Source organism: Salmo salar, chromosome ssa07 (assembly GCF_905237065.1).
Source record: "Salmo salar chromosome ssa07, Ssal_v3.1, whole genome shotgun sequence".
Classification (NCBI taxonomy): domain Eukaryota; kingdom Metazoa; phylum Chordata; class Actinopteri; order Salmoniformes; family Salmonidae; genus Salmo; species Salmo salar.
The window spans coordinates 12,303,603-12,375,691 of record NC_059448.1 but is presented as its reverse complement, the minus strand read 5'-3'; the positions used below and the strand labels follow the sequence as shown (position 1 = coordinate 12,375,691).

At 44.8% G+C, this 72,089-nt stretch overlaps 1 protein-coding gene across 1 annotated transcript; it reads right to left on the bottom strand.

Moving 5' to 3' along the window:
- Positions 1 to 32,314: 32,314 nt before the first annotated feature.
- Positions 32,315 to 58,917, bottom strand: LOC106608575 (arylsulfatase J-like). Its single transcript, XM_014206564.2, has 2 exons — positions 57,853 to 58,917; positions 32,315 to 34,351 (listed from the first exon to the last, which is right to left on the bottom strand). The coding sequence occupies exons 1-2, from the start codon at positions 58,155 to 58,157 to the stop codon at positions 32,983 to 32,985; spliced, it is 1,674 nt and encodes a 557-aa protein (XP_014062039.1). The 5' UTR covers positions 58,158 to 58,917; the 3' UTR covers positions 32,315 to 32,982.
- Positions 58,918 to 72,089: the final 13,172 nt, after the last annotated feature.

Sequence of the window (72,089 nt, the reverse complement as noted above, 5' to 3'; positions counted from 1 at the left end):
GCCAGACTCTGACCATATGAGGATAATGTCAGGCTATGGCCAGACTCTGACCATAATCGGAGAATGTCAGGCTATGGCCAGACTCTGACCATGTGAGGATAATGTCAGGCTATGGCCAGACTCTGACCATATGAGGAGAATGTCAGGCTATGGCCAGACTCTGACCATATGAGGAGAATGTCAGGCTATGGCCAGACTCTGACCATATTAGGAGAATGTCAGGCTATGGCCAGACTCTGACCATATTAGGAGAATGTCAGGCTATGGCCAGACTCTGACCATATTAGGAGAATGTCAGGCTATGGCCAGACTCTGACCATATGAGGATAATGCCAGGCTATGGCCAGACTCTGACCATATGAGGATAATGTCAGGCTATGGCCAGACTCTGACCATATTAGGAGAATGTCAGGCTATGGCCAGACTCTGACCATATTAGGAGAATGTCAGGCTATGGCCAGACTCTGACCATATGAGGATAATGTCAGGCTATGGCCAGACTCTGACCGTATTAGGAGAATGTCAGGCTATGGCCAGACTCTGACCATATTAGGAGAATGTCAGGCTATGGCCAGACTCTGACCATATGAGGATAATGTCAGGCTATGGCCAGACTCTGACCATATTAGGAGAATGTCAGGCTATGGCCAGACTCTGACCATATTAGGATAATGTCAGGCTATGGCCAGACTCTGACCATATTAGGAGAATGTCAGGCTATGGCCAGACTCTGACCATATGAGGATAATGCCAGGCTATGGCCAGACTCTGACCATATGAGGAGAATGTCAGGCTATGGCCAGACTCTGACCATATGAGGATAATGTCAGGCTATGGCCAGACTCTGACCATATTAGGAGAATGTCAGGCTATGGCCAGACTCTGACCATTTTAGGAAAATGTCAGGCTATGGCCAGACTCTGACCATATGAGGATAATGTCAGGCTATGGCCAGACTCTGACCATATTAGGAGAATGTCAGGCTATGGCCAGACTCTGACCATATTAGGAGAATGTCAGGCTATGGCCAGACTCTGACCATATGAGGATAATGTCAGGCTATGGCCAGACTCTGACCATATGAGGAGAATGTCAGGCTATGGCCAGACTCTGAACATATTAGGAGAATGTCAGGCTATGGCCAGACTCTGACCATATGAGGATAATGTCAGGCTATGGCCAGACTCTGACCATATTAGGATAATGTCAGGCTATGGCCAGACTCTGACCATATTAGGAGAATGTCAGGCTATGGCCAGACTCTGACCATATGAGGATAATGTCAGGCTATGGCCAGACTCTGACCATATGAGGATAATGTCAGGCTATGGCCAGACTCTGACCATATTAGGAGAATGTCAGGCTATGGCCAGACTCTGACCATATGAGGATAATGTCAGGCTATGGCCAGACTCTGACCATATGAGGAGAATGTCAGGCTATGGCCAGACTCTGACCATAATCGGAGAATGTCAGGCTATGGCCAGACTCTGACCATATTAGGAGAATGTCAGGCTATGGCCAGACTCTGACCATATGAGGATAATGTCGGGCTATGGCCAGACTCTGACCATATTAGGAGAATGTCAGGCTATGGCCAGACTCTGATCATATGAGGATAATGTCAGGCTATGGCCAGACTATGACCATATGAGGATAATGTCAGGCTATGGCCAGACTCTGACCATATTAGGAGAATGTCAGGCTATGGCCAGACTCTGACCATATTAGGAGAATGTCAGGCTATGGCCAGACTCTGACCATATTAGGAAAATGTCAGGCTATGGCCAGACTCTGACCATATGAGGATAATGTCAGGCTATGGCCAGACTCTGACCATATTAGGAGAATGTCAGGCTATGGCCAGACTCTGACCATATGAGGATAATGTCAGGCTATGGCCAGACTCTGACCATATTAGGAGAATGTCAGGCTATGGCCAGACTGAACATATTCGGAGAATGTCAGGCTATGGCCAGACTCTGACCATATGAGGATAATGTCAGGCTATGGCCAGACTCTGACCATATTAGGAGAATGTCAGGCTATGGCCAGACTCTGACCATGTGAGGATAATGTCAGGCTATGGCCAGACTCTGACCATATGAGGATAATGTCAGGCTATGGCCAGACTCTGACCATATGAGGAGAATGTCAGGCTATGGCCAGACTCTGACCATATTAGGAGAATGTCAGGCTATGGCCAGACTCTGACCATATTAGGAGAATGTCAGGCTATGGCCAGACTCTGACCATATTAGGAGAATGTCAGGCTATGGCCAGACTCTGACCATATGAGGATAATGCCAGGCTATGGCCAGACTCTGACCATATGAGGATAATGTCAGGCTATGGCCAGACTCTGACCATATTAGGAGAATGTCAGGCTATGGCCAGACTCTGACCATATTAGGAGAATGTCAGGCTATGGCCAGACTCTGACCATATTAGGAAAATGTCAGGCTATGGCCAGACTTTGACCATATGAGGAGAATGTCAGGCTATGGCCAGACTCTGACCATATTAGGAGAATGTCAGGCTATGGCCAGACTCTGACCATATTAGGAGAATGTCAGGCTATGGCCAGACTCTGACCATATGAGGATAATGTCAGGCTATGGCCAGACTCTGACCATATTAGGAGAATGTCAGGCTATGGCCAGACTCTGACCATATTAGGATAATGTCAGGCTATGGCCAGACTCTGACCATATTAGGAGAATGTCAGGCTATGGCCAGACTCTGACCATATTAGGAGAATGTCAGGCTATGGCCAGACTCTGACCATATTAGGAAAATGTCAGGCTATGGCCAGACTCTGACCATATGAGGATAATGTCAGGCTATGGCCAGACTCTGACCATATTAGGAGAATGTCAGGCTATGGCCAGACTCTGACCATATGAGGATAATGTCAGGCTATGGCCAGACTCTGACCATATTAGGAGAATGTCAGGCTATGGCCAGACTGAACATATTCGGAGAATGTCAGGCTATGGCCAGACTCTGACCATATGAGGATAATGTCAGGCTATGGCCAGACTCTGACCATATTAGGATAATGTCAGGCTATGGCCAGAATCTGACCATATTAGGAGAATGTCAGGCTATGCCCAGACTCTGACCATATGAGGATAATGTCAGGCTATGGCCAGACTCTGACCATATGAGGATAATGTCAGGCTATGGCCAGTCTCTGACCATATTAGGAGAATGTCAGGCTATGGCCAGACTCTGACCATATGAGGATAATGTCAGGCTATGGCCAGACTCTGACCATATTAGGAGAATGTCAGGCTATAGCCAGACTCTGACCATAATCGGAGAATGTCAGGCTATGGCCAGACTCTGACCATGTGAGGATAATGTCAGGCTATAGCCAGACTATGACCATATGAGGATAATGTCAGGCTATGGCCAGACTCTGACCATATGAGGAGAATGTCAGGCTATAGCCAGACTCTGACCATATTAGGAGAATGTCAGGCTATGGCCAGACTCTGACCATAATCGGAGAATGTCAGGCTATGGCCAGACTCTGACCATGTGAGGATAATGTCAGGCTATGGCCAGACTCTGACCATATGAGGATAATGTCAGGCTATGGCCAGACTCTGACCATATTAGGAGAATGTCAGGCTATGGCCAGACTCTGACCATATTAGGAAAATGTCAGGCTATGGCCATACTCTGCCCATATGAGGATAATGTCAGGCTATGGCCAGACTGATCATATGAGGATAATGTCAGGCTATGGCCAGACTGACCATATTAGGAGAATGTCAGGCTATGGCCAGACTCTGACCATATGAGGATAATGTCAGGCTATGGCCAGACTCTGACCATATTAGAAGAATGTCAGGCTATGGCCAGACTCTGATCATATGACGATAATGTCAGGCTATGGCCAGACTCTGACCATATGAGGATAATGTCAGGCTATGGCCAGACTCTGACCATATGAGGATAATGTCAGGCTATGGCCAGACTCTGACCATATTAGGAGAATGTCAGGCTATGGCCAGACTCTGACCATATTAGGAAAATGTCAGGCTATGGCCAGACTCTTACCATATGAGGATAATGTCAGGCTATGGCCAGACTCTGACCATATTAGGAGAATGTCAGGCTATGGCCAGACTCTGACCATATGAGGATAATGTCAGGCTATGGCCAGACTCTGACCATATTAGGAGAATGTCAGGCTATGGCCAGACTGAACATATTCGGAGAATGTCAGGCTATGGCCAGACTCTGACCATATGAGGATAATGTCAGGCTATGGCCAGACTCTGACCATAATCGGAGAATGTCAGGCTATGGCCAGACTCTGACCATGTGAGGATAATGTCAGGCTATGGCCAGACTCTGACCATATGAGGATAATGTCAGGCTATGGCCAGACTCTGACCATATGAGGAGAATGTCATGCTATAGCCAGACTCTGACCATATTAGGAGAATGTCAGGCTATGGCCAGACTCTGACCATATTAGGATAATGTCAGGCTATGGCCAGACTCTGACCATATTAGGAGAATGTCAGGCTATGGCCAGACTCTGACCATATTAGGAGAATGTCAGGCTATGGCCAGACTCTGACCATATGAGGATAATGTCAGGCTATGGCCAGACTCTGACCATATTAGGAGAATGTCAGGCTATGGCCAGACTCTGACCATATTAGGATAATGTCAGGCTATGGCCAGACTCTGACCATATGAGGATAATGTCAGGCTATGGCCAGACTCTGACCGTATTAGGAGAATGTCAGGCTATGGCCAGACTCTGACCATATTAGGAGAATGTCAGGCTATGGCCAGACTCTGACCATATGAGGATAATGTCAGGCTATGGACAGACTCTGACCATATTAGGAGAATGTCAGGCTATGGCCAGACTCTGACCATATTAGGATAATGTCAGGCTATGGCCAGACTCTGACCATATTAGGAGAATGTCAGGCTATGGCCAGACTCTGACCATATGAGGATAATGCCAGGCTATGGCCAGACTCTGACCATATGAGGAGAATGTCAGGCTATGGCCAGACTCTGACCATATGAGGATAATGTCAGGCTATGGCCAGACTCTGACCATATTAGGAGAATGTCAGGCTATGGCCAGACTGAACATATTCGGAGAATGTCAGGCTATGGCCAGACTCTGACCATATGAGGATAATGTCAGGCTATGGCCAGACTCTGACCATATTAGGAGAATGTCAGGCTATGGCCAGAATCTGACCATATTAGGAGAATGTCAGGCTATGCCCAGACTCTGACCATATGAGGATAATGTCAGGCTATGGCCAGACTCTGACCATATGAGGATAATGTCAGGCTATGGCCAGTCTCTGACCATATTAGGAGAATGTCAGGCTATGGCCAGACTCTGACCATATGAGGATAATGTCAGGCTATGGCCAGACTCTGACCATATTAGGAGAATGTCAGGCTATAGCCAGACTCTGACCATAATCGGAGAATGTCAGGCTATGGCCAGACTCTGACCATGTGAGGATAATGTCAGGCTATGGCCAGACTATGACCATATGAGGATAATGTCAGGCTATGGCCAGACTCTGACCATATGAGGAGAATGTCAGGCTATAGCCAGACTCTGACCATATTAGGAGAATGTCAGGCTATGGCCAGACTCTGACCATAATCGGAGAATGTCAGGCTATGGCCAGACTCTGACCATGTGAGGATAATGTCAGGCTATGGCCAGACTCTGACCATATGAGGATAATGTCAGGCTATGGCCAGACTCTGACCATATTAGGAGAATGTCAGGCTATGGCCAGACTCTGACCATATTAGGAAAATGTCAGGCTATGGCCATACTCTGCCCATATGAGGATAATGTCAGGCTATGGCCAGACTGATCATATGAGGATAATGTCAGGCTATGGCCAGACTGACCATATTAGGAGAATGTCAGGCTATGGCCAGACTCTGACCATATGAGGATAATGTCAGGCTATGGCCAGACTCTGACCATATTAGAAGAATGTCAGGCTATGGCCAGACTCTGATCATATGACGATAATGTCAGGCTATGGCCAGACTATGACCATATGAGGATAATGTCAGGCTATGGCCAGACTCTGACCATATGAGGATAATGTCAGGCTATGGCCAGACTCTGACCATATTAGGAGAATGTCAGGCTATGGCCAGACTCTGACCATATTAGGAAAATGTCAGGCTATGGCCAGACTCTTACCATATGAGGATAATGTCAGGCTATGGCCAGACTCTGACCATATTAGGAGAATGTCAGGCTATGGCCAGACTCTGACCATATGAGGATAATGTCAGGCTATGGCCAGACTCTGACCATATTAGGAGAATGTCAGGCTATGGCCAGACTGAACATATTCGGAGAATGTCAGGCTATGGCCAGACTCTGACCATATGAGGATAATGTCAGGCTATGGCCAGACTCTGACCATAATCGGAGAATGTCAGGCTATGGCCAGACTCTGACCATGTTAGGATAATGTCAGGCTATGGCCAGACTCTGACCATATGAGGATAATGTCAGGCTATGGCCAGACTCTGACCATATGAGGAGAATGTCATGCTATGGCCAGACTCTGACCATATTAGGAGAATGTCAGGCTATGGCCAGACTCTGACCATATTAGGATAATGTCAGGCTATGGCCAGACTCTGACCATATTAGGAGAATGTCAGGCTATGGCCAGACTCTGACCATATGAGGATAATGCCAGGCTATGGCCAGACTCTGACCATATGAGGATAATGTCAGGCTATGGCCAGACTCTGACCATATTAGGAGAATGTCAGGCTATGGCCAGACTCTGACCATATTAGGAGAATGTCAGGCTATGGCCAGACTCTGACCATATGAGGATAATGTCAGGCTATGGCCAGACTCTGACCGTATTAGGAGAATGTCAGGCTATGGCCAGACTCTGACCATATTAGGAGAATGTCAGGCTATGGCCAGACTCTGACCATATGAGGATAATGTCAGGCTATGGACAGACTCTGACCATATTAGGAGAATGTCAGGCTATGGCCAGACTCTGACCATATTAGGATAATGTCAGGCTATGGCCAGACTCTGACCATATTAGGAGAATGTCAGGCTATGGCCAGACTCTGACCATATGAGGATAATGCCAGGCTATGGCCAGACTCTGACCATATGAGGATAATGTCAGGCTATGGCCAGACTCTGACCATATGAGGATAATGTCAGGCTATGGCCAGACTCTGACCATATTAGGAGAATGTCAGGCTATGGCCAGACTCTGACCATATTAGGAGAATGTCAGGCTATGGCCAGACTCTGACCATATGAGGATAATGTCAGGCTATGGCCAGACTCTGACCATATTAGGAGAATGTCAGGCTATGGCCAGACTCTGACCATATTAGGAGAATGTCAGGCTATGGCCAGACTCTGACCATATGAGGATAATGTCAGGCTATGGCCAGACTCTGACCATATTAGGAGAATGTCAGGCTATGGCCAGACTGAACATATTCGGAGAATGTCAGGCTATGGCCAGACTCTGACCATATGAGGATAATGCCAGGCTATGGCCAGTCTCTGACCATATTAGGATAATGTCAGGCTATGGCCAGACTCTGACCATATTAGGAGAATGTCAGGCTATGGCCAGACTCTGACCATATGAGGATAATGTCAGGCTATGGCCAGACTCTGACCATATGAGGATAATGTCAGGCTATGGCCAGACTCTGACCATATTAGGAGAATGTCAGGCTATGGCCAGACTCTGACCATATGAGGATAATGTCAGGCTATGGCCAGACTCTGACCATATTAGGAGAATGTCAGGCTATGGCCAGACTCTGACCATAATCGGAGAATGTCAGGCTATGGCCAGACTCTGACCATGTGAGGATAATGTCAGGCTATGGCCAGACTCTGACCATATGAGGATAATGTCAGGCTATGGCCAGACTCTGACCATATGAGGAGAATGTCAGGCTATGGCCAGACTCTGACCATATTAGGAGAATGTCAGGCTATGGCCAGACTCTGACCATATGAGCGATAATGTCAGGCTATGGCCAGACTATGACCATATGAGGATAATGTCAGGCTATGGCCAGACTCTGACCATATGAGGAGAATGTCAGGCTATGGCCAGACTCTGACCATATTAGGAGAATGTCAGGCTATGGCCAGACTCTGACCATATTAGGAAAATGTCAGGCTATGGCCAGACTCTTACCATATGAGGATAATGTCAGGCTATGGCCAGACTCTGACCATATTAGGAGAATGTCAGGCTATGGCCAGACTCTGACCATATGAGGATAATGTCAGGCTATGGCCAGACTCTGACCATATTAGGAGAATGTCAGGCTATGGCCAGACTGAACATATTCGGAGAATGTCAGGCTATGGCCAGACTCTGACCATATGAGGATAATGTCAGGCTATGGCCAGACTCTGACCATAATCGGAGAATGTCAGGCTATGGCCAGACTCTGACCATGTGAGGATAATGTCAGGCTATGGCCAGACTCTGACCATATGAGGATAATGTCAGGCTATGGCCAGACTCTGACCATATGAGGAGAATGTCATGCTATAGCCAGACTCTGACCATATTAGGAGAATGTCAGGCTATGGCCAGACTCTGACCATATTAGGATAATGTCAGGCTATGGCCAGACTCTGACCATATTAGGAGAATGTCAGGCTATGGCCAGACTCTGACCATATGAGGATAATGCCAGGCTATGGCCAGACTCTGACCATATTAGGAGAATGTCAGGCTATGGCCAGACTCTGACCATATTAGGAGAATGTCAGGCTATGGCCAGATTCTGACCATATTAGGAAAATGTCAGGCTATGGCCAGACTTTGACCATATGAGGATAATGTCAGGCTATGGCCAGACTCTGACCATATTAGGAGAATGTCAGGCTATGGCCAGACTCTGACCATATTAGGAGAATGTCAGGCTATGGCCAGACTCTGACCATATGAGGATAATGTCAGGCTATGGCCAGACTCTGACCATATTAGGAGAATGTCAGGCTATGGCCAGACTCTGACCATATTAGGATAATATCGGCTATGGCCAGACTCTGACCATATTAGGATAATATCAGGCTATGGCCAGACTCTGACCATATTAGGAGAATGTCAGGCTATGGCCAGACTCTGACCATATTAGGAAAATGTCAGGCTATGGCCAGACTCTGACCATATGAGGATAATGTCAGGCTATGGCCAGACTCTGACCATATTAGGAGAATGTCAGGCTATGGCCAGACTCTGACCATATGAGGATAATGTCAGGCTATGGCCAGACTCTGACCATATTAGGAGAATGTCAGGCTATGGCCAGACTGAACATATTCGGAGAATGTCAGGCTATGGCCAGACTCTGACCATATGAGGATAATGTCAGGCTATGGCCAGACTCTGACCATATTAGGAGAATGTCAGGCTATGGCCAGACTCTGACCATATTAGGAGAATGTCAGGCTATGGCCAGACTCTGACCATATGAGGATAATGTCAGGCTATGGCCAGACTCTGACCATATGAGGATAATGTCAGGCTATGGCCAGTCTCTGACCATATTAGGAGAATGTCAGGCTATGGCCAGACTCTGACCATATGAGGATAATGTCAGGCTATGGCCAGACTCTGACCATATTAGGAGAATGTCAGGCTATGGCCAGACTCTGACCATAATCGGAGAATGTCAGGCTATGGCCAGACTCTGACCATGTGAGGATAATGTCAGGCTATAGCCAGACTATGACCATATGAGGATAATGTCAGGCTATGGCCAGACTCTGACCATATGAGGAGAATGTCAGGCTATAGCCAGACTCTGACCATATTAGGAGAATGTCAGGCTATGGCCAGACTCTGATCATATGACGATAATGTCAGGCTATGGCCAGACTATGACCATATGAGGATAATGTCAGGCTATGGCCAGACTCTGACCATATGAGGATAATGTCAGGCTATGGCCAGACTCTGACCATATGAGGAGAATGTCAGGCTATGGCCAGACTCTGACCATATTAGGAGAATGTCAGGCTATGGCCAGACTCTGACCATATGAGGAGAATGTCAGGCTATGGCCAGACTCTGACCATATTAGGAGAATGTCAGGCTATGGCCAGACTCTGACCATATGAGGAGAATGTCAGGCTATGGCCAGACTCTGACCATATTAGGAGAATGTCAGGCTATGGCCAGACTCTGACCATATTAGGAGAATGTCAGGCTATGGCCAGACTCTGACCATATGAGGATAATGTCAGGCTATGGCCAGACTCTGACCATATTAGGAGAATGTCAGGCTATGGCCAGACTCTGACCATATTAGGAGAATGTCAGGCTATGGCCAGACTCTGACCATATTAGGATAATGTCAGGCTATGGCCAGACTCTGACCATATTAGGAGAATGTCAGGCTATGGCCAGACTCTGACCATATTAGGAGAATGTCAGGCTATGGCCAGACTCTGACCATATGAGGATAATGTCAGGCTATGGCCAGACTCTGACCATATTAGGAGAATGTCAGGCTATGGCCAGACTCTGACCATATGAGGATAATGTCAGGCTATGGCCAGACTCTGACCATATTAGGAGAATGTCAGGCTATGGCCAGACTGAACATATTCGGAGAATGTCAGGCTATGGCCAGACTCTGACCATATGAGGATAATGTCAGGCTATGGCCAGACTCTGACCATATTAGGATAATGTCAGGCTATGGCCAGAATCTGACCATATTAGGAGAATGTCAGGCTATGGCCAGACTCTGACCATATGAGGATAATGTCAGGCTATGGCCAGACTCTGACCATATGAGGATAATGTCAGGCTATGGCCAGTCTCTGACCATATTAGGAGAATGTCAGGCTATGGCCAGACTCTGACCATATGAGGACAATGTCAGGCTATGGCCAGACTCTGACCATATTAGGAGAATGTCAGGCTATAGCCAGACTCTGACCATAATCGGAGAATGTCAGGCTATGGCCAGACTCTGACCATGTGAGGATAATGTCAGGCTATAGCCAGACTATGACCATATGAGGATAATGTCAGGCTATGGCCAGACTCTGACCATATGAGGAGAATGTCAGGCTATGGCCAGACTCTGACCATATTAGGAGAATGTCAGGCTATGGCCAGACTCTGATCATATGACGATAATGTCAGGCTATGGCCAGACTATGACCATATGAGGATAATGTCAGGCTATGGCCAGACTCTGACCATATGAGGAGAATGTCAGGCTATGGCCAGACTCTGACCATATTAGGAGAATGTCAGGCTATGGCCAGACTCTGACCATATTAGGAAAATGTCAGGCTATGGCCAGACTCTTACCATATGAGGATAATGTCAGGCTATGGCCAGACTCTGACCATATTAGGAGAATGTCAGGCTATGGCCAGACTCTGACCATATGAGGATAATGTCAGGCTATGGCCAGACTCTGACCATATTAGGAGAATGTCAGGCTATGGCCAGACTGAACATATTCGGAGAATGTCAGGCTATGGCCAGACTCTGACCATATGAGGATAATGTCAGGCTATGGCCAGACTCTGACCATAATCGGAGAATGTCAGGCTATGGCCAGACTCTGACCATGTGAGGAGAATGTCAGGCTATGGCCAGACTCTGACCATATGAGGATAATGTCAGGCTATGGCCAGACTCTGACCATATGAGGAGAATGTCATGCTATAGCCAGACTCTGACCATATTAGGAGAATGTCAGGCTATGGCCAGACTCTGACCATATTAGGATAATGTCAGGCTATGGCCAGACTCTGACCATATTAGGAGAATGTCAGGCTATGGCCAGACTCTGACCATATGAGGAGAATGTCAGGCTATGGCCAGACTCTGACCATATTAGGAGAATGTCAGGCTATGGCCAGACTCTGACCATATTAGGAGAATGTCAGGCTATGGCCAGACTCTGACCATATTAGGAAAATGTCAGGCTATGGCCAGACTCTGACCATATGAGGAGAATGTCAGGCTATGGCCAGACTCTGACCATATTAGGAGAATGTCAGGCTATGGCCAGACTCTGACCATATTAGGAGAATGTCAGGCTATGGCCAGACTCTGACCATTAGAGGATAATGTCAGGCTATGGCCAGACTCTGACCATATTAGGAGAATGTCAGGCTATGGCCAGACTCTGACCATATGAGGATAATGTCAGGCTATGGCCAGACTCTGACCATATTAGGATAATGTCAGGCTATGGCCAGACTCTGACCATATTAGGAGAATGTCAGGCTATGGCCAGACTCTGACCATATTAGGAAAATGTCAGGCTATGGCCAGACTCTGACCATATGAGGATAATGTCAGGCTATGGCCAGTCTCTGACCATATTAGGAGAATGTCAGGCTATGGCCAGACTCTGACCATATGAGGATAATGTCAGGCTATGGCCAGACTCTGACCATATTAGGAGAATGTCAGGCTATGGCCAGACTGAACATATTCTGAGAATGTCAGGCTATGGCCAGACTCTGACCATATGAGGATAATGTCAGGCTATGGCCAGACTCTGACCATATTAGGATAATGTCAGGCTATGGCCAGAATCTGACCATATTAGGAGAATGTCAGGCTATGCCCAGACTCTGACCATATGAGGATAATGTCAGGCTATGGCCAGACTCTGACCATATGAGGATAATGTCAGGCTATGGCCAGTCTCTGACCATATTAGGAGAATGTCAGGCTATGGCCAGACTCTGACCATATGAGGATAATGTCAGGCTATGGCCAGACTCTGACCATATTAGGAGAATGTCAGGCTATAGCCAGACTCTGACCATAATCGGAGAATGTCAGGCTATGGCCAGACTCTGACCATGTGAGGATAATGTCAGGCTATAGCCAGACTATGACCATATGAGGATAATGTCAGGCTATGGCCAGACTCTGACCATATGAGGAGAATGTCAGGCTATAGCCAGACTCTGACCATATTAGGAGAATGTCAGGCTATGGCCAGACTCTGACCATAATCGGAGAATGTCAGGCTATGGCCAGACTCTGACCATGTGAGGATAATGTCAGGCTATGGCCAGACTCTGACCATATGAGGATAATGTCAGGCTATGGCCAGACTCTGACCATATTAGGAGAATGTCAGGCTATGGCCAGACTCTGACCATATTAGGAAAATGTCAGGCTATGGCCATACTCTGCCCATATGAGGATAATGTCAGGCTATGGCCAGACTGATCATATGAGGATAATGTCAGGCTATGGCCAGACTGACCATATTAGGAGAATGTCATGCTATGGCCAGACTCTGACCATATGAGGATAATGTCAGGCTATGGCCAGACTCTGACCATATTAGAAGAATGTCAGGCTATGGCCAGACTCTGATCATATGACGATAATGTCAGGCTATGGCCAGACTATGACCATATGAGGATAATGTCAGGCTATGGCCAGACTCTGACCATATGAGGATAATGTCAGGCTATGGCCAGACTCTGACCATATTAGGAGAATGTCAGGCTATGGCCAGACTCTGACCATATTAGGAAAATGTCAGGCTATGGCCAGACTCTTACCATATGAGGATAATGTCAGGCTATGGCCAGACTCTGACCATATTAGGAGAATGTCAGGCTATGGCCAGACTCTGACCATATGAGGATAATGTCAGGCTATGGCCAGACTCTGACCATATTAGGAGAATGTCAGGCTATGGCCAGACTGAACATATTCTGAGAATGTCAGGCTATGGCCAGACTCTGACCATATGAGGATAATGTCAGGCTATGGCCAGACTCTGACCATAATCGGAGAATGTCAGGCTATGGCCAGACTCTGACCATGTGAGGATAATGTCAGGCTATGGCCAGACTCTGACCATATGAGGATAATGTCAGGCTATGGCCAGACTCTGACCATATGAGGAGAATGTCATGCTATAGCCAGACTCTGACCATATTAGGAGAATGTCAGGCTATGGCCAGACTCTGACCATATTAGGATAATATCAGGCTATGGCCAGACTCTGACCATATTAGGAGAATGTCAGGCTATGGCCAGACTCTGACAATATGAGGATAATGCCAGGCTATGGCCAGACTCTGACCATATGAGGATAATGTCAGGCTATGGCCAGACTCTGACCATATTAGGAGAATGTCCGGCTATGGCCAGACTCTGACCATATTAGGATAATGTCAGGCTATGGCCAGACTCTGACCATATTAGGAAAATGTCAGGCTATGGCCAGACTCTGACCATATGAGGATAATGTCAGGCTATGGCCAGACTCTGACCGTATTAGGAGAATGTCAGGCTATGGCCAGACTCTGACCATATTAGGAGAATGTCAGGCTATGGCCAGACTCTGACCATATGAGGATAATGTCAGGCTATGGACAGACTCTGACCATATTAGGAGAATGTCAGGCTATGGCCAGACTCTGACCATATTAGGATAATATCAGGCTATGGCCAGACTCTGACCATATTAGGAGAATGTCAGGCTATGGCCAGACTCTGACCATATGAGGATAATGCCAGGCTATGGCCAGACTCTGACCATATGAGGATAATGTCAGGCTATGGCCAGACTCTGACCATATGAGGATAATGTCAGGCTATGGCCAGACTCTGACCATATTAGGAGAATGTCAGGCTATGGCCAGACTCTGACCATATTAGGAAAATGTCAGGCTATGGCCAGACTCTGACCATATGAGGATAATGTCAGGCTATGGCCAGACTCTGACCATATTAGGAGAATGTCAGGCTATGGCCAGACTCTGACCATATTAGGAGAATGTCAGGCTATGGCCAGACTCTGACCATATGAGGATAATGTCAGGCTATGGCCAGACTCTGACCATATTAGGAGAATGTCAGGCTATGGCCAGACTGAACATATTCGGAGAATGTCAGGCTATGGCCAGACTCTGACCATATGAGGATAATGCCAGGCTATGGCCAGTCTCTGACCATATTAGGATAATGTCAGGCTATGGCCAGACTCTGACCATATTAGGAGAATGTCAGGCTATGCCCAGACTCTGACCATATGAGGATAATGTCAGGCTATGGCCAGACTCTGACCATATGAGGATAATGTCAGGCTATGGCCAGACTCTGACCATATTAGGAGAATGTCAGGCTATGGCCAGACTCTGACCATATGAGGATAATGTCAGGCTATGGCCAGACTCTGACCATATTAGGAGAATGTCAGGCTATGGCCAGACTCTGACCATAATCGGAGAATGTCAGGCTTTGGCCAGACTCTGACCATGTGAGGATAATGTCAGGCTATGGCCAGACTCTGACCATATGAGGATAATGTCAGGCTATGGCCAGACTCTGACCATATTAGGAGAATGTCAGGCTATGGCCAGACTCTGACCATATTAGGAAAATGTCTGGCTATGGCCAGACTCTGCCCATATGAGGATAATGTCAGGCTATGGCCAGACTGATCATATGAGGATAATGTCAGGCTATGGCCAGACTCTGACCATATTAGGAGAATGTCAGGCTATGGCCAGACTCTGACCATATGAGGATAATGTCAGGCTATGGCCAGACTCTGACCATATTAGGAGAATGTCAGGCTATGGCCAGACTCTGACCATATTAGGAGAATGTCAGGCTATGGCCAGACTCTGACCATATGAGGATAATGTCAGGCTATGGCCAGACTCTGAACATATTAGGATAATGTCAGGCTATGGCCAGACTCTGACCATATTAGGATAATGTCAGGCTATGGCCAGACTCTGACCATATTAGGAGAATGTCAGGCTATGGCCAGACTCAGACCATATGAGGATAATGTCAGGCTATGGCCAGACTCTGACCATATTAGGAGAATGTCAGGCTATGGCCAGACTCAGACCATATGATCATAATGTCAGGCTATGGCCAGACTCAGACCATATGAGGAGAATGTCAGGCTATGGCCAGACTCTGATCATATTAGGAGGAAGAAATCAGGATCATTTGTTTCAGAATAAAAAGGGAGAGTCAGTCAAACCTCCTATTTATTTACATGTTAGGGGTGACTGGCAGTACATAATGCCTAGGGGAAAGTGGGGTAAGTTGAGCCACCCTTGTTTCTAGGAAACCACAATCATTATACTAAATATTTAGGAAGAGATCATCATTTCATGATGTCTGTGAAGCAAAAACCACATGGAAAAAGTGCTAAGCAAGTTTGGTCCAAAAAACAGAAGAATTGATTGTGTTAGAGGTTTCATAATGCTTGTATCTAAACCAAAGTAGATCATTTTAAGACTGTTCTATACATCTGTTGTGGTCTCTATAAGCTTCGATATGAGGTCTTAAACCTAGGATGAAAGGTCATCCTTGTACCTGTGTGGGCTAATATAGTCAAAATATTTGCCTTGGGGTAAGTTAAGCCAATGAACATGGGGTAAGTTGAGCAAATGGAAAGTTTAGCAAATTGAAGTGTTTTCTTCCCAGGCTTAATGCAAGGCATTATTGTTGGAATGTAAGGTAACAACAGGCTTAGCCTATGTTAAAAGTGTTTTAAAACAGTACAAAGTGTTTATTAGGTGTTAAGCCTGTGTTAAAATATGCTTAAAATGATTAGAAGACAAAAAAGCGATTGTGATTGTGTTGAATTGTGTTTGGGAAATAAAGATAGACATGGTTTTAAAAAGGTCGTGGTAATATTTCATTTAGTACAGAAATGTGTAAGAGGCTTAACTTACCCTGTCCCGCGGTTCACCTTACCCCATACTTACCCCATAAGCTGTTTTCAAACCTGTCACGTTTACATGAATTCTGATTATTTTACACATCCTGAAATCTATGCAGATATATTTGTTAGAAAGAATACTATTTCCCTTGATGGAGTGATGCTGAATGTAAAAAATGGCTCAACTTACCCAACTCTTCACTACCTCAAATCAAATCAAAGTTTATTTGTCACGTGCGCTGAATACAACAGGTTACCTTACAGTGAATTGCTTACTTACAGGCTCTAACCAATAGTACAAAAAAGGTATTAGGTGAACAATAGGTAAGTAAAGAAATAAAACAACAGTAAAAAGACAGTCTATCTACAGTAGTGAGGCTATAAAAGTAGCGAGGCTACATACAGACATCGGTTAGTCAGGCTGATTGAGGTAATATGTACATGTAGATATAGTTAAAGTGACTATGCATATATGATGAACAGAGAGTAGCAGTAGTCTAAAAGAGGGGTTGGCGGGTGGTGGGACACTATGCAGATAGCCCGGTTAGCCAATGTGCGGAAGCACTGGTTGGTCGGCCCAATTGAGGTAGTATGTACATGAATGTATAGTTAAAGTGACTATGCATATATGATAAACAGAGAGAAGCAGCAGCATAAAAAGATGGGTTGGGGGGCACAATGCAAATAGTCCGGGTAACCATTTGGTTACCTGTTCAGGAGTCTTATGGCTTGGGGATAAAAACTGTTGAGAAGCCTTTTTGTCCTAGACTTGGCACTCTGGTACCTGATGCTATACTCCTTCCATATATGTGTGTGCGTGCATGCATCCACGCCTGCGTCCATGTGTGTCCGTGTGTGCGTCCGTTCGTGCGCGTGTGTTTGTGATCACAATATATGGGTTAAAAAAACCTAGCTATAAAATATTAGCTGGCATGGACTAGTTGATCTGGACATTTCTGACAAGTTATAAATAGCTCTCTAAGGTCTGCAATGATTGACATGACAAGAGGAAAACTGATGATGCACTACCCAATTACAAAATGTCACCTTGTACATTCTACTATTACAACTTTCAAAAGTAAGTTGAAAGCTGGACTGAGTTCCTTTAAATATATATATATATATATATATATATATATATATATATATATACTGTATTTAAAGGAACTCAGTCCAGCTTTCAACTTACTTTTGAAAGTTGTAATAGTAGAATGTACAAGGTGACATTTTTTTATTTCATTTTAATTGCGATGCGCCCCACAGTTTGGGAAGCACTGATACAGACAACGCTGTGAAAACCTGCTGGCGCCTAGTCTGCTTTCTGTTTCATACATGATGACAGAGAAACAGCGGAAGACTGATCTCATACGCATCATTTGGATTGGGAATATTCATAATATATTCATAATAAATTCATTTTCATAACAGATATTCATAATTTCCTTCATCTGCCAATGAAGGACATAAGAGTAAATAGTCTGCATGTTTGTCTGAATTAGCATATTTCTCTGTAGTCTCTCAATGGACAAACTAAACATTCAATGTGTGTTTTGAGAAACTGAATGTGATTAATCAAAGAAGGATGAGCCAGTGAATCATCAACCATCATAGGTTACATCATTGGTCATTTGGCAAAATAAATCTGCCTTTCAACCTGGGAAACATGCTTGTTCCACGCTTGGACCTGCCTTCCATTGTCAGCTATGGGTAGTGGCCAGGGTCAACAGACGGCTAGGATCAGAAGGGGTCACCCATGACATCATTGTAAACAGAAGCACTAGTTCCTGCATATCCTATGATATAGACATATAGAGATATTCCTTTCTCATGGTTCGTCCTGCGAACCTGCAACCAAAGTTACAGAAAGCCATAATCTATGACATCATCACACCTCTGAGTGTTGTGTGTGACTGGTGAGTTGATGATTTGATTCAACCTTAACCTTTGGTCAGCGCATTCATTGTTGAGGGTGTAGTCTTTAGAGTGTCCTTGCCAGTATAATCAGTGACTCCGGGTCAGAGTGGAGGAGGAAATCCTCCTGGCCGTTGTCATGGTGTATTCTGTATGGGAGTAGAAGGCGTTCCCCCCTGTGGCTAATGGTACAGCCCAGCTCTCAGTGGGCAGAGTAGGGCGTGTGGTCAGCGGATCTGATAGAGAGCATGCTGTTGAGAGACCGATAGGTCCACTGGGGGTGGGGGTGTTGGGGCCCTCATTGGAGAGAGCTTAAAGCTGACATCACAGCTGGAGGGCTAGCACCACCACAGGCCTGGGCCTGTGTTAGAATGGGAGAAAGGGGGGAAGGAAGGAGAGAGGGAGGGAGAAGACTATGGAAAGACAAGCAGGAGAAGAGTAGACAAAGAAGAGAGTGAGGGATTGAAATAGAGGCAGAAGGGGACAAACGCTGACAAGTGAGGGGAGAGGGATAGAACTAGGGGATAGATTCAATCAAAGATCTGCGATATAGTGTGATTGAAATTTAAAGGTAATTTCAGACTGAGCCGACATATTCAGTGTTTACCGTGAATGCAGTCTCTGCAAAACACATACGTCCATACACACAAACACACACACACACACTATACAGACAGAAGCACACATGTACTTAAGCACACACACACCAACGCCCACACTCCACACAAGGACCAATAAATGTCACTGTTAATATTTAGGCTTAACTCAGTTGTGTATGTGGAGCTGTAATTTTGCATTACAACAGAACACTATGTTTTTCCAGGTGCAGGTATGACACGCAAAGTGTGTGTACAATGTGTGTTCCTACATAAACTTCCCATAATAACAAAGCAAGGCAGCTCCTGTTCCCACAGGCAATGGATATAACATCCTATCACTAACCTTGAAGACACTTCCTGGGCGGAGCGTCTTCCTCCTGGGCAGAGCGTCCCCCCCACCAAATTATTATTAGTTTAAACATTTTTATGGGGAAGAAAGACTAAATGAACAGCACTAAAGATAATCCCATGCTTTTTTACACATTTTGCCATTAGGACTGAAGAAAATTGCTGTTTTAGAGCTCAGGGATTCTTGAAAGACGGGACAATCTCAACTTTTTTCCCACAAATATTTGTCTTAATATTTAAAAAATGTTAAGTATATATTTTGATAGACCAAAGTATCAGCTATCACACTATGTAAAGGAACAACATCTTAATAAAATATAAAAATGATTGAATCATCACAACTCCATATAAGGCATTTCATTTTTACAATTATTGTCCAACAAGTGTTTAAAGGCCTTGATTGTTTAATTCTAAGATTTGATTATTGAAATATGTAATACAAATCTCCAAACTTATTTTTGTTTTGTTTTATATCACTTTATAATGCTCCAGAGCGAATTTTGTTAGCATTTTAGCATGTTTTTCTCGATTTAGAACGTAAAACAACATTTATAAAGCAAACATTAACCCTTCGGTCTGGCACAGAAAATACTTCCATTGTTTAAGATTGTTGCAGAACAGTGACCTAACCTAAACTTAACCACACATTGCTAACCTTATGCCTAACCCTAACCTTCAATTAAGACCCAAATTATATTTTTTGTTTTCATGAATTTTTACAATATAGCACATTTTTACTTTGTGGCTGTAGTAACTAGTGGAAACCACATTACACCATTGACAAATATGAGTGGGGCGGCGGCCATCTTTAATCCCATAGAACCCCTTATTAAAAACTCCATTACTTCTCCTGATTGGAATGTGACATTCCTGCCAAGAGATTTGGGAGTGCAGACTTGCAGTGTTTGCGGTGTGTGTGCTTTTGCAAGAGTGCCAATTACATTTGCCATTTTTGGTTGCATTTACGAGATTTCACATGGATTATTACATCTCTGTATTTTTTTCTTCGTTGGACAACAGCTGCACGGCATTTTGTATCATCTTTCATCGCTCAGAGAGCGTGAGAGAGAGAGAGAGAGAGGGAGACGATGTACAGCAGGATCTTAGCTGTGTCAAGGTGTTCAGATGTAGTCATTGCCAGCTGATCCGGCCTTCTCTAATTTGCACCTTGATCATGCAGAAACCCAAACCGTACAGACATGGCTGTTCGCATGAGTGCTGAATGAAAAGTTACCACAATAATTATGATATATTACTTAACACAGATCAAAGTGTATTACTGTGTTATTAAACTTATATTATTCCAAATGGGTGGTAATGGTCTGTTTATCAAGGCTTTATGAACTAACCCTAACCTTGGATTGATGGATCGCCTTTACCCAAAACAGTTACGGGAAGGATTGTACCCACAGTTTTTGTTCCCCAAAAAATACGGATTTTATTACCAAGAATCACAAGAAAATGGAGAGAGAGAGAAAAAGAGAGAGAGAGGGTCATGGCTTAAACCGTTTCATTGATGAGTTCCAGGGGGCAAAGGAGCCGCTGAAAAATAGGAATCTGATCTCTCATGGGCCACATATTATTATTGATTTATTTTTATTTCACCTTTATTTAACCAGGTAGGCCAGTTGAGAACAAGTTCTCATTTAAAACTACGACCTGGTCAAGATAAAGCAAAGCAGTGTGACAAAAATAACAACACAGAGTTACACATGAGATAAACAAACGTACAGTCAATAACACAATAGAAAAATCTGTATACAGTGTGTGTAAATGAAGTAAGGAGGTAAGGCAATAAATAGGCCAATAGTGGCAAAGTAATTACAATTTAGCAATTTACACTGGAGTGATATATGTGCTGATGAGGATGTGCAAGTAGAAATGCTGGTGTGCAAAAGAGCAGAAAAACAAAAACAAATATGGGGATGAGGTAGGTTGTTGGTTGGATGGGCTATTTACAGATGGGCTGTGTACAGCTGCAGCGATTGGTAAGCTGCTCTGACAGCTGACGCCTTTGAAGAGGGGGATGATCGCGGCCGCTTTCCAATCTTTAGGAATCTCAGACGATACGAAAGAGAGGTTGAACAGTCTTCAAAGGGGGAGTCACTCTAGACCCAAATTGTTACAGACCTATATCCATCCTGCCCTGCCTTTCTCAAGTCTTCGAAAGCCAAGTGAACAAACAGATCACTGATCATTTTGAATCCCACCGTAACTTCTCCACTATGCAATCTGGTATCCGAGCTGGTCATGGGTGCACCTCAGGCAACAATGGCGGCGGATAATTTTAGGAAGAGAGGGTCCAGATTGTCTAGCCCAGCTGATTTGTAGGGATCCAGATTTTGCAGCTCTTTCAGAACATCAGCTGTCTGGATTTGGGTGAAGGAGAAGGGGGGGGGGGGGAGCTTGGGCCAGTTGCTGCGGGGGGTGCAGAGCTGTTGGCCGGGGTTGAGGTGAGGTAGCCAGGTGGAAAGCATGGCGGGCCGTATAGAAATGCTTATTGAAATTCTTGATTATCGTGGATTTATCAGTGGTGACAGTGTTTCCTAGTCTGAGTGCAGTGGGCAGCTGGGAGGAGGTACTCTTATTCTCCATGGACTTTACAGTGTCCTTAAACTTTTTGGAATTAGTGCTGCAGGATGCAAATTGCTGTTTGAAAAAGCATGAGATGGAGTCTACAACCCACACAAGTGGCTCAGGTAGTGCAGCTCATCCAGGATGGCACATCAATGCGAGCTGTGGCAAGAATGTTTGCTGTGTCTGTCAGTGCAGTGTCCAGAGCATGGAGGCACTACCAGGAGACAGGCCAGTACATCAGGAGACGTGGAGGAGGCCGTAGGAGGGCAACAACCCAGCAGCAGGACCGCTACCTCCGCCTTTGTGAAAGGAGGAGCAGGAGGAGCACTGCCAGAGCCCTGCAAAATTACCTCCAGCAGGCCACAAATGTGCATGTGTCTGCTCAAACGGTCAGAAACAGACTCCATGAGGGTGGTATGAGGGCCCGACGTCCACAGGTGGGGGTTGTGCTTACAGCCCAACACCGTGCAGGATGTTTGGCATTTGCCAGAGAACACCAAGATTGGCAAATTCGCCACTGGCGCCCTGTGCTCTTCACAGATGAAAGCAGGTTCACACTGAGCACATGTGACAGACGTGACAGAGTCTGGAGACGCCGTGGAGAACGTTCTGCTGCCTGCAACATCCTCCAGCATGACCGGTTTGGCGGTGGGTCAGTCATGGTGTGGGGTGGCATTTCTTTGGGGGGGCCGCACAGCCCTCCATGTGCTCGCCAGAGGTAGCCTGACTGCCATTAGGTACCGAGATGAGATCCTCAGACCCCTTGTGAGACCATATGCTGGTGCGGTTGGCCCTGGGTTCCTCCTAATGCAAGACAATGCTAGACCTCATGTGGCTGGAGTGTGTCAGCAGTTCCTGCAAGAGGAAGGCATTGATGCTATGGACTGGCCCGCCCGTTCCCCAGACCTGAATCCAATTGAGCACATCTGGGACATCATGTCTCGCTCCATCCACCAACGCCACGTTGCACCACAGACTGTCCAGGAGTTGGTGGATGCTTTAGTCCAGGTCTGGGAGGAGATCCCTCAGGAGACCATCCGTCACCTCATCAGGAGCATGCCCAGGCGTTGTAGGATGGTCATACAGGCACGTGGAGACCACATACACTACTGAGCCTCATTCTGACTTGTTTTAAGGACATTACATCAAAGTTGGATCAGCCTGTAGTGTGGTTTTCCACTTTAATTTTGAGTGACTCCAAATCCAGACCTCCATGGGTTGATAAATTGGATTTCCATTGATTATTTTTGTGTGATTTTGTTGTCAGCACATTCAACTATGTAAAGAAAAATGTATTTAATAAGATTATTTCTTTCATTCAGATCTAGGATGTGTTGTTTAAGTGTTCCCTTTATTCTTTTGAGCAGTACATATAGTGTATATATAGTGTCTATATGGATAAAACAGAGGTGTGTATATATAGTGTATATGGTGTATATATAGTGTCTATATGGATAAAAACAGAGGTGAGTGTATATATAGTATATATAAGGATAAAAACAGAGGTGTGTATATATATAGTGTATATATAGTGTATATATACTGTCTATATGGATAAAAACAGAGGTGAGTGTATATATAGTGTATATAAGGATAAAAACAGAGGTGTGTATATATAGTGTATATATGGATAAAACAGAGGTGTGTGTGTATATATAGTGTATTTATAGTGTATATATAATGTCTATATGGATAAAAACAGAGGTGAGTGTATATATAGTGTATATATATGGATAAAATCAGAGGTGTGTATATATAGTGTATATATAGGGATAAAACAGAGGTGTGTGTGTATATATAGTGTATATATGGATAAAATCAGAGGTGTGTATATATAGTGTATATATGGATAAAAACAGAGGTGTGCATATAATGTGTATATAGTGTATATATGGATAAAATCAGAGGTATGTGTATATAATGTGTATATAGTGTATATATGGATAAAAACAGAGGTGGCACCACAGGTTCAAAAGTGGTGTGGCAAAATTCCTACCTGTCTTTTCTGGAGCCTGGAGTTTTTCCTGATCTCATGACCTGGTCAGGTAAAACTCTGGGTCCTATTTATAGGCTATGACAAAATATTATTTTTATTATTGAAGATGGCTTCCCTTTTCATCTGTGCTTTGACAATGGGGCAGGGTTTTTTCTTGTCAGGTCATGTGAATTGGAAACACTCTTCTCGGTCGGTTATCCCCGGTAAACCCACAATAGAGGGGGGTTTATGTGGTGTAGCTTGAGATCATGACTTGGCACGGATTGAGTTAGGGGGAGGTGGGGTGGTCTGTATGGGAGAAGAGTGTATCACGCCCTGGGGAGGGTTCCAGCGGCAAGCCCCTATCTCTGGCTGTCTGGATGGGGACCATCCAATAGTATGGAAAGATTGTATTTCTAGACCTTGTTGGGTTAGTTGGAATCCGAGCTAGCATTCCGGTATTCCACTTTGTGGAATTCTACTTTGTCATTTGGATTTAAAGTAGCAAACAATTTGGTCGTCCTGGTTACATTCTTGAGCTATGACCTGCCGTGCATCCCATGGGGAGAGCGGCTTAGCATGGGGATCTGGTCATGATTAAAAACAATAAGACATTTTAGATTTACAGGAGAGAAAAGAAAAAGCTACAGAAATGGGTCTCTTTACTCAATTGTAGCACCACCAGTAATAGCACCAAGCACAAGGCTCACATTAATACGAGCATGTGGAATGCATGTAAAGAGCAGCACTTCACAACAACACACTTTTATAGAAATACATTTAGATGGGATCTATCATCATCAAGCATTGTATATAGCTTTAGGGGGCATTTAACAGTCATTTGGCATCATTAAATGACTGATTTGGCCATAAAATACAAATAAAACGAAGCAATGGCACCTCTTTTGTGTTTTAAACGTTGGGGTGCGTACCTCATCAAAAAGTGTGCGTTCGGCCTCCCGAGTGGCGCAGTGGTCTAAGGCACTGCATCGCAGTGCTAGCTGTCCCACTAGAGATTATGGGTTCGAGTCCAGGCTCCGTCGCAGTCGGTCGCGACCGGGAGATTCATGGGGCGGTGCACAATTGGCCCAGCGTCGTTCAAGTTAGGGGAGGGTTTGGCTAGCAGGGATGTCCTTGTCCCATCGTGCACTAGCGACTCCTGTGGTGGGCCGGGCGCAGTTCACACTGACCCAGTCGCCAGGTGTACTGTGTTTCCTCCGACACATTGGTGCTGCTGGCTTCCAGGTTAAGTGGGCATTGTGTCAAGAAGCAGTGTGGCTTGGTTGGGTTGTGTTTTGGAGGACGCACGGTGTAACAGTTGTCTTCAAGAATGGACCAAGGCGCAGCAGGTATGTGGATACTCATGTTTTTTAATTTCAAAAAAAGGAGTAAAGTATCCACTGGACAAAAACAATAAAGACGACAGCAACAGTCTTGCAGGCACATACAACGCAGTGCAAGGACAACTACCCACAACCCCAAAGAAAAACACACACTCCTATATAGGACTCCCAATCAAAGGCAACTCAACACACCTGCCTTCAATTGGGAGTCCAATCACCCACACAACATTTAACAAACACAAACCCCCTGCCACATCCTGACCAAGACTAACACAATTACGCCCTCTGCTGGTCAGGACGTGACAGTACCCCCCCCCTCAAGGTGCAGACCCCGGAATGCACCTAAAAAAAGAAAACACAAAAAAATCCCCAATACCCCAACAAAACCAATAAACAATAACCCCTAAACAATAAGGGAGGGAAGTGAGGGTGGCTGCCGTCACCGACGGCACTGTGCTACACCCTCCCTCCCCAACCCACCTATCCTGGAGGTGGCTCAGGTGCAGGACGTGGACCTCGCTCTACCGTCGGCATCGCCCACTTCGGTGGCGCCGATAGCTGCGCCGGGCAGACGGGCCACTCGGGCTGACCCTGGCAGACGGACCACTCTGGCTGGGCCGGAAGACATGCGGGCCACTCGGGCTGGGCCGGAAGACATGCGGGCCACTCGGGCTGGGCCGGAGGACAGGCGGGCCACTCGGGCTGGGCCGGAGGACAGGCGGGCCACTCGGGCCACTCGGGCTGGGCCGGAGGACAGGCGGGCCACTCTGGCTGCGCCGGAGGACAGGAGGGCCACTCGGGCTGGGCCGGAGGACAGGCGGGCCACTCGGGCTGGGCCGGAGGACAGGCGGGCCACTCGGGCTGGGCCGGAGGACAGGCGGGCCACTCGGGCTGGGCCGGAGGACAGGCGGGCCACTCGGGCTGGGCCGGAGGACAGACGGGCCACTCGGGCTGGGCCGGAGGACAGTCGGGCCACTCTGGCAGCTCCGGGCAGTCGGGCCACTCCGGCAGCTCCTGACTAGCGGGCCGCTCCGGCAGCTCCTGACTAGCGGGCGGCTCCGGCAGCTCCTGACTAGCGGGCGGCTCCGGCAGCTCCTGACTAGCGGGCGGCTCCGGCAGCTCCTGACTAGCGGGCGGCTCCGGCAGCTCCTGACTGGCGGGCGGCTCCGACAGCTCCTGACTGGCGGGCGGCTCCGGCGGCTCCTGACTGGCGGGCGGCTCCGGCGACTCTTGACTGGCGGGCAGCTCCGGCGACTCTTGACTGGCGGGCAGCTCCGGCGACTCTTGACTGGCGGGCAGCTCTGGCGACTCTTGACTGGCGGGCAGCTCTGGCGACTCTTGACTGGCGGGCAGCTCTGGCGACTCTTGACTTGCGGGCAGCTCTGGCAACTCTTGACTGGCAGGCAGCTCTGGTGACTCTTGACTGGCGGGCAGCTCTGGTGACTCTTGACTGGCGGGCAGCTCTGGTGACTCTTGACTGGCGGGCAGCTTTGGCGACTCTTGACTGGCGAGGCTGGGCTGACGCACTAGACGCCTGATGCGTGGGGCTGGTACTGGACGTGCCAGCCTGGAGACACGCACCTCCATGCTAGTGCGTATAGCGGGAAACACCGGACCGTCGAGGCGCACTGGCGGTCTTGAGCGCAGGGTTGGCATCACCCCTTCCGGCTCGATGCTCACCTCACCCTGGCACATGCGGGGCACTGGTACAGGGCGGACTGGCCTGTGCGTCCGTATAGGCGAGATGGTGCGTACCTCAGCGTAACATGGCGCCCTCCACCTCATACGCACCTCCCTGTAATCACGGGTAGCTGGCTTACGGCTCTTCCTTGGCCTGGCCAAACTACCCGTGTGCCCCCCCAAAAATAATTATTGGGGGTGCCTCTCCGGCTTCCTCGCCAGCCGTGTTCCAGCATAACGTTTGCGTTGGTTCCTCTGTCCAGCTGCCTCCACTCTCCTGAGTGCCTCCACCTGTTCCCATGGGAGGCGATCCCTTCCGGCCAGGATCTCTTCCCAAGTGTAGACTCCCTTGCCGTCCAGGACGTCCTCCCATGTCCATTCATCCACCCTGTTCTCCTGTGGCTTCCTCCTCTTCCGCTGCTTGGTCCTTTGGTGGTGGGTAGTTCTGTAAGAGTTGTCTTCAAGAATGGACCAAGGCGCAGCAGGTATGTGGATACTCATGTTTTTTAATAAAAAAAAAAGGAGTAAAGTATCCACTGGACAAAAACAATAAAGACGACAGCAACAGTCTTGCAGGCACATACAACGCAGTGCAAGGACAACTACCCGCAACCCCAAAGAAAAACACACACTCCTATATAGGACTCCCAATCAAAGGCAACTCAACACACCTGCCTTCAATTGGGAGTCCAATCACCCACACAACATTTAACAAACACAAACCCCCTGCCACATCCTGACCAAGACTAACACAATTACGCCCTCTGCTGGTCAGGATGTGACACACGGCTGTCGACCTTCGTCTCTCCCGAGTCCGTACGGGAGTTGCAGCGATGACACAAGACTGTAACTACCAGTTGGATACCATGAAATTGGGGCGATAAAGAAGTAAAAAAAAAAAAGATCAAATTACAAAAGAAAATAAATAAGTGTGCGTTTGTGCATGTGTACACGTCTATTGACCACGCCATGGAACAGGAAGTCAAATGAAACACTTTGACGTATTGGTTGCGAGTTACGTTCCTCTACCCATCCCATGTCAGTTGTTCCCATTAATGGGATTTCTGTTTTTCCCTTGAACGTTTTACTGTTCAACACTAAGACTGATAAATCTGATAAATTTGAGCTTTATAGTATTTTTCACTACAAAGTTTTCCGTTCACAAATAAACACTGACTGCCGCCCGAAATATGAGACAAATGGGTCTGATAAAAATTTAAATAAATGCTTGAGACTTGAGGTCGACCGATTAACCGGAATGGCCGATTAATTAGGGCCAATTTCAAGTTTTCATAACAATCGGTATATATTTTTTTACACCTTTATTTAACTAGGCAAGTCAGATTAAGAACACATTCTTATATTCAATGATGGCCTAGGAACGGGGGTTAACTGCCTTGTTCAGGGGGGATTCGGGGATTCATTTTTGCAACCTTCCGGTTACTAGTCCAACGCTCGAACCACCTGCCTTACATTGCACTCCACGAGGATCCTGCATGGCAGGCTGACTACCTGTTACGCGAGGGCAGCAGGAAGCCAAAGTAAGTTGCTAGCTAGCATTAAACTTATCTTATAAAAAACGATCAATCTTAACATAATCACTAGTTAACTACACATGGTTGATGAGATTACTAGTTTATCTAACGTGTCCTGCGTTGCATATAATCGATGCGGTGCCTGTTAATTTCTCATTGAATCACAGCCTACTTCGACAAACGGGTGTTGATTTAACAAGCGCATTTTCGAAAAAAGCACTGTCGTTGCACCAATGTACCTAACCATAAACATCAATGCCTTTCTTTAAAACCAATACACAAGTATATATTTTTAAACCTGCATATTTAGTTAATATTGCCTGCTAACTTGAAATTGTGTCACTTATCTTGCGTTCATTGCACGCAATCAGGGTATATGCAACAGTTTGGGCCGCCTGGCTCGTTGCAAACAAATTTGCCAGAATTTTAGGTAATTATGACATGACATTGAAGGTTGTGCAATGTAACAGGTATATTTAGACTTAGGGATGCCACCTGTTAGATAAAATACAGAATGGTTCCGTATTTCACTGAAAGAAAAAACTTTTGTTTTCGAGAAGATAGTTTCCGGATTCGACCATATTAATGACCTGATGCTCGAATTTGTGTGTGTTTATTATATTATAATTAAGTCTATGATTTGATAGAGCAGTCTGACTGAGCAGTGGTAGGCACCAGCAGGCTCGTAAGCATTCATTCAAACAGCACTTTCGTGCGTTTTGCCAGCAGCTCTTCGCTGTGCTTCAAGCATTGCGCTGTTTATGACTTCAAGCCGGGTGGGTATAATTTGTGGAACGTTCCAACAGGAATCTATTTCAAAAACTTCGTAAATAACAAGGTTGCCAAAAAACAACGCATACAAAATTGTATAGCGGCAGAATAAGATACCAGGTAGGGAGCGGTCTATTTCATTGCGTTTTTCACTCATCACGTTTATTACGAAAAATGTCTGTCCTCACTCTGGTTGCCTATGGACAAACATTAAGAATAAGCTACGTGGTGAGTTGATGCCTACAGTGGGGCAAAAAAGTATTTAGTCAGCCACCAATTGTGCAAGTTCTCCCACTTAAAAAGACGAGAGAGGCCTGTAATTTTCATCATAGGTACACGTCAACTATGACAGACAAAATGAGAAAAAGAAATCCAGACAATCACATTGTAGGATTTTTTATGAATTTATTTGCAAATTATGGTGGAAAATAAGTATTTGGTCACCTACAAACAAGCAAGATTTCTGGCTCTCACAGACCTGTAACTTCTTCTTTAAGAGGCTCCTCTGTCCTCCACTTGTTACCTGTATTAATGGCACCTGTTTGAACTTGTTATCAGTATAAAAGACACCTGTCCACAACCTCAAACAGTCACACTCCAAACTCCACTATGGCCAAGACCAAAGAGCTGTCAAAGGACACCAGAAACAAAATTATAGACCTGCACCAGGCTGGGAAGACTGAATCTGCAATAGGTAAGCAGCTTGGTTTGAAGAAATCAACTGTGGGAGCAATTATTAGGAAATGGAAGACATACAAGACCACTGATAATCTCCCTCGATCTGGGGCTCCACGCAAGATCTCACCCCGTGAGGTCCAAATGATTACAAGAACGGTGAGCAAAAATCCCAGAACCACACGGGGGGACCTAGTGAATGACCTGCAGAGAGCTGGGACCAAAGTAACAAAGACTACCATCAGTAACACACTACGCCGCCAGGGACTCAAATCCTGCAGTGCCAGACGTGTCCCCCTGCTTAAGCCAGTACATGTCCAGGCCCGTCTGAAGTTTGCTAGAGAGCATTTGGATGATCCAGAAGAGGATTGGAAGAATGTCATATGGTCAGATGAAACCAAAATATAACTTTTTGGTAAAAACTGAACTCGTCGTGTTTGGAGGACAAAGAATGCTGAGTTTCATCCAAAGAACACCATACCTACTGTGAAGCATGGGGGTGGAAACATCATGCTTTGGGGCTATTTTTCTGCAAAGGGACCAGGACGACTGATCCGTGTAAAGGAAAGAATGAATGGGGCCATGTATCGTGAGATTTTGAGTGAAAACCTTCCATCAGCAAGGGCATTGAAGATGAAACGTGGCTGGGTCTTTCAGCATGACAATGATCCCAAACACACCGCCTGGGCAACGAAGGAGTGGCTTCGTAAGAAGCATTTCAAGGTCCTGGAGTGGCCTAGCCAGTCTCCAGATCTCAACCCCATATAAAATCTTTGGAGGGAGTTGAAAGTCTGTGTTGCCCAGCGACAGCCCCAAAACATCACTGCTCTAGAGGAGATCTGCATGGAGGAATGGGCCAAAATACCAGCAACAGTGTGTGAAAACCTTGTGAAGACTTACAGAAAATGTTTGACCTGTGTCATTGCCAACAAAGGGTATATAACAAAGCATTGAGATAAACTTTTGTTATTGACCAAATACTTATTTTCCACCATAATTTGCAAATAAATTCATTAAAAATCCTACAATGTGATTTTCTGTATTTTTTTTCTCATTTTGTCTGTCATATTTGAAGTGTACCTATGATGAAAATTACAGGCCTCTCTCATCTTTTTAAGTGGGAGAACTTGCACAATTGGTGGCTGACTAAATACTTTTTTGCCCCACTGTATTTGGCAGCTAGTTAGCTAGGTTTGTATGCGTTGCTACTTTGTATGCGTTGTTGGTTGGCAACTTTTACTTTACGTTTTTTGGAACAGATTCCTGTTGGAACGTTCCACAAATTATACCCACCCCTTCAAGCCTATCAACTCCCAAGATTAGGCTGGTGTAACCAATGTGAAATGGCTAGCTAGTTAGCGGGGTGCGCGCTAATAGCGTTTCAAACGTCACTCGCTCTGAGACTTGGAGTAGTTGTTCCCCTTGCTCTGCATGGGTAACGCTGCTTCGAGGGTGGCTGTTGTCGATGTGTTCCTGGTTCGAGCCCAGGTAGGAGCGAGGAGAGGGACGGAAGCTATACTGTTACACTGGCAATACTAAAGTGCCTATAAGAACATCCAATAGTCAAAGGTATATGAAATACAAATCGTATAGAGAGAAATAGTCCTATAATTCCTATAATAACTACAACCTAAAACTTCTTACCTGGGAATATTGAGGACTCATGTTAAAAGGAACCACCAGCTTTCATATGTTCCCATGTTCTGAGCAAGGCACTTAAACGTTAGCTTTCTTACATGGCACATATTGCACTTTTACTTTCTTCTCCAACACTTTTTTTTGCATTATTTAAACCAAATTGAACATGTTTCATTATTTATTTGAGGCTAAATTGATTTTATTGATGTATTATATTAAGTTAAAATAAGTGTTCATTCAGTATTGTTGTAATTGTCATTATTACAAATAAATAAATATATATATATAAAAATAATAATAAATAAAAAAATCGGCCGATTAATCGGCATCCTTTTGGTCCTCCAATAATCGGCATCGGGCGGTGAAAAATCATAATCGGCCGACCTCTACTTGAGACGTTGAGCGAGAGAGAGCGAGAGAGAGGGAGAGAGAGACGTGGAATTACAGAGAAAGAAAGATGGTGAGAAAGACAGAGGTGGAATGAGAGAATGAGAAAAACAGAGATCTGCATCAATTTATTTTATTTTGTTAGCCAATTTGTTTTACATTCAGGTTTACCTGGTGCCAGACTAGACAGAACTAATGGGGAGAACATAGATTGTTTTAAGTTCAGACGGACTGTACTCATGAAAGAGAGTAAATCTAAGTTGACTATCCAATATAAATCCTACATTTTGTTTTCATTTTCTTGCAACACTGCAATCAACAGCTAATATAATATAACTATTAATCTTTTTTATTTTTCTTTAGCCCAAATATATGGTGCTGTCGACAAAGATTCATTCTATATTTATTTTCTCTTTGCCTAAATGTCAGAAATCTAATAAAAATCGGAAGGTCATAGAAGTTCAAGCATGCAATCAAAAACTAGAAAAATAAACATTATTTAAAGGCCCTAACCCATAGTCTTGAGGTCATAGGTGCTGGGTCTGACAGTAGTGATTAAAGTGGGTTGTTTCCTTAAAGCCTACTCTCTGAGGCAAATATAGGTCCATTTGTCCATTGAGTTCATGTAATATCCAAAGCACCAGTCCATTAAAGTCTTCAAATCATTGAGCAGGACAATCTTTAAAGACCCATCGTGTGTCAATCCCTGAGATCTGACCATCTAAAAGTCTTTCACAACAAAAAGTCACAGCAATAAATAAAAAGACTAGTCCTCCACCTTTCTTTCAGTCCTTCAGCTTCCTCTTCTTCGCTTTCTTCTTCCGCCTCTTCTTGGCCAGGTTGTTGGTAAGGAGGTTAGTCTCTCTATCATCTTCATCCTCTTTGTACCAGGGTCCCCACACCCCTCCGTTGAAGTTAGGATTGGAGCGGGAGTCTTTAGCCGGGTAGCGCACCGGGATGGCCGTCCTATTATACTGTGCTAGCCGCATTAGCATCTTCTTCACTATGTGTGGGTAGCGTAGAGACAGGTCCACTCTCTCGTAGGGATCGGCTATGATGTTGAACAGCCAGACGGACTTCCCCTGGTCCCAGCGGACATATTCGTTATGCCAGCGGTTGGTCAGAAGCAGATTGGAGAAGGTCTGCGGAGGGACCCAGTCGCTGTAGCCAGGCACCCCCGTGAGAAGCTTCCAGTGGCCCACCCGGAGAGCGGCTCGGATGGCCGTGTTCCAGAGGCCATAGCCGGCCTTCCATGAGCCGTTCTTTGCCTTGGTGTAGATGGGGTCGATGTTGTGCAGAATGTCGTGGCGGGGGGACTGGCGGCCCTCGCTGATGGCTTCCCACACGTCGTAGCCATCCAGGTTGAGATCTTCGTCCAGGGTCCCCTCCCCTAGGGTCACCAGGGTGGGGAACCAGTCTGTGATGTGGATCAACGCCCGGCATCGGGTCCCCTTGTTCAGTAGCAGGGGACTGTGAACGAAGCCTACAGCCCGGATGCCCCCCTCCCAGTAGGTGGCCTTGCTCCCCCTGAGGGGCCAGTTGTTGCCCCCAGCCATGGGCTGGCCCCCGTTGTCTGACGAGTACACTATCACCGTATTGTGGTAGAAACCGTAGCGCTTCAGTGCCAGCGTGAGGTTGTGGACGGCCTCATCCAGGCAGGACACCATGGCGGCGTACTTGCGACGATGTAAGTTAGGGATGGACTTGTAGCGCTCCAGGTAGCGAGCGGGCACCTGTAGCGGAGAATGGACTGCCTGAAAGGCCAAGTAGAGGAATAAGGGTTTCTGGGGGTTGTGGTGTGCCAGGATGTCCACAGCTTTTTGGGTGAACATCAAGGTTGAGTATCGGCCCCTATCCTGTTCCCAGGCCGCCTCCTCCCCTTCGTGCAGGTCATAGCCACACATGCCGGGACCGTCACATTTATAGTGGCTGTAGTAGTCACCACTACCCAATAGGGACCCAAAGAATGTGTCGAAGCCGCGCTGAGTGGGCATGCAGCCACGCTTGTAGAAGCCCAGGTGCCACTTTCCCACCATATGCGTGGCGTAGCCTGCCTGCCGGAGCTTTTGGGGTAGTGTGACATTCTCCAGGGGCAGGCAGTTGGCCTGGGTGGGCCTGATGACCGAGTGCTGGAGGCCTGTGTGGATCTGGTACCTGCATGTGACACAGAGAAAAGAAAGGCTGTTAGTCAATCAACCAATCGACCAAGCAAATCTTATCTATGACCTATGCTACAAAGTACACCTCCAAAGAGAAGGCCAAGGTGACAGTGTCTAGGAAACATAGCTAGTTTGGATAAACATTGTGAAGAACCAGAGCGCCGAGGGAGAGACCATCCTCATCTGGCCAGTCAGAGTATCCAAAACCAGTCATACATCAAATAAAGCGTTTGCTAACATTTACAGTTAAATATAATATAGTTGGATGCAGTGTTGTGGTACGACAGGTATGTGCCTGCCATGATTCTACCATGGTGTTGGGATTTCTCCTTCCTCACTATCTGACATACACCCGTTAGCTTGGCTTCCTCAACCTCGAATCCTTGGAATTCTATGCTTGAATTGTAGAGTTCTATGGTATTATGATGTGCACAGAAATAGTTCCAGATAGTTATAGGCTATACTAGAAAGATCATTTTTCTACAATTTGAATATGATACGGTATGATTCCCAATCAAATAAACCAAACAGTCTGCCAAGGTTCTGGTAATACATTGACAATTCACCCAGTTTAAGTTTCTAAAACGACAGATTAGGTTGTTTCTTTCACTTGACAATGAATCCTTTCACAGACATTTGAAATGCAATGAGACGGCACAGAATCAGCTAGGTATAACACACAGTATGCATTATTCAATCTAATTCTAATTGCAATGGACTTAATCCAAAGCCAACAGGTTTAGACTGACAGCTGAGCGAGTTAGACAGGAGATGTCCAAGAGCAATATGCCAGAGGATGAAGTCATTGTAGTGGTGAAATGACATATCAGCTACAATTACCCCCGAACTGACTTCATCATTGTCTGACTCTCCTGCTATCAGACAGAGAAAGCCAGACTACCTCAATCCCTTTTTTCTCTCCCTTCCTCCTTGCCTTCCCCTCCTCCCCTTCTACACTCATCCCTCTTTCTCTGCTGTGGCCAGTGGCAAAAGGGCAATCACTCACCAGGGAAATGGTAAATAACATAAGCGGTCAGTGTGCACTTTGAAAAAGGAGGCTTCATTTGGAGGGAAGGCATGTGGTGGTCTGCGAACCAGGGCTTTCTTAGCTGTATCTTAAATGATTTCAAACGTATCCACAGCACCAAACACTCGCTTTATTCACACTTGGACACAGTTCTATTCAAGTCTTTGCATGTCATTTTAGAAAACTTTATCTTGGAAATGCAAATACTGTAGTGTACTCACTGCAGTAAAATCTTGCCCTTGACTTAACTTGAACTTTAATAGCAGATAGCATTACTGTATGTGTTTTAGGGAAACTGGCTATTAATTCCCTGGAAAACATTTAGTTTAGTTGATGAAACATTGGAATGTTCTTAGCAGTTTTAGACTTAATTGGTTGTTCCCCTAGGTCATTCACTTAACATTTTCACACAGCATTAAACTGTCAGACAGATGCTGACCAGGGTTTGCAAAATGACATTAGGTGTGTGTGGTTTGCGTATGTGTGCGAGCTGTATGTGTGTGTGGGTGTGTGCGTATGCCTGCGTGTGTGTTTGCATGCTAAATGACAGAACAGGGATTAGCTAATGGACATCAGAAAAAAGTGGTGGTGAGGGTAATGGTGTAGTCTCTGTTTGTATTTCTATTTATTAAGGATCCCCATTAATTCCTGCCAAGGCAGCAGCTACTCTTCCTGGGGTTTATTATGGATCCCCATTAGTTCCTGCCAAGGCAGCAGCTACTCTTCCTGGGGTTTATTATGGATCCCCATTAGTTCCTGCCAAGGCAGCAGCTACTCTTCCTGGGGTTTATTATGGATCCCCATTAGTTCCTGCCAAGGCAGCAGCTACTCTTCCTGGGGTTTATTATGGATCCCCATTAGTTCCTGCCAAGGCAGCAGCTACTCTTCCTGGGGTTTATTATGGATCCCCATTAGTTCCTGCCGAGGCAGCAGCTACTCTTCCTGGGGTTTATTATGGATCCCCATTAGTTCCTGCCAAGGCAGCAACTACTCTTCCAGGGATCTGGTCAAATTAAGGCACTTATACAATTTTTAAAACATTACAATACATTCATAACAGATTTCACAACACACTAAGTCTGTGCCCTCAGGCCCCTTCTCCACTACCACATATCTACAACACTAAATCCATGTGTACGTGTGTATAGTGTGTATGTTATTATGTGTGTGTATGCATGTGTGTTTGTGTTGCTTCAGAGTCCCCGCTGTTCCAGAAGGTGTAACTCCATACATTACAGTATACTATGCCTCAGGAGTCAGTCAGGTGGGAGGACTGTCTGTCTCAGTGAACTGAATATGTGGAGCACCTCCTCCTCCACCTCTCCTTCTCCTCCTCCTCCTCCATCTCTCCTTCTCCTCCACCTCTCCTTCTCCTCCTCTACTTCTCCTTCTCCTCCTCCACTTCTCCTTCTCCACCTCTCCTTCATCTCTCCTCTACCTCCACCTCTCCTCCACCTCTTCCTCCACCTCTTCTTCTCCTCCTCCACTTCTCCTTCTCCTCCACCTCTCCTTCACCTTTCCTTCATCTCTCCTCCACCTCAACCTCCTCCTCCACTTCCTCCTCCACCTCTCCTTCTCCTCCTCCACTTCTCCTTCTCCTCCATCTCTCCTTCTCCTCCACCTCTCCTTCACCTCCTCCTCCACCTCTCCTTCTCCTCCACCTCTCCTTCATCTTTTCCTCCACCTCTCCTTCTCCTCCACCTCTCCTTCACCTTCTCCTCCACCTCTCCTTCTCCTCCACCTCTCCTTCACCTCCTCCTCCACCTCTCCTTCTCCTCCACCTCTCCTTCTCCTCCACCTCTCCTTCATCTTTTCCTCCACCTCTCCTTCACCTTCTCCTCCACCTCTCCTTCTCCTCCACCTCTCCTTCTCCTCCACCTCTCCTTCACCTCCTCCTCCACCTCTCCTTCTCCTCCACCTCTCCTTCTCCTCCACCTCTCCTTCACCTTCTCCTCCACCTCTCCTTCACCTCCTCCTCCACCTCTCCTTCTCCTCCACCTCTCCTCCTCCTCTCTTCCACCCCTCCTCCTCCACCACCACCACCTCTCCTTCTCCTCCTCCACCTTTCCTTCTCCTCCACCTCTCCTCCTCTCTTCCACCTCTCCTCCTCCTCCACCACCACCACCTCTCCTTCTCCTCTCCTCCTCCACCTTTCCTTCTCCTCCACCTCTCCTCTTCTCCTCCACCTCTCCTCCTCCTCCTCTTCTCCACCTCTCCTCCACTTCCTCCTCATACACCTCTCCTCACTCCTCCTCCACCTCTCCTCCTCCTCTCCTCCTCCTCTCCTCCACCTCTCCTCCTCCTCCTCTTCTCCACCTCTCCTCCACTTCCTCCTCCACCTCTCCTTCTCCTCTCCTCCACATCTACTTCTCCTCCTCCTCTCCTTCACCTCCTCCTCCTCTCCTCCTCCTCTCCTCCACCTCTCCTCCTCCTCCTCTTCTCCACCTCTCCTCCACTTCCTCCTCCACCTCTCCTTCTCCTCTCCTCCACATCTACTTCTCCTCCTCCTCTCCTTCACCTCCTCCTCCACCTCTCCTCCTCCTCTCCTCCACCTCTCCTCCTCCTCCTCTTCTCCACCTCTCCTCCACTTCCTCCTCCACCTCTCCTTCTCCTCCTAAACCGCTGTGTGGCAGATGTGTCTCTCAATGAACGCTGCACGGCCACTATGGTAGCGAATATCGACCATTAACAACACACTTGGTAGGAGTGTTGCTGTTTGTTCCCATCTCCATAAGACTGTAGTGTAATTACAGTACATTCAACAAGCAGAGATAGGGACATTATACCCAACATAGTATACCCAACATAGTATACCCAACATAGTACACCCAACATCTGTCATTTAAACCCCAAGGGCTCTATTTTAACAAACCTAATGCAATGAGAAATATAAACCCTGGTGGTAGCACTTTTGGTCCTGGGGTGTGTCCGAAATATTTTCACAATTTTCATAGCCATTATTATGAGCGCAATAGCTGCCGGTAGTGTGAAAAGAGCTGGGTTTTGATAAATAAACAAGTTGTAGGTGTGATGAGGGCTTGGCCACTCACTGGTCAATTAAGGCGTTCCATTGTTTCATACGGCATTCGTTTGTCTCAAGTTTTGTCGGTTACTGGCGGTCTTTGAGTTGTCATCATCTCCAATTCGTCTGGGGGCACGGAATATTCTTGGCCTAGTTCATTGTGGATGGATACTACAGTTTATTAAATAGCATAGGTTACAGTAACATAAAACAAAAACATCCAGTGTTGGCTCAGTATGTTTGGACTGTTGACAGTCAACATTGTTGTAATTGGCTTCAACGAGTATAGGACTTAGGCATCGCACTCTCCTCAAATTAAAAATACTAGGCTCCTGTAAATTGGGAGAGACATGTGTGAGACATGTGTGAGACATGGCTTGTGAGACAAGCCAGATATAGCCTAGGCCTGCTGTTGATATGGTGTTATAGAACAGAAACTTTGGTTTGGAGGAGAATGTGTTTGGTAACCGAACAGGAGGCGCCGTTTGGAAATGGGGATCGATATATACAAGCGGAACGGAGTGTTCACTGCAGGTAGGCCTATGTGAATTAGGAACAATGCAAAAGCATGTCGGAAAAAGCCTCACAAGCATAAACCTTTTATGTATCGGCTCCTTGGCTAACGCAGGATCAGAAAGACTTCCTTATAGCAGGGTAAAGGGCCTTGCTTTTTAATCAAAAACAAATACAATACAAATTGTTAAAGGAAAATAACTTAACCCGGTGACATTCTTTAGAAACATTTATCTCATTCCATGATGGGCATTTAACCTAGATGGAAGGGTTTGTACTGTACGTACATCCACAATAACAACAGGAGCTGTCTAAAATAATGTAACAGCCTACGTAGATAAAAAGGGGATGTCCACTCACAGTTTTGTCTTTTAATAAAGCTTTAGTGATTGTGGTCTCACGAGAAACCCTTTATCGATAGTCTGGACTACTTGGCGACTGCTAGTAGAAAGAGGAGGAAGGGAAGCGCTACTAAGGTACACAATAGTACATTTTGGTAGACAGAAGGTGCTCTTTGGTAAAAGGGGTAAATTGGTCATCAAAAAGAAAGGAGGACCAAGGTACTCTTCATATAATTGATTAAAATGCCTTTATTAGTATGGCATGTTCAATAGAAACAAGGTTTTAAAAATCCAACGCGTTTCGGCTGCATGGCCTTCGTCAGGGAGTACAAAGAAATAATACAATGTCCTCTTTTGAACAGCTTTTCCAATCAGCCCTAATTTGAAGAGGGAGTGGTTACAAAATTGATTGGACACACCTAGTAAGCAATACTATACACATTAAAAAGTCAAATACTGTAGCTATGTTATCATAAAAATATAACTCCAAGCTAGAAGTATCAGAACACTTAGAAAGGTAGTTCTAACCTTAAATATGACTGGGAGAAGTGTCAAGAATAACGCAGGAACGTCCCAAATTGCAGACTGCAATTGCACCCATCTCGATGTAGAGGCACATCATCTCAAGGGAGTGGTCGGTATGAAATACATTCCCTGCTAGATGTGCTGGGTGGTACAAGATATTTGCATGATGCTTCCTTGACTAGACTACTGACGTTATACAAAATTCAAAAGGCACATTTCCGCATATCACTGTGAGCTAACTGTACAGAGCCTTATCACTGTGAGCTAACTGTACAGAGCCTTATGACTGTGAGCTAACTGTACAGAGCCTTATCACTGTGAGCTAACTGTACAGAGCCTTATGACTGTGAGCTAACTGTACAGAGCCTTATCACTGTGAGCTAACTGTACAGAGCCTTATGACTGTGAGCTAACTGTACAGAGCCTTATCACTGTGAGAACTGTACAGAGCCTTATGACTGTGAGCTAACTGTACAGAGCCTTATCACTGTGCGCTAACTGTACAGAGCCTTATGACTGTGAGCTAACTGTACAGAGCCTTATCACTGTGCGCTAACTGTACAGAGCCTTATGACTGTGAGCTAACTGTACAGAGCCTTATCACTGTGAGCTAACTGTACAGAGCCTTATGACTGTGAGCTAACTGTACAGAGCCTTATCACTGTGAGCTAACTGTACAGAGCCTTATGACTGTGAGCTAACTGTACAGAGCCTTATCACTGTGAGCTAACTGTACAGAGCCTTATGACTGTGAGCTAACTGTACAGAGCCTTATCACTGTGAGAACTGTACAGAGCCTTATGACTGTGAGCTAACTGTACAGAGCCTTATGACTGTGAGCTAACTGTACAGAGCCTTATCACTGTGAGCTAACTGTACAGAGCCTTATGACTGTGAGCTAACTGTACAGAGCCTTATCACTGTGAGCTAACTGTACAGAGCCTTATGACTGTGAGCTAACTGTACAGAGCCTTATCACTGTGAGCTAACTGTACAGAGCCTTATCACTGTGAGCTAACAGTACAGAGCCTTATGACTGTGAGCTAACTGTACAGAGCCTTATCACTGTGAGAACTGTACAGAGCCTTATCACTGTGAGCTAACTGTACAGAGCCTTATCACTGTGAGAACTGTACAGAGCCTTATCACTGTGAGCTAACAGTACAGAGCCTTATCACTGTGAGCTAACAGTACAGAGCCTTATCACTGTGAGCTAACAGTACAGAGCCTTATGACTGTGAGCTAACTGTACAGAGCCTTATCACTGTGAGAACTGTACAGAGCCTTATCACTGTGAGCTAACTGTACAGAGCCTTATCACTGTGAGCTAACTGTACAGAGCCTTATCACTGTGAGCTAACTGTACAGAGCCTTATCACTGTGAGAACTGTACAGAGCCTTATCACTGTGAGAACTGTACAGAGCCTTATGACTGTGAGCTAACTGTACAGAGCCTTATGACTGTGAGCTAACTGTACAGAGCCTTATCACTGTGAGAACTGTACAGAGCCATATTTGCTCGTGATGCACATCATTTTATTATCAGAGCGTACCACTGGACTTCTGGTAAGTATGCTTTAGTGAGAAAGTGTTGGGATCTGGTACAATTATGTTTACCCACCCCCAAAATGAATATTCATGATAACTTCTCACATGAAGGCACACATTTTTTTAAGTGGTTGGGGAAAGGCTGAACTTGGGGTTGGGAACAAATTGGGAACAAAAAAAGCACATATGTCTTGTTCCATGTGCATATGGGTACTGTGCGTCACGGCTGGATAGGCAGCGCTTCTGCTGTCAAAACCCATGCCTTAACCAACCCGTTACTGCTAAAACCAGCTTTCGCTTGGTCTTAAATATCCCCATCAGAGCATACTGAAATTGTCACTTCGGCACACGTTTTTAAGGACACACCTCAGATATTGCCTCCCCACCTCAGCACAAGCGAGCTCATATAAAACAGGTAAATTACCAATCCTGGCTCTAGGGTTTGAAAATAGAAAAATGACGGCTTTACCAGGTCAAAAACACTAACGAGTGTGCTTTTGACAATTACGCTGGCTTAACGCCAGCCACAAACAGAGCGCCTAGTGTCTTTCTAAAGGAAAGGAGCTGTATGTTGTAAAAGACACTGAGGAAGCATCGGTGTTAAGTACATCTGAATGGGTCCTGAGATTCTCAATACTGGCAAATAACAAATGGAGACCTTAAAATGATATATTCATTTTTAAATATAACATTTAAGATATTGATATATCAGAATTCATCTTTAAAGACCGTGAGGATAGAAATGGAAACGATCATTTAATGTTCACCATCCATTGGGGCACCAGAGAGGAATCCATACTGGCACCAGAGAGGAACCCATTCTGGCACCAGAGCAGAATGCAAACCAGGGAGTGTTGGTTTCATGTGGACCTGGGATGATCTGGGAACCAGATTGTTTGTTGGTTTCATGTGGGCCTGGGATGATCTTGGAACCAGAGTGTTTGTTGGTTTCATGTGGACCTGGGATGATCTGGGAACCAGAGTGTTTGTTGGTTTCATGTGGACCTGGGATGATCTGGGAACCAGAGTGTTTGTTGGTTTCATGTGGACCTGGGATGATCTGGGAACCAGAGTGTTTGTTGGTTTCATGTGGACCTGGGATGATCTGGGAACCAGATTGTTTGTTGGTTTCATGTGGGCCTGGGATGATCTGGGAACCAGAGTGTTTGTTGGTTTCATGTGGACCTGGGATGATCTGGGAACCAGATTGTTTGTTGGTTTCATGTGGACCTGGGATGATCTGGGAACCAGAGTGTTTGTTGGTTTCATGTGGACCTGGGATGATCTGGGAGCCAGAGTGTTTGTTGGTTTCATGTGGACCTGGGATGATCTGGGAACCAGAGTGTTTGTTGGTTTCATGTGGACCTGGGATGATCTGGGAACCAGAGTGTTTGTTGGTTTCATGTGGGCCTGGGATGATCTGGGAACCAGAGTGTTTGTTGGTTTCATGTGGACCTGGGATGATCTGGGAACCAGAGTGTTTGTTGGTTTCATGTGGACCTGGGATGATCTTGGAACCAGAGTGTTTGTTGGTTTCATGTGGGCCTGGGATGATCTGGGAACCAGAGTGTTTGTTGTTTTCATGTGGACCTGGGATGATCTGGGAACCAGAGTGTTTGTTGGTTTCATGTGGACCTGGGATGATCTGGGAACCAGAGTGTTTGTTGGTTTCATGTGGGCCTGGGATGATCTGGGAACCAGAGTGTTTGTTGGTTTCATGTGGACCTGGGATGATCTGGGAACCAGAGTGTTTGTTGGTTTCATGTGGACCTGGGATGATCTGGGAACCAGAGTGTTTGTTGGTTTCATGTGGACCTGGGATGATCTGGGAACCAGAGTGTTTGTTGGTTTCATGTGGACCTGGGATGATCTGGGAACCAGAGTGTTTGTTGGTTTCATGTGGACCTGGGATGATCTGGGAACCAGAGTGTTTGTTGGTTTCATGTGGACCTGGGATGATCTGGGAGCCAGAGTTTTTGTTGGTTTCATGTGGGCCTGGGATGATCTGGGAACCAGATTGTTTGTTGGTTTCATGTGGACCTGGGATGATCTGGGAACCAGAGTGTTTGTTGGTTTCATGTGGACCTGGGATGATCTGGGAACCAGAGTGTTTGTTGGTTTCATGTGGGCCTGGGATGATCTGGGAACCAGATTGTTTGTTGATTTCATGTGGGCCTGGCATGATGGCTTCTCACCAGTTAGTAGTCTGAGCAGGGGACTGTTGCCCACCACTCCACAACAAATACACCCACTGGGGAATAAAGGAAGCATTGTTGTGCTGACTGAATATCATTAGCTGGATCCAATATGTCTACAAAGAACTAATAGATGGATGGGAAAGAGAGAGAGGAGGGGGAACCAACATCTGTCTTAGGGTAGAGACTAGAGAGACTCAATGAAGTGAGCTCTTTGGAGGTCCGTAGTGGAACTTGGAGCTGAGCTTGTAGGCTTCGACTACAGCTATAATATATTAATCGACATATGTGGACTTTATCTCAACAGACTTTACAACGCTAGATAGAATGTGCAGAGCAAGCTTTCATAAAATGCTTTAGTTTGCACCTATAGGCCATTATCTCCGTATAGCTCTTTTCACAAGCAATTACATGTCCATATTTATTCTCTTCCTTTGTCGATAAATGTCCATAAAACATTGTTTCTGGAGGTTTTCTGCTACATTATCTTCCCTCTCTGCCAGACATGGAGCACTTTGTTTAGATTCTATCGGCGCATATAATCAATATTCCATTCCATGCCGTCACTTAATTTGTTTTTATTTGTCCAGCTTTGTGTTAAAGCCAAGGTTTGAAATCTAGGATTGAGAGGAAAGAACAATATCTCCCTGAGGGTATCTTAACTTCCAGATGATCAAGCCCCACAAAATCACAATGGGACACAACTACAAGTGCAGATGCATCCTAGAGCTGTGTGTGTCTGTGTTCATGCGAAAGGGAGGGAGGGAGCTTGTGTGAGCAAGAAAGCTCGTGAGATCATCATATGCTCCTAACCCTCCGGAGTCTTGTGCGTTGCTGGTGCTCACATACCAAAAGGTTACTGACGTGTAATGAGAATGTCATGTCATGCATGGAATCTCTGATTCCTACATAGATCAGTCATCAGAACAGAAGATCTTGATGTGGACTGGCACAAGGTGGAATTCCAAAGTATTCTGGTCTATATCTATCTATACCTATAGGATTTGGGGATTTCAAGGGAATGGTGCATTGGCCTGGACTTTGTACGGGTCTTGAGTGGTTGAAGGACAGTTGTACTTTCTAGGCCCTTAAAAAGATAACTGGAGTCATGAGCATATTGAAGATGTGTCCCACTAGCCCAGCCCCACACCATGTTGAATACAGCCCATTTACAAACACCTTGTAACATATTTCATGGCATGAACATTCTCTAGGCGTCAAAGGTTGAGGGCTGAAGGCCAGCCAGCTCCACTTTCGATGCCCAACGAGGAGTCATGCCAGGCAGTAAAAACCTTTAGCAATTGTTTCCTAGTTTTGCTTCCCTTCCCTGTAATCACACTAGCTGTCTCTTTGGTTTCTTTACACAACCACTGGACCACTAGGCCAACAAAACGCACACGCCATTAAACACAAATCACCAAACGCAGCTTGCAAACACAGAGTCCCACAAGGCACAAGGGGAAACAACTACTAGGCCACCCAGCCTCCGAGTTCTAGGCCTGTACCTGCTTCCAAACCATCACTATCCCTGGGCCCGGGCCCGGCTGCATGGGCCAACCATGTAACTGTTCCACGTCCTCCCTACATATGGTTCAAATAAGCAGCCTCTCCTCTGCTTTCTAAAGCTTATAAAATTCAGCCTTGGAGCAGTGTGGCTCTCTGGCTTACTCCCTTCCTCCCCCCTCCTCACTTCTATTCACTCAGCCTTCCACTATCTCTCTGGCTCATTCCCTTCCTCCCTCCTCCTCCTCACTTCTATTCACTCAGCCTTCCACTATCTCTCTGGCTCATTCCCTTTGTCATGACGTTGGCCTGTGGGTAAGGTTTATGACCCCCCCCCCCCATAAATACCTTTCTCCCTTCCCCTCTCTGACCCTACTGAAGGACTGCTGTCCTGAAGGACTGCTGTCCTGTTAAATATAGAGAGTCTGGGAACATCAAACAAATGGGGAAAGGAACCATATTTTGTTAATAAAACCAGTTGGAAATATGCTTTGGAACGTAATGTGTATGGATGTCAGTTCGGTTGTCATCTGAGACATTATGACTGATGACAGGATGACATAAACTGTACCTGGGAAAGTATACACCCTCTAATTATCAGAGTCACATGGAATTGTTATGCAATTGAAATGTTTGATATTGAAATTGTTTGTTAGGAGATTAAATGTAATTTTAGCTTCCAAATGAGAGAATTGGGTTTTCATAAGGAAAGTGCCCTGCTTGATCAGTGGCCCACCCCTGTGAAGAGACAGGGGTTATAAACGATGAAACACATCCTTCCCCCTCTCCACTATATAAGCCTTTGATGAAAAGATAACCGTTGTTCCAGTACGTGAGGTCTGCAGCCTCTACGTTAGAAGGACACACAGGTCAAGTACAGAACTAAGCCAACCTCGGCGTGAGCTTTGATGGCGAATGGTATGAACTTTGAGCTTATTCACTACAGAAGTGATACTTCCTAGCGATTGAGTTAGCAGCGGCCGCTGTAGACGTGGGCTAGGAAAGGACGGACGACGGATCCAGTCTAACAGACGGACGAAGATACCACCACGTATCCAATTTACCACCAGAGACATTCTTCCGAGGACAGGAAGATCTGTTGGCCAACCCGGCCAGCATCTACGACCAATCTACCGAAGCGCAGCTCAGAGTAAATATTTATTGCATTTTCCTTTTCCAAATGGGCGGTAATTTAGAATGCATAACATAATGTATTTACGATAGCATAGCTGCTGTTTCTTCGTTCCTAAGTCTTCCCGCTCTTTCATTCAAGCCCAACCCCCTTTCCTTTGTGTAACCAGCCATCATACAGGTTCCGTCCACCAGGACGTTTTCTGTATGACATCATTTGTATTCTGTGTATATGTAATTCTGTGAGATTAGTTTAGGTATTTAGTAAATAAATAATTAAACCCAATTTGGTATTGCTGATTCAACTTGTTAGCCAGGGTTCGTGAAGATAGCCAAGAATTTACAACTTTCATTATGAGACTGAAAATAAGATAAGGGTTAATATTGACTGCTATCGATGTAAAGTATTACTAAGTATTTTAAGAGTTTATTCGGAAGATAACGGCTCTATAAACGTTCTTCCGTGGTGCCCCGACTTTCTAGTTAATTACATTTACATGATTAGCTTAATCAGGTAATATTAATTAGAGAAAGAATTTTATAGGTTAGCATGTCATATCACTTAATCCGGCATAGCCAAAGACACGACACCTTCCTCCCTCCCCCTCCTCACATCTATTCACTCAGCCTTCCACTATCTCTCTGGCTTATTCCCTTCCTCCCTCCCCCTCCTCACTTCTATTCACTCAGCCTTATCTCTCTGGCTTATTCCCTTCCTCCCTCCCCCTCCTCACTTCTATTCACTCAGCCTTCTACTATCTCTCTGGCTTATTCCCTTCCTCCCTCCCCCTCCTCACTTCTATTCACTCAGCCTTCCACTATCTCTCTGGCTTCCTCCCTTCCTCCCTCCCCCTCCTCACTTCTATTCACTCAGCCTTCCACTATCTCTCTGGCTCATTCCCTTCCTCCCTCCCCCTCCTCACTTCTATTCACTCAGCCTTCCACTATCTCTCTGGCTCATTCCCTTCCTCCCTCCCCCTCCTCACTTCTATTCACTCAGCCTTCCACTATCTCTCTGGCTCATTCCCTTCCTCCCTCCCTCCCCCTCCTCACTTCTATTCACTCAGCCTTCCACTATCTCTCTGGCTTATTCCCTTCCTCCCTCCCCCTCCTCACTTCTATTCACTCAGCCTTCCACTATCTCTCTGGCTTATTCCCTTCCTCCCTCCCCCTCCTCACTTCTATTCACTCAGCCTTCCACTATCTCTCTGGCTTATTCCCTTCCTCCCTCCCTCCCCCTCCTCACTTCTATTCACTCAGCCTTCCACTATCTCTCTGACTGACACCACCCCTTCAATCTAACTCTGCTGCTACCGCCTTGACACTCCTCTTAAACGCTATCATACGTTCTCTTCCAGACCCTACCTAACACATTCTTCATTCCCTTATTCACACGTTGGCCTTGCTTCACTTATCCACAGGTTCACTTCATCAACCAACCCAGTGTGTATTAGCTCTACAGCCCAGTGTGTATTAGCTCTACAGCCCAGTGTGTATTAGCTCTACAGCCCAGTGTGTATTAGCTCTACAACCCAGTGTGTATTAGCTCTACAACCCAGTGTGTATTAGCTCTACAACCCAGTGTGTATTAGCTCTACAGCCCAGTGTGTATTAGCTCTACAGCCCAGTGTGTATTAGCTCTACAACCCAGTGTGTATTAGCTCTACAACCCAGTGTGTATTACCTCTACAACTCAGTGTGTATTAGCTCTACAGCCCAGTGTGTATTAGCTCTACAGCCCAGTGTGTATTAGCTCTACAACCCAGTGTGTATTAGCTCTACAGCCCAGTGTGTATTAGCTCTACAACCCAGTGTGTATTAGCTCTACAACCCAGTGTGTATTAGCTCTACAACCCAGTGTGTATTAGCTCTACAACCCAGTGTGTATTAGCTCTACAGCCCAGTGTGTATTAGCTCTACAACCCAGTGTGTGTTAGCTCTACAACTCAGTGTGTATTAGCTCTACAGCCCAGTGTGTATTAGCTCTACAACCCAGTGTGTATTAGCTCTACAACCCAGTGTGTATTAGCTCTACAACCCAGTGTGTATTAGCCCTACAACCCAGTGTGTATTAGCTCTGTAACCCAGTGTGTATTAGCTCTACAACCCAGTGTGTATTAGCTCTACAACCCAGTGTGTATTAGCTCTACAACTCAGTGTGTATTAGCTCTACAACCCAGTGTGTATTAGCTCTACAACCCAGTGTGTATTAGCTCTGTAACCCAGTGTGTATTAGCTCTACAACCCAGTGTGTATTAGCTCTGTAACCCAGTGTGTATTAGCTCTACAGCCCAGTGTGTATTAGCTCTGCAACCCAGTGTGTATTAGCTCTACAACCCAGTGTGTATTAGCTCTACAACCCAGTGTGTATTAGCTCTGTAACCCAGTGTGTATTAGCTCTACAACCCACTGTGTATTAGCTCTACAACCCAGCGTGTATTACCTCTACAACCCAGTGTGTATTAGCTCTACAACCCAGTGTGTATTAGCTCTACAACCCAGTGTGTATTAGCTCTACAACCCAGTGTGTATTAGCTCTACAACCCAGTGTGTGTTAGCTCTACAGCCCAGTGTGTGTTAGCTCTACAACCCAGTGTGTGTTAGCTCTACAACCCAGTGTGTATTAGCTCTACAACCCAGTGTGTATTAGCTCTACAACCCAGTGTGTATTAGCTCTACAACCCAGTGTGTATTAGCTCTACAACCCAGTGTGTATTAGCTCTGTAACCCAGTGTGTATTAGCTCTGTAATCCAGTGTGTATTAGCTCTACAACCCAGTGTGTATTAGCTCTACAACCCAGTGTGTATTAGCTCTACAACCCAGTGTGTATTAGCTCTACAACCCAGTGTGTATTAGCTCTACAACCCAGTGTGTATTAGCTCTACAACCCAGTGTGTATTAGCTCTACAACCCAGTGTGTATTAGCTCTGCAACCCAGTGTGTATTAGCTCTACAACCCAGTGTGTATTAGCTCTGTAACCCAGTGTGTATTAGCTCTACAACCCAGTGTGTATTAGCTCTACAACCCAGTGTGTATTAGCTCTACAGCCCAGTGTGTATTAGCTCTACAACCCAGTGTGTATTAGCTCTACAACCCAGTGTGTATTAGCTCTGCAACCCAGTGTGTATTAGCTATACCGCCCAGTGTGTATTAGCTCTACAACCCAGTGTGTATTAGCTCTACAACCCAGTGTGTATTAGCTCTACAACCCAGTGTGTATTAGCTCTACAACCCAGTGTGTATTAGCTCTGCAACCCAGTGTGTATTAGCTCTACAACCCAGTGTGTATTAGCTCTACAACCCAGTGTGTATTAGCTCTACAACCCAGTGTGTATTAGCTCTACAGCCCAGTGTGTATTAGCTCTACAGCCCAGTGTGTATTAGCTCTACAACCCAGTGTGTATTAGCTCTACAGCCCAGTGTGTATTAGCTCTACAGCCCAGTGTGTATTAGCTCTACAACCCAGTGTGTATTAGCTCTACAACCCAGTGTGTATTAGCTCTACAACCCAGTGTGTATTAGCTCTACAACCCAGTGTGCAGGGATGGAGTGAGTATATGGGGTGAAGGAGAGAAAAAAAACTGAATGCTCAGTGAAGCGACAGGAGGTGGGTGAGTGAGAGAAGCAGGGAGACTGTGGACAGAGTCAGTGACAGGAGGTGGGTGAATGAGGGAGAGAAGCAGGGAGACTGTGGACAGAGTCAGGGACAGGAGGTGAATGAGTGAGAGAAGCAGGGAGACTGTGGACAGAGTCAGGGACAGGAGGTGAATGAGTGAGAGAAGCAGGGAGACTGTGGACAGAGTCAGTGACAGGAGGTGGGTGAGTGAGAGAAGCAGGGAGACTGTGGACAGAGTCAGGGACAGGAGGTGGGTGAATGAGTGAGAGAAGCAGGGAGACTGTGGACAGAGTCAGGGACAGGAGGTGGGGTGAGTGAGAGAAGCAGGGAGACTGTGGACAGAGTCAGGGACAGGAGGTGGGTGAGGGAGAGAAGCAGGGAGACTGTGGACAGAGTCAGGGACAGGAGGTGGGTGAGGGAGAGAAGCAGGGAGACTGTGGACAGAGTCAGGGACAGGAGGTGGGTGAGTGAGAGAAGCAGGGAGACTGTGGACAGAGTCAGGGACAGGAGGTGGGTGAGTGAGAGAAGCAGGGAGACTGTGGACAGAGTCAGGGACAGGAGGTGGGTGTGAGTGAGAGAAGCAGGGAGACTGTGGACAGAGTCAGGGACAGGAGGTGGGTGAGTGAGAGAAGCAGGGAGACTGTGGACAGAGTCAGGGACAGGAGGTGGGTGAGTGAGAGAAGCAGGGAGACTGTGGACAGAGTCAGGGACAGGAGGTGGGTGAGTGAGAGAAGCAGGGAGACTGTGGACAGAGTCAGGGACAGGAGGTGGGTGAGTGAGAGAAGCAGGGAGACTGTGGACAGAGTCAGGGACAGGAGGTGGGTGAATGAGTGAGAGAAGCAGGGAGACTGTGGACAGAGTCAGGGACAGGAGGTGGGTGAATGAGTGAGAGAAGCAGGGAGACTGTGGACAGAGTCAGGGACAGGAGGTGGGAATGAGTGAGAGAAGCAGGGAGACTGTGGACAGAGTCAGGGACAGGAGGTGGGTGAGTGAGAGAAGCAGGGAGACTGTGGACAGAGTCAGGGACAGGAGGTGGGTGTGAGTGAGAGAAGCAGGGAGACTGTGGACAGAGTCAGGGACAGGAGGTGAATGAGTGAGAGAAGCAGGGAGACTGTGGACAGAGTCAGTGACAGGAGGTGGGTGAATGAGTGAGAGAAGCAGGGAGACTGTGGACAGAGTCAGGGACAGGAGGTGGGTGAGTGAGAGAAGCAGGGAGACTGTGGACAGAGTCAGGGACAGGAGGTGGGTGAGTGAGAGAAGCAGGGAGACTGTGGACAGAGTCAGGGACAGGAGGTGGGTGAATGAGTGAGAGAAGCAGGGAGACTGTGGACAGAGTCAGCATAGGGTCTGGAGAAGTGGAAGATGAGACTTGACTGGGGTGAGAGGTAAAAGGGATAAAAGTAGCTCTGTGTTTGATAGTTACAACTTACAGCGCCAAGACACTGTAAGAGAACACAGTGTTTGGTCTTACAAAGCTGCCCTTAAAAGTTGGTTGCTATCCACATTGGCAATCTTCTCCACGCGACCCAGAAGGCACCTGGGGTGCAGTCCTAATTATTTGTTTGTTGACTGACAGCGGTTCATCAGAGATGTGGGCCTTTGATAGCAACATTTAATTTAGCTTTACGTCGATTCCTCCTGCTTGGCAGGTTGTCAAGAGTGACCGCTGAGTCGTCCCCCGTGGGAAGCAGGGAGGGAGGGAGTGAAAGAGAGAGGGGGGAGGGAGATAGAGAGAAGGAGAGAGAGTATATGTTTCAGGAGATGAGGAGGAGGAGGAAAGGTATTCTGGCTCCCTTAACAATCGTTTTTATTAGGCTGGCCACGTATAAATCGATATTAAAGGAGTGTGTCTGAGGATGTCCATTTGGAGTTATACAGATGTAGGATCTTAATTTGAACCAGTTTGCTACAGCAGGAACATAATCCTGCAGCAACAGGAAATGTGAATTATTATGTGGATTATAATTAATTACATTTTTTGTTGGGATTGAACTTTTTTCGTAAGGTAAAAATAAAGTCTGAAATTTCAAAGTGGAAATTACAAACTTCAGAAGCCTTTTTAAACCTCACCTTACAAGTTTAACATTTCTTTTTTTATAATGACGGCCTACCCCAGACGATGCTGGGTCAATTGTGCGCCGCCCTATGGGACTCCCAATCACGGCCGGATGTGATACAGCCTGGATTCGAACCAGGGACTGCAGTGACGCCTCTTACACTGAGATGCCGTGCCTTAGACCGCTGCGCCACTCTGGAAGTTCAACAGCAACAGGGTGATCAAGTTAAAATCCTACATCTGTGCGAAGTTTCCAAAGTTTTGACAAAGAAAATTAGTTTTTTTTCCTGAACGCCTAATTCCACATTGGGGCTCTAAAAACCTGCGATAGAGGTCACACGTCTGCTCTGTCTGGACATGTTTGTTGTTGTCTCTCAAGCTGTTAAATACTCAATCTTTGACACCGACAGAAGTGTTTACAAAGTTCCTTTGTCCCAGCCGCCTTGTTTCGCTGAGAAGGTATTTCAGAGAAACTGATCTTCAGCACCATCCATTGTCTTGCCATGTCTGACGCATTCCGCAGACATAGTCCACATTCTTCAACTTTAAAAGAACACCAGACCCACTTCCAGGCCAATGCAACCTCTGCCTTTTCCTTGGCATCACTCGTTGGACTCTCCGGGAGACCAGTGAATATCTGAGTTCACAGGGTTTGAAGAGTCAAATTAGTCGCTGAACTTGGAGGAAAGCGCTCCACTACAGCCTCCAATCGTTTAATAGGTCGTTTCGCTCGCTTTCAGAGTTGCTGCTGAGAGGTCAGGAACTGTACCAATCTGTTCTGCAGCTCCTGTCATGGGGGACGTTTTAAGTGCATTACCTCAGCAGCACAATGATGGTTCACTTGTCTGTCTCCTACTCTTCTCCATAACGTTATCTCAGTCTAGATACCCTGATGAGGTAGACGGAGGTGAAGACTGAAATGTGTTTTTTAAAGGAGCAGGGTCAGTCTTGCATGCTGCCAGCAGGTCACTGATGTCTGATAAAGAAGGTCCAGAGGGCAGGAGACAGTGGGCACCTGTGTGTGTGTGAAGGATCAAGCTGGGCTTCTTTCTGGTGTCCAGGTTGAGTGGGACAGAAAACATCCAATCCTGACCCTCTCTAACTCTACAGAACCAGTTGATTCTGGAAAACCCCCTGCTACCCATAGAACACTGTCCTCATCACAACGATAGCTTCTCTTTTTAGGATCAGTGACCGCAACGATAGTGTGTGGGCATGGTCGTAAGGGGAGGGGGAGCGTCGGGGTTGAACAAGAGGGCTGAGAGAGATTCTGGGATGATTGTGCAGACCTACTCCTGAACTAAAAGCATATTCAATAGAGAGTGCTTCACAGTCCAGAAATCTGCTTCATCGGGCTTCATGCAAGGATGTTTCATCAGCTGCTCTTTCCACTGAAAGGCCTCACCACCAGCTCCTACGATGTAAACACAGTAATCTCTCTCTTTCTCACCAGTATAAAGCACTAACCTCTTCCCTGTAATGGCCAGTCAGAGGCAGTGACATGGGGAATCAGAATGAAGAAATGGCTGATATTAGCTCTACTTGAACTTCCTTACCATACATGTCAACGTGCGCCAGGATATCTGGATGTTTATTTTGACCTGTCAGTCATATTCAGTCCCCTAGCTAGAGATGAATATTTATGAAGCAAGACAACCTGTACATATGGTGACAGTTGAGAAAAACACATTTCAAATCTATGGCTCTCTGGTGTATAAGGGTGGTTTATAATGGGGGAGCAAAACAATCTGTAACGGAATTACTGCAACTATCGGAATACAGTCCAATACAGTACAGTAGAGTACAGTCCAATACAGTACAGTAGAGTACAGTAGAGTAGAGTCCAATACAGAACAGTAGAGTACAGTCCAATACAGTACAGTAGAGTACAGTCCAATACAGTACAGTAGAGTACAGTCCAATACAGTACAGTAGAGTACAGTCCAATACAGTACAGTAGAGTACAGTCCAATACAGAACAGTAGAGTACAGTCCAATACAGAACAGTAGAGTACAGTCCAATACAGTACAGTAGAGTACAGTCCAATACAGTCCAGTAGAGTACAGTCCAATACAGTACAGTAGAGTACAGTCCAATACAGAACAGTAGAGTACAGTCCAATACAGAACAGTAGAGTACAGTCCAATACAGAACAGTAGAGTACAGTCCAATACAGTACAGTAGAGTACAGTCCAATACAGTACAGTAGAGTACAGTCCAATACAGTACAGTAGAGTACAGTCCAATACAGAACAGTAGAGTACAGTCCAATACAGTACAGTAGAGTACAGTCCAATACAGAACAGTAGAGTACAGTCCAATACAGAACAGTAGAGTACAGTCCAATACAGTACAGTAGAGTACAGTCCAATACAGAACAGTAGAGTACAGTCCAATACAGTACAGTAGAGTACAGTCCAATACAGAACAGTAGAGTACAGTCCAATACAGTACAGTAGAGTACAGTCCAATACAGTACAGTAGAGTACAGTCCAATACAGTACAGTAGAGTACAGTCCAATACAGCCCAATACAGAACAGTAGAGTACAGTAGAGTACAGTAGAGTACAGTCCAATACAGACGTTAAGTGTCGAACAAAAGTTTAAAGATCACAACAACCAGCACTATATTCAAGTTACTAATATTGTAGCCCGCAAACGGGGAAAAGCATGAACATCTTGACATTTGAACCTCCCTATAAAACGGATCACTGGCCAGACAATCTGCTGAAGTCCCACCGCAAGGCATGGAGGGTAAATCAACACAGTCTGGTCCCTACAGCACATAGCACACTGCAGTACCATAGCTGTCCGCACATTAGTGACACACACACCCACACACACACACACACACACACACACACACACACACACACACACACACACACACACACACACACACACACACACACACACACACACACCACTTCTAAAGGGCCCCTAATCTCCTCTTTGGAGGAGCCCCTTCTGTTTTGAATCACAGATACAACCCCCCACCACCACTCTCTTGCAATCATCCTCCCAGAAGTAACCTGGCAACATAATAGAATATACACCTACATTTCCATATGGATGCTACTACCACAGTATCAGCCCTTTTTACTGTACAAGAGGGGTGAGTGGAGTGGACAAAAGGGGGACACTTTTCTCCTTATTTTCCCGGACGCTAGCCAGAAGAGGTGCCTAGCAACCTTCCCGTTTCCTAAGGAGCGAAACAGATGCTGGCGTAGGCAGGCATCTCTATAGGGACAGTCCTGTGTGTGTGTGTGTGTGTGTGTGTGTGTGTGTGTGTGTGTGTGTGTGTGTGTGTGTGTGTGTGTGAGAGAGAGAGAGAGAGAGAAAGATATGCTGATGTGAAATGTGAAACATCGTAGGATAAATAAAGTGGGCATATAAACTACAGTACAAAGTGAAACCACAATCAGGCTACCCTTATGTATTCACCCCTGCTCTTTAATATATCTGTGGCGTTGCCGTCCGTGGACCCAAAACACAAGCTGGTTGCTATAGAGGAAGACAAGAGTGGCTCCACTTGCAAACAGTTAAGTTGTTACTGTGCTGACGTGCTCCCTTGTTCTCCGGCATCCAATTATGTGTTTTGTAATTTCATTTGCTGCAATCTTGTTGCGCTTCCAGCATTTTTATACGGTGTGCTTTTGCATTTCAGTGTCTTGAAAACACAGTGACTCTGCAGTCGGTCTGCATAGACTTTATAGTCACATTGCCTTTCACAGGGTCCTTCTATTAAACTCCAGTGCAAAACAGTTATAATGCTCCAAGGGATTTTAACTCTCGTAATCAAGTGTACAATAATTACACCTACTACATGTTGACCACCTCGCCTGTATTAAGGCAGAATTTGTGGAAATGAGTTAATAGGTTTGAATGAGAGGACACAATAACCAGACACGCTCTGGGATGACGATGGATTAAATGCAAACCTCACCATCCATGTTACCCACACATACACGTTATTCAATCATTTTACCCACACATACACGTTATTCAATCATTTTACCCACACATACACGTTATTCAATCATGTTACCCACACATACACGTTATTCAATCATTTTACCCACACATACACGTTATTCAATCATTTTACCCACACATACACGTTATTCAATCATTTTACCCACACATGCATGTTATTCAATCATTTGACCCACACATACACGTTATTCAATCATTTTACCCACACATGCATGTTATTCAATCATTTTACCCACACATACACGTTATTCAATCATTTTACCCACACATACACGTTATTCAATCATTTTACCCACACATACACGTTATTCAATCATTTTACCCACACATACACGTTATTCAATCATTTTACCCACACATACACGTTATTCAATCATTTTACCCACACATACACGTTATTCAATCATTTTACCCACACATGCATGTTATTCAATCATTTTACCCACACATACACGTTATTCAATCATTTTACCCACACATACACGTTATTCAATCATTTTACCCACACATGCATGTTATTCAATCATTTTACCCACACATACACGTTATTCAATCATTTTACCCACACATACACGTTATTCAATCATTTTACCCACACATACACGTTATTCAATCATTTTACCCACACATACACGTTATTCAATCATTTTACCCACACATACACGTTATTCAATCATTTTACCCACACATGCATGTTATTCAATCATTTTACCCACACATACACGTTATTCAATCATTTTACCCACACATACACGTTATTCAATCATTTTACCCACACATACATGTTATTCAATCATTTTACCCACACATACACGTTATTCAATCATTTTACCCACACATACACGTTATTCAATCATGTTACCCACACATACACGTTATTCAATCATGTTACCCACACATACACGTTATTCAATCATTTTACCCACACATACACGTTATTCAATCATTTTACCCACACATGCATGTTATTCAATCATTTTACCCACACATACACGTTATTCAATCATTTTACCCACACATACACGTTATTCAATCATTTTACCCACACATGCACGTTATTCAATCATTTTACCCACACATACACGTTATTCAATCATTTTACCCACACATACACGTTATTCAATCATTTTACCCACACATACACGTTATTCAATCATTTTACCCACACATACACGTTATTCAATCATTTTACCCACACATACATGTTATTCAATCATTTTACCCACACATACACGTTATTCAAGCATTTTACCCACACATACACGTTATTCAATCATTTTACCCACACATACACGTTATTCAATCGTTTCATTATTTTTTTTAATTTTTTTTAACTCAGCAAGTCAGTTAAGAACAAATTCTTATTTACAATGACAGCCTACGCTGGCCAAACCCTAACCCGGACGACGCTGGGCCAATTGTGCGCCGCCCTATGGGACTCGCAATCACGGCTGGTGGTGATACAGCCTGTAATCGAACCAGGGTCTGTAGTGACGCCTCTAGCACTCTAGCCTTAGACCTCTGTGCCACTCGGGAAGATTAAAGACCACCATCTAAAAACGAACGAGGTTTCCCTTTTTATATGTTGATTATTCATCGAAGTAGAGAAACACACTATTTTTTATGGCTCCTGGTAAAAATTAGACAAAGAACCAGCTAAAAAGAGGCCCATATGCATGTCAAGTAAAATAACCCAATGTTCATCTCCTAGGACAAACTAGTTAGCAACAGCTAACTAGCTAAATGTCCATGAATGTTTCAAGTGTGTTTCGACCTGCCATCAAATGAATGTAGTTGGTTCACAGTTGGTTTTGGTATTTTAACCTGTCATGGTGTTGGTGAGGATGGACAAAATCAACATGCATGTGATGGCCACTCCGACTCACGCGTGTGCTGGTCTAATCAGAAAGTTACTCACCTCTTGACTTTAACACATTTATAACACTTTCAACACATTTATAACACTTGCATTGTGCATTGACCACATCTGAATGGCCACTAGACAGTAGGATAAACGTACCTGCCGGTCATTAATTGACTCCTGGAGGGGCTGCAGAGAGGCTGCACGTAGTAATTCTCCAGTTTCACTCCCTGCGCTGCCAGCCTGTCCAGAGTTGGGGTTTTGATCTCGGACCCATGGTAGCCCACGTCCCGGAAGCCTTGGTCATCCACCAGGATGAAAATGATGTGAGGTTGAGTAGTTCGACTGTCAAGTTCATTCACTCGGTTTTGCAAATTGCCATTCCAATTTTCCCATGACATCTGATAGCCACATGTTGGTGAAGTAAACGCGAATAAACTTGCCAGGACACTGAAGAGAAACATTTTCACCCCCTTCGTTTACGCTGCATCAAAACCAAAACATTCGAATTATTATATCACTCTCTCGAAAAAAGAAAAGCATCATTGTTTGCTACATTGCACATTGCAACAAAGTTGCTGTTTGTCATAATGGACACAGCGTGTGGCGCGCTGCACATGTTCCGGGATAACAGAAGTGGGTTCACATTGTTCTCAATAAGACTATTCTGCTACTCTAGACCAATGATAGCGTTTGTGTTCGGAGGCCGACGATATACCAGTCCAGTCACTTCAAATTCTGCAGTTAGTGTCTTTGAAGTCACCTAAACGTTCATCTAAACTTGTGGAATGTAAAACACATCTTTCCGTCGGAATGTTTTATTCCTCGTTTGAAACGTGGTTCTTACCAAAGTCATTGGATTTACGTCACTGTCTTGCTCTGCAAACAATCCAAAAATCAATCCCGAACCTCATTGTTTCGTCTGGGACGTGGGACGTCGCTCGACAGGTTGGTTTTTGGAGCTCAGTTTCTTTCCATCCGAATGGTCCTCCTCTCTCAGCAACGGCGAATCTGCTTTTCAAGAACCACCCTGACATGCCAGCACGCGCTGCCAGCTCCGGTCCTGTTCCGTGTGTGCGCTCTCGTCGCGCTTCACTGTCAGCTGCTCAACACCGCAGAACTGAAAGCTCAATTCATGCAGCGTTTTGACACTGCCTCTGCGTTCTGTCATTTCAACATCCCTGTCTGACTCTCTCTCCCAAAATCCACATATGTAAATGGGAGTTGGGCAGTGAGCTACGATAAAACATCTGCGTCAACCTATTGGGTTGTGAGTGACAGTGTCATTGCAAATAATGGAATCCATTTCAACCGTCTTCTCGAATATAATTGATTTGTTTCCCCATAACTCCTAGAAGAAATCAACATGTTTTACTTCTCTGGATTTTCAGACCTGCAAGGAGTGACATTTGCAGTGGCGATTTTAGCTTGTACATCTTGGAGGGGCAAACTCTAAAAAAATGTGTTAGATGCATGCCAGCAAAGCCACTTGACAACACAACACAACACTAACAATACATTAATTGCATTATAACGGTGACAAATGGTGCCCACAAACTTTTAGTGCCTACAGCAGAGTCCCAACGCCTTACTACTGCTACACCTGGATATCAGTGGAGCCTTGTCTGGCAGCGAAACAGTTAATTCAGCCTTATTTACTGCCTTAAAAAACATAGCTGATATGGCTGACTTGGCCTCTTAAGGATTAGGCCCTTTTTAAAATGTTTGCCTAAAATGACATACCCAAATCTAACTGCCTGTTGCTTAGGCCCTGAAGCAAGGATATGAATATTCTTGGTACCATTTGAAAGGAAACACTTTGACGTTTATGGAAATGTGAAAGGAATGTAGTAGAATTTAACACAATAGATCTGGTAAAAGATAATACAAAGAAAAAAAAAACGTTCTTTTGTATTTGTTTTGTACCATCATCTTTGAAATGCAAGAGAAAGGCCATAATGTATTATTCCAGACCAGATGCAATTTAGATTTGGTCCACTAGATGGCATCAGTGAATTTGCACACTTTTAGGCTGATACAATGACCCATTGTATTTCGGTTAAAGATTTTCTATCAAGACTGCCCAAATGTGCCTAATTTGTTTATTAATGACTTTTCATGTTCAAAATTGTGCACTCTCCTCAAACAATAGCATGGTATTCTTTCACTGTAATAGCTACTGTAAATTGGACAGTGCAGTTCAATTAACAAGAATTTAAGCTTTCTGAGAATATCAGATACAGTTGAAGTCAGAAGTTTACATACACCTTAGCCAAATACATTTAAACTCAGTTTTTTACAATTCCTGACATTTAATCCTAGTAAAAATTCCCTGCCGTTGGTCAGTTAGGATCAGCACTTTATTTTAAGAATGTGAAATGTCAGAATAATAGTAGAGAGAATGATTTATTTCAGCTTTTATTTCTTTCATCACATTCCCAGTGGGTCAGAAGTTTACACACACTCAATTTGTATTTGGTAGCATTGCCTTTAAATTGTTTAACTTGGGTCAAACATTTCGGGTAGCCTCCCACAAGCTTCCCACAATAAGTTGGGGGAATTTTGGCCCATTCCTCCTGACAGAGCTGGTGTAACTGAGTCTGGTTTGTAGGCCTCCTTGCTCGCACACATTTTTTCAGTTCTGCCCACAAATTTTCTATATGATTGAGGTCAGGGCTTTGTGATGGCCACTCCAATACCTTGACTTCGTTGTCCTTTTAAGCCATTTTTCCACAACTTTGGAAGTATGCTTGGGGTCATTGTCCATTTGGAAGACCAAGCTTTAACTTCCTGACTGATGTCTTGAGATGTTGCTTCAATATATCCACATCATTTTCCTGCCTCATGATGCCATCTATTTTGTGAAGTGCACCAATCCCTCTTGCAGCAAAACACTCCCACAACATAATGCTGCCACCCCCGTGCTTCATGATTGGGATGGTGTTCTTCGGCTTGCAAGCGTCCCCCTTTTTCCTCCAAACATAACGATGGTCATTATGGCCAAACTGTTCTATTTTTGTTTCATCAGACCAGATGACATTTCTCCAAAAAGTACGATCTTTGTCCCCATGTGCAGTTGCAAACCGTAGTCTGGCTCTTTTATGGCGGTTTTGGAGCAGTGGCTTCTTCCTTACTGAGCTGCCTTTCAGGTTAGGTCGAGGTAGGACTCGTTTTTCTGTGGATATAGATACTTTTGTACCTGTTTCCTCCAGCATCTTCACAAAGTTCTTTGCTGTTGTTCTGGGATTAATTTGCACTTTTTGCACCAAAGTACGTTCATCTCTAGGAGACAGAACGCGTCTCCTTCCTGAGCGGTATGACGGCTGCCTGGTCCCATGGTGTTTATGCTTGCGTACTATTGTTTGTACAGATGAACGTGGGAGCTTCAGGCGTTTGGAAATTGCTCCCAATATTGAACCAGACTTGTGGAGGTCTACAATTTTTTTCTGAGGTCTTGGCTGATTTCTTTTGATTTTCCCATGATGTCAAGCAAAGAGGCACTGAGTTTGAAGGTAGGCCTTGAAATACATCCACAGGTGCACCTCCAATTGATTCAAATGATGTCAATTAGCCTATCAGAAGCTTCTAAAGCCATGACATCATTTTCTGGCATTTTCCTAGCTGTGTAAAGGCACAGTTAACTTAGTGTATGTAAACTTCTGACCCACTGGAATTGTGATACAGTGAATTATGAGTGAAATAATCGGTCTGTAAACAATTGTTGGAAAGATTACTTGTGGCATGCACAAAGTAGATGTCCTATCTGACTTGCCAAAACTATAGTTTGTTAACAACAAATTTGTGGAGTGGTTGAAAAATGTGTTTTAATGACTCCAACCTAAGTGTATGTAAACTTCCGACTTCAACTGTATGTCTATGTCCTGGGAAATGTTCTTGTTACTTACAACCTCATTCTAATCGCATTAGCCTACGTTAGCTCAACTGTCCTGTGGAAGGGACACCGATCCCGAAGAATAAATGTGGTTTCTACTGATAATTGAGATGTAAAAACTATGGCATAAGGGGATGACGAGCGGATAAGAGGCAAGCCGTAATTTTGATTAAGACATTATAGAGCAAGCTAGGACAGACGTAGTCAATATAACTATTTGTATAGCACTTTTGAAATGTACATCTACAGAATTCAGAACATGGGCCGTTCTTACAGTATTCTCCCTGTACACCAAGTCAGAATCGTAGGATAAATAAAGTGGGCATATAAGCAGACAATGAAAGCTCTTATAATATTTGATGATGACATTTCTCTAAAATAGGCTATAGGCTACATGTGCACCACCAAGTCAGAACAGTTGACTAAGTTAGGAAGGGAAAAGTGACCAAATTATTAGGGTGAGGCACATGGGCTACTAACAGCTTACTACACAACATACACTTAGTATTACTTTCTTAGCTACAGTATACATATCTCCCTGGCATATTACATAATTTATGCGTCAGTATACAAGACATTTTTGGAATCACCTTGTTGTGCTGTGCTTACTTGAACAGGAAGACGACGCAGCTGTTCTTTGTGGGCAAATTTTGTCATCAAAGTTTGTCATCAAAGTCTGGCATTCTCTGGATTTATGGTGCTTTCAAGACAACTGGGAACTCAGGAAAAAAACAAGGTTGAATCATGACATCACTGATCTTCAGGTCGGAGCACTAGAAAGAGGCCTTAGTTCCCGACTTGAAATTCAGAGTTGGATGACCGTTCAAAAACATATTTTCCCAATCGGAGCTCGTTTTTTTCAGAGTTTCCAGTTGTTTTGAACATGACAGAAGTCATGCTGGATTGACAGCATGGCCAATGTTTAATGTTTATCCTTTTAAGCTTGGAAAAGAGACCCTTAAACTCAAGATTTGGACCACACAGCCACTCCACTGAATAGCAGACTAGTGATTGCTTTGCAATGCTTGCAGTTAGCCACTGATTCCTTCCAAACCCCTAATTGTTGAATTTGCGATTTCCAACTTGTTGTGTAACGTTTATGTCCAATGGCCGATGAGCACCGCTATATTTAATCTATAATTTCTCTTAATATGACAAGGATTGAAAATGATTTGCCAGTAGATTGTCGACTTGATTCATGATGATGAATCATACTACGGTAGATATAACATGATTTGACGTCATTTTATCTGTGGCCAATGACCTTGAGCCTTCTTGGATGGGCACTTCTAATATAAATCTATTGCAGCACCCAAAGGGCTTGAATTTTCGAGCTCTCCCCGTAGCTTTTGCAGTGACGTAGTGTCCCCATGAGTGACAGAACACTGAGCCAATCACTGCGCAACTAGAGAACATTACCAACCCCTCCTCTCGGTATTTTACGCTGGCTGCCCCACCATCACAGAAAGCACTGAGCTAGGCTGAAACACCTGCATTATGGAGCTGCCTTACTCAAGAAAGCAAAATAGAGACCATGTTTGTATACGGCTTTATTACTAAATGATTCAACAAAAAAAAATGTAATGATAAAAACTGATATGTGACACGTATTAATGCCAAAATAACATGCAAAACAGGCTCTGCCCTACCTGCTCTTAAAATACGGGTTGCCACTGGACATTTGATGTATGGTTTGCCCCCGGTGTCAGTCACAAAGTTTGTAATAAAAATTTTGGGGCGATACAGTGCATTCGGAAAGTATTCAGACCCCTTGACTCAATCCACATTTTGTTATGTTACAGCCTTATTCTAAAATGTATTACGTTGAAGAGGGGGGGAAACTATCTACACACAATATCCCATAATGACAAAGCAAAAACTGGTTTTTCCAAATGTTTGCAAATTTATAAAAATTACAAATGGAAATATCACATTTAGTATTCAGACCCTTTACTCAGTACTTTTTTGAAGCACTTTAGGCAATGATTACAGCCTTGAGTCTTATTGGGTATGACGCTACAAGTTTGGCACACCTGTATTTGGCACACCTATTTGGCACACCAGTTTTTCCCATTCTTCTCTGCAGATCCTCTCAAGCTCTGTCAGGTTGGATGGGGAGCGTTACTGCACAGCTATTTTCAGGTCTCTCCAGAGATGTTCAATCAGGTTCAAGTCCAGGTTGTGCCTGGGCCACTCAAGGACATTCAGAGACTTGTCCCGAAGCCACTACTGCATTGTCTTGGATGTGTGCTTAGGGTCGTTGTCCTGTTGGAAGGTGAACCTTCATCCCAGTCTGAGGTCCTGAGTGCCCTGGAGCAGGTTTTCATCAAGGATCTCTCTGTACTTTGCTCCGTTCATATTTCCCTTGATCCTGACGAGTCTCCCAGTCCCTGCCGCTGAAAAACATCCCCACACCATGATGCTGCCACCACCATGCTTCACCGTAGGGATGGTGCCAGGTTTCTTCCAGTTGTGACGCTTACCATAAAGGCCTGATTGGTTGAGTGCTGCAAAGATGGTTGTCCTTCTGGAAGGTTCTCCCATCTCCACAGAGGAACTCTGGAGCTCTGTCAGAGTGACCATCAGGGTCTTGGTCACCTCCCTGACCAAGGCCCTTCTACCCTAATTGCTCAGTTTGGCCGGGTGCCCAGCTCTAGGAAGAATCTTGGTGGTTCCAAACTTGGAGGAGGCCACTGTGTTCTTGGGGACCTTCAATGCTGCAAACATTTTTTGGTTCACTGCCCCAGATCTGTTCCTTGACACAATCCTGTCTCGGAGCTCTACGTACACTTCCTTTAACCTTATGGATTGGTCTTTGCTCTGACATGCACTGTCAACTGTGGGACCTTACATTAACAGGTGTGTGCCTTTCCAAATCATGTCCAATCAATTGAATTCACTACAGGTAGACTCCAGTCAAGTTATAGAAACATCCAGTGGCAACCCGTCATTCAGGGCAGGTGGGGCATTAATACGTGTCACATATCAGTTTGGAAACATATATAATTCAGTTAATAAAGCTGCGTACACACATGGTCTCCGGGGGCAAACCATACATCAAATGTCCAGTGGCAACCCGTCATTCAGAGCAGGTAGGGCAGAGCACCATCTGTTTTGAGAACCACCTGTTTAGCTACAACAACAACAAAAAAACATGTTTCTTTGCCTGTTTTGCATGTTATTTTGGCATTAATACGTGTCACATATCAGTTTTTATCAGTTTTTTAAAAATATAATCATTTAGTTAATAAAGCCATATACAAACATGGTCTCTATTTTGTTTTCTTCAGTAAGGCAGCTCCCAAATGCAGGTGTTTCAGCCTAGCTCAGTGCTTTCTGTGGTGGTGGGGCGAGCCAGCAGAAAATAGGAGCATTGCGCCGTGATTTGCTCAGTGCTCTGTCACTCAAGGGGACAGTACGTCATCGCCAAGTTTAAGTGCTTAGTAAGGGTAGACATCCACATTTCAGTCCTTTGGGTCCTGCCATAGAGTTATATTAGAAGTGCCCATCCAAGAAGGCTCAAGGTCATTGGCCACAGATAATATGACGTCAAATAACGTTATAAGAACAGTAGCTTTTATTGGACTGATCATGTCAACATCTTACTTTCAAAGTCTTCGCTAGCAGTCATCATCATGAATCAAGTCGACAATCTACTGGTAAATCCTTATTAATCATTGTCATATGAAGATAAATAATGAAGAGAAATTATAGATAAAATGCATCGGTGCTCATCGGCCATTGGACATAAATATTACACAACAAGTTGGAAATCGCAAATTCATTTGGAAGGAATCAGTGGCTAACTGCAAGCATTGCAAAGCAACCACTAATGTTAGCCTGCTATTCAATGGAGTGGCTGTGTGTTTTTTTTCTCAGAGTTCCCACCATAAATCCAGAGAATGGCAGATTTTGACAACAAAATTTGCTCACAAGGGACTGCTGCTCCACCTTCACAAGGTGAGTCCAAAAATGTCTTGTATGCTGCTGCATAAATGATGTAATATGCAAGGGATTTATGTATACTGTAGCTAAGAAAGTAATACTAAGTGTATGTTGTGTACTAAGCTGTTAGTAGTCCATGTGACTCACCCTAATAATTTGGTCTATTTTCACCATCGTGGTATTGTAAACACATCGTTCGTGGCCCGGTGTGTGCTTGTTTGCCAACTTTTTTTGTACAGCTTTGACAGTGCTACTTATTGTAGTGGTGGCGCTTGACTTGCATGTGCAAATTCAGCACACACAACATTCTATAATAGAATTGTGTTATTTGATGCATCAGATATTGTTATATGACGTGTATCTTTTTTGATATGCAAAGACCCAAACGCCGTTCAATGTGCCTCACCCTAATCATTTGGTCTATTTTCACCTCATAACTTCGCTTACTGTTCTAACTTGGTTGTGCACATGTAGCCTATAACCTGTTTTAGAGAAATGTAATCATTGAATATTGTAAGAGCTTTCATTGTTTGTTAATATTCCCCCTTTATTTATCCTACGGTTCTGACTTGTTGTACAGGGAGTACACTGCACGAACGGCCCATGTTCTGAATTCTGTCGCTGTACATTTCAAAAGTGCTGAACAAATAGTTATATCGTCGTTGCTCACTCGCTCATTAATGTCACCGTTAAAGTGCTATTAATGTATTATTTAGTGTTGTGTTGCGTACTGGCTTTGTTGGCATGCATCCCACATTTTAATTTTTTGCCCCACCAAGATTTACATGCTAAAATCGCCACTGGAAACATCTCAAGGATGATCAAAGGAAACAGGATGTACCTGAGCTCAATTTCGAGTCTTATAGCTAAGGGGCTGAAAACTTATGTAAATAAGGTATTTCTGTTTTAATACATTTGCCAACATTTCTAAAAACCTGTTTTCGCTTTGCCATTTTGGGGTATTGTGTGTAGATTGATGAGGAAAATGTTTTATTTAATACATTTTAGAATAAGGCTGTAACATAACAAAATGTGGAAAAAGTCAAGGGTTCTGAATACTTTCCGAATGCACTGTATAAACAGTTGAAGTCGGAGGTTTACATACAGTTAGGTTGGAGTCATTTAAACTCATTTTTCAACCACTCCACAAATTTCTTGTTAACAAACTATAGTTTTGGCAGGTCAGATAGGACATCTACTTTGTGCATGACACAAGTAATTTTCCCAACAATTATTTACAGACAGATTATTTCACTTATAATTTACTATATCACAATTCTAGTGGGTCAGAAGTTTACATACACTAAGTTGACTGTGCCTTTAAACAGCTAAGAAAATTCCAGAAAATGATGTCATGGCTTTAGAAGCTTCTGATAGGCTAATTAACATCATTTGAGTCAATTGGAGGTGTACCTGTGGATGTATTTCAAGGCCTACCTTCAAACTGCTTGACATCATGGGAAAAATTGTAGACCTCCACAAGTCTGTTTCATCCTTGGAAGCAATTTCCAAACGCCTGAAGGTACTACGTTCATCTGTACAGACAATAGTACGCAAGTATAAACACCATGGGACCAGGCAGCCGTCATACCACTCAGGAAGGAGACGCGTTCTGTCTCCTAGAGATGAACGTACTTTGGTGCGAAAAGTTCAAATCAATCCCATAACAACAGCAAAGGACTTTGTGAAGATGCTGAAGGAAACAGGTACAAAAGTATCTATATCCACAGTAAAACGAGTCCTATATTGACATAACCCGAAAGGCCGCTCAGGAAGGAAGAAGCCACTGCTCCAAAATCGCCATAAAAATGCCAGACTATGGTTTGCAACTGCACATGGGGACAAAGATCGTACTTTTTGGAGAAATGTCCTCTGATCTGATGAAACAAAAATAGAACTGTTCGGCCATAATGACCATTGTTATGTTTGGAGGGAAAAGGGGGAGGCTTGCAAGCCGAAGAACACCATCCCAACCGTGAAGCACGGGGGTGGCAGCATCATGTTGTGGGGGTGCTTTGCTGCAGGAGGGACTGGTGCACTTCACAAAATAGATGGCATCATAAGGAGGGACAATTATGTGGATATATTGAAGCAACATCTCAAGACATCAGTCAGGAAGTTAAAGCTTGGTCGTAAATGGGTCTTCCAAATGGACAATGACCCCAAGCATACTTCCAAAGTTGTAGCAAAATGGCTTAAGGACAACAGAGTCAAGATATTGGAGTGGCCATAACAAATCCCTGACCTCAATCATATAGAAAATTTGTGGGCAGAACTGAAAAAGCATGTGTGAGCAAGGAGGCCTACAAATCTGACTCAGTTACACCAGCTCTGTGAGGAGGAATGGGCCAAAATTCACCCAACTTATTGTGGGAAGCTTGTGGAAGGCTACCCGAAACGTTTGACCCAAGTTAATAAACAATTTAAAGGCAATGCTACCAAATACTAATTGAGTGTATGTAAACTTCTGCCCCACTGGGAATGTGATGAAAGAAATAAAAGCTGAAATAAATCATTCTCTCTACTATTATTCTGACATTTCACATTCTTAAAATAAAGTGGTGATCCTAACTGACCTACAGCAGGGAAGTTTTACTAGGATTAAATGTCAGGAATTGTGAAAAAACTGAGTTTAAATGTATTTGGCTAAGGTGTATGTAAACTTCTGACTTCAACTGTATATATACTGAGTGTATACAAAACATTAAGGATACCTTCCTAATATTGAGTTGCACCCCCTTATGCCCTCAGAACAGCCTCAATTCGTCGTGAACATGGACTCTACGAGGTGTCGAAAGAGTTCCACAGGGATGCTGGCCCATCTTGACTCCAATGCTTCCCACAGTTGTGTCAAGTTGGCTTGACATTCTTTGGGTGGTGGACCATTCTTGATACACATGAAAAACCCAGCAACGTTGCAGTTCTCGACACAAACCGGTGCGCCTGGCACATACTACCGTATCCTGTTCAAAGGTACTTACATCTTTTGTCTTGCCCATTCACCCTCTGAATGGCACACATACACAATCCATGTCTCAAGGCTTTTGCACATGTGACATGCTGGTAGAGATTATGTAAAATGGATTTAAGTTTCCCTGCATTAAAGTACCCAGCAACTAGGAGCGCCGCCTCTGGATGAGCATTTTATTGTTTGCTTATGGCCTTATACAGTTCGTTGAGTGCGGTCTTAGTGCCAGCATCGGTTTGTGGTGGTAAATAGACAGCTGCGAAAAACATAGATGAGAACTTTCTTGGTAAATAGTGTGGTCTACAGTTTATCATGAGATAATCTACCTCAGGTGAGCAAAACCTTGAGACCTCCTTATTATTAGATTTGGTGCACCAGCTGATATTGACAAGTAGACACAACCCTCCACCCCTCAATAACTGGACAACACAGCCAACTGTATATTATCCATATCGTCGTTCAGCCACGACTCAGTGAAACATAAGATATTACAGTTTTTAATGTCCTGTTGGTAGGATAGTCTTGAACGGAGCTCATCCAGTTTAGTTTCCAATGATTGCACATTGGTCAATAGTACAGATGGTCGAGGCGGGTTACCCACTCGCCGACGAATTCTCACAAGGCACCTGCGTCCCCTGTATTGGCGTCTCTTCTTCATGTGAATACAGGGATTTGGGCCTGGTCCGGTATCAGCAGTAAATCCTTTGCATCCGACTTGTTAAAGAACAAATCTTTGTCCAGTTCGAGGTAATGAATCGTTGTTCTGATATCCAGAAGCTCTTTTTGGTCATTAAAGATGGTGGCAGAAACATTATATACAAAATAAGTTACAAACAATGCGAAAAAACACACAAAATAGCACAATTGGTTAAGAGCCCGTAAAACGGCAGCCAACTCCTCCGGCGCCATTATAAATAACCAACTTATCATCAAGCTTTGATTATTTGAATCAGCTGTGTAGGGCTAGGGCATAAACCAAAATGTGCAGCCCACTTGGCTGGAGTAGACTTGGTGTCAGAGAAAAATGGTTTATTTTCTTAGAGGGATTCAGCCACCGGTTAAATCAAGCAGTACTACGAAACTAGACTTAGTTTTATGATACTGACTGAGTTTCATATAAAGAGCTGGTGAGTTTGTGAATTGGGCCAGAGGTGTCTGGGGAGGAGGCGGTGGTGGGATTGTACAGTGTGTGTGTGTGTGTGTGTGTGTGTGTGTGTGTGTGTGTGTGTGTGTGTGTGTGTGTGTCCATGAAAGCCTCTGAAACAGACTCTAGGATCCAGTGAGAGTTAATGCATGGACCCACATAACCACCCCGAGAGAAGGTGTCTGAGACGTGAATTCATTTTCTGCTTGGCAAACAAGGTTGACAGACACCAATGACTTAGTGTAAATAGGAGAATGGCTCCAGAATGTCTAGCGATCCAAATTTGGATGTAACTAGGCACAAACGGTGACTGTACCTGCTTCCACTCTATGCACCAACCGGACTGGCCCACGATGATGCACCGGCCGGACTGGCCCACAATGATGATGCGATGGCATACAGGATGCAAGGAGCCAGACATGTGTGTGTTTGTGTGTGTGAGGTAAAATCCCCTTGGCTTTGGAAGATTGGAAGACTCTGTATGTCCTATTTCCAAGGAATTTGTTTTACAGAGACATTTTAGACTTAAAGTGCAAATGCCCATGCATGTAGGCACCCCACACAGACACTGGCAGATGCTGGGGCCTGCCAGCCCACAATCTGTTCCAGGAACCAACCTCTCAGCACATTCCCACTGAGCTGTCTTCCTGCATAATTGCCTCCCTGTTGAGGTGACTCATTTTACATATGGAGGGGAAGATGAAAAAAGCCTCCCCAAACTGCCAAAGAATAATGAAGCTTCCTGCTGGGGCTTTGAAGAAAGCGTATTTGATTCGCTGGAACGACAGGTTCTGTGATAAACCGGCCCACCTTCTGATAGCTCTCTGCACCAACAATTAAAGACATTTACACAAGACATTCATGATTTCCTGCCTTTGAATAGCTGTGAGACTTTTTACCAAGTTGCATAGTCATTGTCAGACATTCCAGAGTGTGTTATGGGAAATACCAATGTGGGAGGTGAAGGTCCCTACGGCGAAATGTACTGTAGTACTGTATATAACTATCCCTGATCTGCCGATATGGAGGGAATGTGAACCACCTTCATCAAATGAGACGGGGTGCGGTCAAGCGGCTGACCCGATCATCTGGAAATAACTTATCCATCCCTCCAACAAATGTAATGAGTCAGTCAGCTGATCTCCTGACTGAGATGCTGCATGACCCCTGTTACCCCTGTGGCTATCCATTCAAAATGGCTGGCTAATCCAATCACAGATAATTATGGTTATAATGAGCTACAGGCACACTACAGGGCTGATTTAAAAACAGCAGTAGGAACACAGAGTTTATTTCCTCTCAGTACAAATCACAGGCCAGCTCCTGGGTTTAATGGGCCAAAACTAGCTGTTTTATGGAGCGCTTCATGTCCGCCAAACACGCCAATCATTCCCATTGAAAATGGGGAGAAAACTTAAGAAGTTTCTTGTTCTAGTCAGGAGCAGAGAAATGGAAATGAAGTTTTCTCTATGACCTTAGCAATATACTGTAGATATTATATTCAGACTGTTGATATTCAGACTTGTTGATATTCAGACTGTTGATATTCAGACTGTTGATATTCAGACTGTTGATATTCAGACTTGTTGATATTCAGACTTGTTGATATTCAGACTGTTGATATTCAGACTTGTTGATATTCAGACTTGTTGATATTCAGACTGTTGATATTCAGACTTGTTGATATTCAGACTGTTGATATTCAGACTGTTGATATTCAGACTGTTGATATTCAGACTTGTTGATATTCAGACTGTTGACATTCAGACTTGTTGATATTCAGACTGTTGATATTCAGACTGTTGATATTCAGACTTGTTGATATTCAGACTGTTGATATTCAGACTGTTGGTATTCAGACTGTTGATATTCAGACTTGTTGATATTCAGACTTGTTGATATTCAGACTGTTGATATTCAGACTGTTGATATTCAGACTTGTTGATATTCAGACTTGTTGATATTCAGACTGTTGATATTCAGACTGTTGATATTCAGACTGTTGATATTCAGACGTGTTGATATTCAGACTTGTTGATATTCAGACTGTTGATATTCAGACTGTTGATATTCAGACTGTTGATATTAAGACTTGTTGATATTCAGACTTGTTGATATTCAGACTTGTTGATATTCAGACTGTTGATATTCAGACTGTTGATATTCAGACTGTTGATATTCAGACGTGTTGATATTCAGACTTGTTGATATTCAGACTGTTGATATTCAGACTGTTGATATTCAGACGTGTTGATATTCAGACTTGTTGATATTCAGACTGTTGATATTCAGACTGTTGATATTCAGACTGTTGATATTCAGACTGTTGATATTCAGACTTGTTGATATTCAGACTGTTGATATTCAGACTGTTGATATTCAGACTGTTGGTATTCAGACTTGTTGATATTCAGACTGTTGATATTCAGACTGTTGATATTCAGACT

Excerpts from the sequence above, each read along its gene's own strand:
- LOC106608575 (XM_014206564.2), bottom strand. The coding sequence starts at position 58,157 with ATGTTTCTCTTCAGTGTCCTGGCAAGTTTATTCGCGTTTACTTCACCA. Across the intron at positions 34,352-57,852 it reads AGTCAATTAATGACCGGCAG|GTACCAGATCCACACAGGCC; the intron begins GTACGTTTATCC and ends TGTCACATGCAG.